A 61,593-nucleotide genomic window follows, 5' to 3' on the forward strand; every position below is an offset into this window, starting at 1 on the left:
AAACTAGACCAATAATGATACAGATATTTTTGTAACTTACCTTATTTTGTCTTCAGATCACTGTTTTACTCAGCTTTTTTTTTTTTTTTTTTTTTTTTACTGTTCTAACAATAAATAATTTCCATTGAACACTGGATCTATTTAACACATGACTTTTAAAGAGAGCCATAGAACAAGTTAAAAAGATTAAAAAAGATACAAAAAATTATGATTGACATGCAAAAAGAAGTGCTAAAACATTTTTTGCACTTCTGGTTTTGCAGTAAAAAACAAAAACAAAAAACAAGACTTTAAAGGTTTAGTAATTGTTCAAAGCCATATACTGATTTCATTCTTAATTCAATTAATCATGCAGCATTAATGGATATTAACAGATGTCTCAGAAGTGGTTTCCCTCATCATGTATCCTGTAAGTGCCGCTTTCTCAACTGTCACGTCCATTAATCGTGTTTTTCTGCATTGATGTGAGAACGAGACAAATTAAATATTACATGGGAGTGCCAACCCTTTTACTTTTCATATTGTGGTTATTATTATTTCAGGATTGTGCATTTTAATTTTTTTATTTTTTATAAAGTGTGTTACTAATGAATTATAAATCTACCATCGGTTTTTCATATCAGCATTTTCATGCTTATTACCGATATACCAATGGTTTTAATTTGGTCAATAATTGGCCAATAAATATCGGCAGCCTATACATCATTATAATTACTGGGAAATAGCCCTTGTGACAACTTCCATGTGTGACAGCTAGCCCCAGTCTCCCCTATACACAAAATATTTCAGCCTTTGTATTTAGGATTTATGCATTTCAATTTCTTAATACAATTACATATAATTCAACTGAGTAATCTTTAACCAAATGAAAACAATCAAATAAAACTTTAATACATTTAAGTTCTATTAATTTTACTTTGTTAAAGATGACAATTCAATTTGATGGAATTTTGTTATGAAATTGAAATGCCAAAATCTTAAAAACAGGAGTGAACAGAGGACTCGAAAACTATAAGGACACTTAAGCAACACTTGAATGTCTTTAAATTCTAAAAAGATCTATCAAACCTAGTGGAATTTATTTGAAAGAAACATAGCATAAACATACTTTTTAAGCATTTTACATAAAGAATTTTGTTCAGTTTTAAATAATAATAAAACAACAGATATATAATTCAAAATGAAGGAAAAAGTACTGTCATACTTTGTGGTTGTCAAATGTTAGTGGAACATGTCAATTACTCCGCTAGGATGCCTGTGTTAACTTGAGGGGAACATTTTAAGTGTGACATAGGTGCCAAAAAGTCCAAATGCTTTTTGGGGCCAAATGTATATCATAACATTTTTTATTTCTTATTTATGACCAACAAGGCAAAAATGAACAAACTGAAGACACATTATTTAAAATACATTTAATTCCTATATATTTGGGCAATAAAACCAGACTAAAATCTTTAACTGGTGAGTCAGGGTAGAGATTTTAGTGACAGCTGTCAATCTGAGTCTCAAACAAGTGAGAGATACAACAGTTACAGCATTTTTTATACTGTTCAAATACCCTGAAGTGTTTTAAATACAAGATTTCATTTGAACAACCCTTATCACCTTCATAATGTTTACAGTTTCAAGATCATGCTCAACAAATCATGAATTTCTTACATGCTTCAATTTAAATCTCTGCTGAGGTTCTCTTCTTTTAACAAAGTACCAGAAAAGATATCACAATTAAAGGCATACATTGTCTTCACATGGTCATTAGTATACTATGTAGCTGTACATACGTATTACAAGACACTTTTTAAGCATATCAGCATAGGCAATATGTGTTAACAAGACAGGGTTGCATAATGCATGTAGTAAAACTTGGATCCGATGCTATTTATGCATCAGTTTTTGTACTGGGGAAGGTTTGTATAAGTGCATCTAGAAGCACATGATAGACACATACACAGGCATTTTAAGGGGGTGTAGCCACCAGTTGCCAAAGTTAATGGTATATAAGTGCCACCTAGTGAAGGAAGCAAGGTATTACAGCAACTACTTTTGTGATATTGTTGGCAGGGAAGAGTAAACCAACTTTAAACAAACTAATACTGTCCTTCTGAACTCACTGTCAACAAATATCACGCGCACATACACTCATGCAAACTCTTTATGTTTCTTTCAGTAGAGTGATATCCTATATATATATATATATATATATATATTTATATCATAACACATTACAGCTATGACAGCTTAGAAAATGCCATTAGCAATCAATCCAGATTTGTCATGTATCAAGTGATTAAGTGATATGGTGTTTCATTTATAAGGCTTGAAAGCATGTATGATTCCTCTCTATGGTTTGGTTTATTTCAGACAGCAAAGAGAGTCAGGACAGAAGAACTCCAGTGACTGGGGCAGTGAATCTACATATGTCCAAATCCTTTAGAGACAGGCATGCAGGAAATTACAATCCACTATATTAGACTTAGCATATAGAAACAGAATGCATGCCATTCAGTTTGATTGTAGTGGGCATCACTAGTTGGAAAACTTTCCAGCATAAGGCCTTAAATCTAGGATCAGCTCCCTCATCTATGTGACCTCAATAGTTTTATTGTGTGAAACACAATGATGATAGAGCAACACTCTTTTGCCATTAGTTTTGCACAGACTGGCTGTTGGAAGAGCTCTACAAAATGGCACAATGGGTAAGAAGCAAACTAGTGCTTATCAACTCATCACTAACAGGAAAGCATAATTAATCCTTACTCTCTCACTGTTGGATTAAGTATCGTATTCTGACCTCTCTCATCTAGCTAACACTGTTTATTTAGTGGTTTCTCATGAAGTAACTTGTACATACAAACAGCAGTCTAAGAGTGATAATATGGCTGCAAATATATACAGTTTATACATGTACATATACGAAAATAATGATAGTAACCAATAGCAATAGCAGTACTTAACAGTTAACACAAGAAAACTACAAGCTTATAAATGTATCCATCCTTCATATGATAACGTTCTGTGTGTGAGTGTGTGTGTGTGTGTGTGTGTTTATAACTTTCTGAACAATTTACTTGTATAGCCAGAGATTGCAACTAATCATTGCCAGCTACAGCGTAAACAATAGCAGGCTAGTTGCTGGTGGGTAACAAAAATGCACTAAACAAAACACAAATTTGTTCTATGAGATTTAAGGAACTGACTATATTAGGAAATGATGGTAGATACAAAACAAAATAGTAGATGGTAGATATAAAACAAAGATATAAAACAAAATACTTTTTTTTTTTTTGGCAGATGTTTTTAAAGGTGGTATCTGGCCCCTACATGTCTCAGTAAACAGGGCTGTTCCTGATGCCGCAGCAGAGCACCATGCTGAAGATCATCTCAAAGATCTAGAGGGTAAAAAAAGCACAATAAGTGTAAAAACTGGGGTGTTGTAAGCAATAAACATTTACATTAAATTCAACATGAAACAGTGCTCACAAACAAATTTACTTCCACAATCTGACATATTTCAGTGAATCAGAATATTCAATGAGAAAAAATTAAGATGCACTGCAGCAGACATGATCCATCATCATTGGATTGTAAAAAATTTGTTAATGATCTCAGCCAAAAACAAAAGTTGTTTCAGAGGCTGAGCACGTTATTACATTATGGTGAAAGACTGTATAGACAAACATGTTTTTCTTTAGAATAATGTGCACCAATGAATCATACACAATTAGACCAGGAATATGTATTAACACTTAAAATCATACCTCAGGTCTTTAGATAATTTCACCACCTGTACCTCATCCATTTTTTTGAGTTGTGCCCACACCTCTTTAGTATTCATCAATCAAACTTTTATAAATAATGTAAAAAATAAAAAAAAATAAAAAATAAAAATAAAAGTTTTTCTCACTCCCCCAAAAAGTGTACTGGGTTATTAGAGACCTTATGTATGTAAAAGTGTCTGTTTGTTTGTTTTTTGTGCACTTCCATGAATTATATTTATATGATTATTTCATATCTAAATAAGTTACTATTACAGGATATGAGTACTATATTCATACAAATGATTTTCTGTGCAACAATAAATGATCAAAAATGGTGAATTATCAGTATTCCATATGCATACATACATATTATACATGTTATTTCTTACTCAAGGTGTCATTGTTGTTTCAGTGATTGACTTGATTTACATTTGACATTGCTGTTTGACGAAGAAACAACATGGAAGTAAACTATCGCAAAAGTAACGCATATGATATGACTACTGTCATTTGGGTGTACTACTGAAATTATGTCAGTTGTGCATCTATTTAGATTCAGTAAGTGCCTGGGAAAAGACTTCTGTTACTTATGTGTATTTTATGTGTTATGTGTAGCTCAATATTTGAAAGCCAGTTGTGTCTCATGAAATTTCAGTGTGAAAGTAATGAATCATGTTCTAGATTTGTCCTGATTTGTTGCATTATCTCTTTGATATATGAAAAACAAAACATCAACATCAGTTTTACAATTTTCAAATTGTCTTGAGAATATTTAAATTTTCACACAATTTGGGCTAATTGTCGATCCATTTTTGAATGATATACATGTTGGACCCATATATGCAAGAATGTTTGGTGAAATTCCCATGCATTTAAGGGTTAATAAAGTAAACAGGGTCAGTTTTAGCTTCATGTTGACATTAATGCTGAACCATAATGAAAATGGCACATTAACATTTACATTGGCACATGCACATACACAAACAGATACAATCTTAAATAGCATTCGCTTACCATGATAACAGCAACAACCAGTGCAGCGATTCCAATCAGGTAGATCTTCTCAGAGGAGAGCTCTCTGATCTTATTGTGACAGTTCTGAAAAATGGAGGAATGCATTCAGCTTTAAAATCGCTTTGACAGTGCTGTGGAGAGAAGATCTGAATGAGTAGGCAGAATACAACATTCTGAGGGTTTAAACTAGAAAGGATACTTACTGCATTGGTAAATTTCAGGTTTTCAGGACAGATGTCTGACATCCAACTTTCAGCCAATGAGTACACCCCTTTGCCACAGCAGTTAAGCTGAAATCCAGAGATAAAACTTGTTATAGGTGTCCTTACAACTGCCTTTATGAAGTTTGGACTATTATTTGGTTTAACTGGAGTTTGTGTTTGCTTGATTGTTTCTCAAAACAACTGTTCCTTAATGAAGTGAGGACTACTTACAATCTCATGAAAGACCTTCATGACAGAAGCGGCAGCCTGCTTTTTTTCAGGGTTTGTATGTGAAACACCTCTGTCATACACAGAGTCATAGAAGGTGATCAGGTCTTTGGAGATCTGAATAAAAATTAAAAATAAAATAAAAAAAGAAACATTTAATTACAATTAATCACAAGCTGATGATCATAATCTTACGTTGTACATTTGAGCATAAATATACATCTATGACTTTATGAATATGTAAATAGGTGTGCATGAATGAGCTTGACATGGTGTACACATGAGTGTCTGAGAAACCCACCTTGTCTCTGTGCATGAATCCCCAGATACCAGCAGCAACCTCACAGGCAAACAGAATGACCAGGCAGGCGAAGAACTGTTGGAGATAAAGATTATAGGCAGAAGTTTTCTGTAAAACCTCAATGTACGTGGGTGAACCTGAAATTTGAAGTAATTTTTAGTGAAAATCTTAACATCCATAACATCATGTGCGTTGTGAGAACTTGTGAGAACATCAAGCTTGTTGACAGTGGCATGTGAGAACTGGCATTGTTTAGTGCTAAAACATTGCTTTCAGGTCGTTTCTCCCCATCATACTCCTTCAGAAGACTTGGAATATGACGTCCAATGGACTACTTTTATAATACTTTTGGGTTCTTTTTTATCCACTGTAATTGTATTGAAAAGACGGAGCGGGGTATTCATTAAAACATCTCCTTTTGTGTTCCGCATAAGAAAGAAAGTCGTACAGGTTTGAAACATTAGTATGAGTAAATTATGAAAGAATGTTTTCTACTACATAGTTTTCCTGGTAACTTGTATTTTTAAAATATTGAAAATATTTAACAGAAGGTTACCACATTTCAGTTACAGTTTTTGTAACTATAAAACTATTTTTGACTGCTGTTTTTTTCTTTTCTGGTTTTAAAATGAATCCATTAGAGTATACTTATTGCTTACTGTTTGTCATCATGTGATTGGAAGAATTCGCTGAGTAGTCATAAGACGTGTTACTCACTGTTCCAAGAAGGCACTGGGATTCCTGTATGGCTCCGTAGCAACCAAGGAATCCAACAAACATCATCACAGCACCAACAGCAATCAGGATGTAGACACCTACATGAAGCAGAGAACAATGTATGTTATCTGAAAGGAAATCCAAAATCCTGGGACTAAGCATATTGTTTAAAATACTGGTGAAAAATGTAAAATCAACACTAACAAATGGGAGTTTGAAGTCTTCAAGAGTGAGTCAAGAAATTCCGTTGTTTAAATGCTTGATTGAACTGAACAATAAAAATCTATATTTTCAGACTGGGAAAGTCTCAAATCTAAACACTTTAAATATCTTGAGGATGCAGTACTTATTTTAACCAGCAGGAGCCACTGTGTGCTTACATTGATAGGGTGGTAAGTTCACTTTACATAAGTAGAAGGAAACATTTGGAAGTCATACTGAGAGCTCAAATTTACTTTTTGTTTCCATTCCCTCATTCACATAAAAAGCATCGGTTGAACAGAAAATCAGGGCCCTTATGTAACATGAGGTGCACTGGTAGAAGGAAAACAGAGAATAAAATGAGGGCTGTGCAGCCATTTAAGAAAGAAAGAAAGAAAGAAAGAAAGAAAAATCCCCTTTTCTCTGTTTACCTCTCTTAGTAACACTAAGTGATAACTGTTGTAACCACAGCAACACTACTAGGCCGTGGGACACAGCAGCAGTATTCCCATGGATGTTCAAATGACAGTGCAATGGCAAGAGATAAATGGAAAAAAAATAATCTGCCCCACACACACAAATGTTAGGTGACTAAGCTGACAGAATATGACTGAGCATGAATTTATCTACAGCTGTAAATTCCCCTATTGAGTCATAGTTTTTCAGACTTGCATACATGTTGGCTTTTGTTTGTTTCATATTATCTACTTTATTCTTCTCTGCAAAGAAAAATACTTAAAGGAATAGTTCACCCAAAAATTTAAATTCTTTCATCATTGCTCACACAAAGAATTTTAGAAAAATATTTCAGCTCTAGGTCCATATAATGCAAGTGAATGGTGACCAAAATTTTGAAGCTGCAAAAAGCACATTAAGGCAGCATAAAAGTAATCCATCAGACTCCAGTGGTTTAATCAATGTCTTCTGAAGCGATCTAATTGGTTTTGGGTAAGAACAGTCCAAAATATAACTCCTTTTTCACAGTATATCTTGCCATTGCATGAAAGAATTGTAATTTTTGGGTGAACTATCCTTTTAACAAAAGCTTATAATATTGCACCTCATTAAGCTTTTAAAGAAGGAACCATTCTGCCTCACTGAATATAAGCCGCCTCTTTAACAATGTTGGTTTAATAACACTAATTTCCTGCTCTGATAGTGTAATGAAAACCTTTTTTATATCTTCCTCTATGTTCCTCCATCTTTTATTCAAATACAGTTTCTATTCTTCCATCCTCCACTCTCATCTCCCAGCCAGCTTACAGTGGTGGCAGGGCATCTTCTATCTCTTATTCTGCTGGTACTTAATTTCAAGAGCATAATTAAATCATGTCCCCATGATCTTAAAATTTATGAATGCTCTGCTGCCATTTAGCAACTATGCCTATTCCCTTGCCAGAGAGTTTTATCAAATCAATGCATTGTGGGGTGATGTGGGAGGGGACTGATCAAGTGCTGGTTCCATTTGCTTAATTGCAATGGGTACTGGGATCAAGGAACTACCACCAGGCCATCTCTCAGTGTGACAGGCCTGAATGGAGCAGCAGGGTGTGACTAGCATACTGAATCGCTTCATAATGCAGACCATCTTTCTCTGTGTGTTCACTTTCTCTTTCATAAATACATCTCATATTTGCTTTCTGTAATCTGTGAGTTTTGTAATTTATTTTCTAATGACCATATCCAATTACCAATTTTCACTACATTTTAAGCCCAACTACAGATTTGTAAACAAGTGCAAAAAACACTGCAGCTGATGAGCGTGGTTAGTTTGAGGTCAGTTTTTCTAGTCCTTACCTAAAATACTCTGATGTGAAAATGGAGGAGGATGTAAGGAATTTCTATGGCCAGGTGCATCCTGTATAGAATGAGTGTTTTATGACACAGAAGAAACACCCATCCCTCTATAATGCTCCCGTGGTCAGAGTTACTGACTCCACTGTCTGCATTTCTGTCTGAGTGTATGTGAGTCTCTGAAAAAAGATGTGTGATTCAGTGTGTGAGTGCAAAGTAAGTTGCCATGCCAAATGCAGCTGCTATTTTCATTAATTCAAAGAAGAGAGTGTGTGAGAGAGAGAGAGAGAGAGAGAGAGAGAGAGAGAGAGAGAGAGAGAGAGAGAGAGCTAGGCGTGTCACAGTGTTGGAGGAAATGGGCAAAAAGAGAGAGAATGGAAAAAGGCAAGAAAACAGGAAGATATGATGAAACAGAAAAAGAAACTGTAGACAAAAGGAGAATTAAAAGAATGTGACAAAGATACTGAGGAAAGGAAATGAAAAAGTGAAGGAGAGGACAGTCATAGAATTTGGTGAACAAAGGGATAGTTCACCCAAAAATAAAAATTCAGTCATCATTTACTCGCCCTCATGTGTTCCAAACCCCTATGACTTTCTTTATTCCGTGAAACACAAAGGAAGATGTTACGAAGAATGTTAGGGATTCTCTAAGAGTAATAATGTCCTTTTTTTGTTTTTATCAATATTGCCATTGTTTTTCTTCTGACAATGCTGCTAGCTCCTTTGCCTCAGTCTCAGTCACCAGCACTCGCTCCCACGACTAAGTGATATCAATCTTTGTGTACCTTACCTTCATTCATCATCACAGCAATTGGGTAATCATAAATGATAATAGTAGCCCAGAACAGGAGAGATCATAATGCAGTGTACCATTTAAATGTTACTGACTGGCCCCAGTCACCATTCACTTTCATTGTATGGAAAAAAGAGGAGGGTGAATCAATGATCACAGAATTTTCATTTTTGGCAGAACTATCCCTTTAAGGTTGAACAGGAGATGGGCGAAGACAGTCTGCACACTTTAAGAACAAACAGATGATGCCAGAGTTGAACCACAGCGGAAGTAACGGTGAGAAGAAAAAAAGCGCACGCACGCACGCACACACACAGAGAAAGAGAGAGAGAGAGAGAAAGAGAGGGCAGAGCTGTAGTGGAGGAGGGGTGGAGGGCAGTGTGAGCACATTTTTCCACTAATTTTATTTTATTTTTTTACTCCAGAGACCGTGTTCTGTAACTTCTGTCCTTTGAACACAAAACAACATCTTTGCTGTGACAAGTCTAAACAGGCACATTTGGATTTACCTAATTGCATCTGCATATACAGGTGCATCTCAATAAATTAGAATGTCGTGGAAAAGTTCATTTATTTCAGTAATTCAACTCAAATTGTGAAACTCATGTATTAAATAAATTCAATGCACACAGACTGAAGTAGTTTAAGTCTTTGGTTCTTTTAATTGTGATGATTTTGGCTCACATTTAACAAAAACTCACCAATTCACTATCTCAAAAAATTAGAATACATCATAAGACCAATAAAAAAAACATTTTTAGTGAATTGTTGGCCTTCTGGAAAGTATGTTCATTTACTGTATATGTACTCAATACTTGGTAGGGGCTCCTTTTGCTTTAATTACTGAATCAATTCGGCGTGGCATGGAGGTGATCAGTTTGTGGCACTGCTGAGGTGGTATGGAAGCCCAGGTTTCTTTGACAGTGGCCTTCAGCTCATCTGCATTTTTTGGTCTCCTGTTTCTCATTTTCCTCTTGACAATACCCCATAGATTCTCTATGGGGTTCAGGTCTGGTGAGTTTGCTGGCCAGTCAAGCACACCAACACCATGGTCATTTAACCAACTTTTGGTGCTTTTGGCAGTGTGGGCAAGTGCCAAATCCTGCTGGAAAATGAAATCAGCATCTTTAAAAAGCTGGTCAGCAGAAGGAAGCATGAAGTACTCCAAAATTTCTTGGTAAACGGGTGCAGTGACTTTGGTTTTCAAAAAACACAATGGACCAACACCAGCAGATGACATTGCACCCCAAATCGTCACAGACTGTGGAAACTTAACACTGGACTTCAAGCAACTTGGGCTATGAGCTTCTCCACCCTTCCTCCAGACTCTAGGACCTTGGTTTCCAAATGAAATACAAAACTTGCTCTCATCTGAAAAGAGGACTTCGGAACACTGGGCAACAGTCCAGTTCTTCTTCTCCTTAGCCCAGGTAAGACGCCTCTGACATTGTCTGTGGTTCAGGAGTGGCTTAACAAGAGGCATATGACAACTGTAGCCAAATTCCTTGACATGTCTGTGTGTGGTGGCTCTTGATGCCTTGACCCCAGCCTCAGTCCATTCCTTGTGAAGTTCACCCAAATTCTTGAATCGATTTTGCTTGACAATCATAAGGCTGCGGTTCTCTCGGTTGGTTGTGCATCTTTTTCTTCCACACTTTTTCCTTCCACTCAACTTTCTGTTAACATGCTTGGATACAGCACTCTCTGAACAGCCAGCTTCTTTGGCAATGAATGTTTGTGGCTTACCCTCCTTGTGAAGGGTGTCAATGATTGTCTTCTGGTCAACTGTCAGATCAGCAGTCAGCACCATGATTGTGTAGCCTAGTGAACCAAACTGAGAGACCATTTTGAAGGCTCAGGAAAACTTTGCAGGTGTTTTGAGTTGATTAGCTGATTGGCATGTCACCATATTCTAATTTTTTGAGATAGTGAATTGGTGGGTTTTTGTTAAATGTGAGCCATAATCATCAAAATTAAAAGAACAAAAGACTTAAACTACTTCAGTCTGTGTGCATTGAATTTATTTAATACACGAGTTTCACAATTTGAGTTGAATTACTGAAATAAATTAACTTTTCCACGACATTCTAATTTATTGAGATGCACCTGTATAGGCTACTACTAACCCTCTTTCTCTATCTCTTTGCGAGCATGCTTACAGATCAATCCATTTTATCATGACTAATCAACTATACTCCAACAAGAGCCACTTCTGCGATTTAGCCTGCTGCTGCTATTTAGGGTTATACTGGAAGCACATTTGTTGATTCTCTACGGGTAATTACTTCCTTTTCCTGTTTTCCTCATTAATCTTGCCTTTGCTTTTCTAGCGACAATGCTGCCAGCTCCTTTCCCTCAGTCTCAATCACTGCCACTCACTCAGTGATATCAATCTTTGTGTACTTTACCTTCATTCATCACAGTAAGTTGGTAATCATACATTATATAGTAGCCCAGAACAGGAGAGATCATAATGGCCATTTAAAAGGCCATTTAAATGATCTGAGGTGATATGCTAGAGATATCTGGATCATTCTCATAACCAGGAAAGGGATGCTAGGGATTTAACGGTGTCACAGTATACCGTGGTTTTAAACAGAGACGGTCATCAAACCGTTGACATTTCACTATGTAACACAATTTTTGTTCCTGGGTAGTAAGTGTTATTTCCTAATTGCTTATGCCTCAAAAGTATAGAAAATGGCTATTATTCCCCACAAACTTTGCTTTTGTGACCAGGACAGTGATATTTTGAAATGTACCTATTTCCAATGAGAAAATGGGCGAATTTGTGTCTTTTCGTTCACAAAGTCAGAAAAAAACAACATGAATCCAAAATCCTTTATCTGTGGTCTGATGAAGACACTGGCTTTGACCTTTGCCTCAGACAGCTTAGGGAAGAAGTCTTGAAGGTACTTGAAGGCTGCCGACTCCTTATCTAGAGCTCTGACAAATTGTTTCATAAGGCCCAATTTGATGTGCAGTGGTGGCATCAGCACCTTCCAGGGGTCCACCAGTGGCTCTCACTTGACGTTGTTCCCCACAAAGAACTCAGTCCACTGTGGCCAGTCCCGCCTGTGGTAGTCCCAAAGGCAAAGATAGCAGGGAAACTTGTTAAAACCGCCTTGGAGACCCATCAGGAATGCCACCATTTTGAAGTCTCCTATGACATCCCAGCTGTACTCATCATACTTCAAGGTGTCCAGCAAGGTCTTGATGCTGTTGTAATCCTCTTTGAGGTGCACCGAGTGAGCCAGGGGAAGAGATGGGTACTTGTTACCATTATGGACCAGCATGGCTTTGAATATTACTTTAGTATAAATACATGATCATTTGGATTCATCTGTTGTTTTTTTCTGACTTTATGTGAACGAAAAGACACAAATTCGCCCGTTTTCTCATTGGAAATAGGTACATTTCAAAATATCACTGTCCTGGTCACAAAAGCAAAGTTTATGGAGTTTAGCCATTTTCTATACTTTTGAGGTGTAAGCAATTAGGAAATAACACTTACTACCCAGGAACAAAAAAATAAAAAAAATAATTTGTTACACAGTGAAGACCTCTTTTTAAAAGCCACACGTGTGAACTGCATGGCCATTCAAACACAAGTACACCACAGCACATATGCTTTAAGGAAACATAAATAGAGACGGTAGAAGCGTTTTGAAGTGGCCAGTTCAGAACATTTTGCCTTTACAAAAGTACTTTATGCAACCAGTTTAAATATTCTGTTCATCATAACATAATTTTTCTAACAAACTATAGGTTTAATCATAATGGTAGCAAAACCATTCAGTAAATCAAATAATTAATGCCCAGCATACAGAAATTTCCACATATAGACAGTCTCTAACATTAATGAATGAATAGAATAATACAGGCATACTGTTTTAGACACAGACTAAAAGCTGTTTATTTGTATACAGCATAAAGTTACAAAGCATAGAGATCTGTATTTCCTGAGGCAATTTAATCTTCATGACGGAGCACGTCTGAGTTTTGAGAGGATGAAGGGAAGTCGGGACTTGGGCAGCTGCTCCCGGGTCCTTAGTACCTGCCGTATGCAGTCTCTGTCACCGCGACATATACAGAGCTTTGACTTATCTGAGGGTTATTTCTCTCTGAACAACGTGATTTTGACCAGGTGTGACTTATACTCAGGTGCGACTTTATTTCCGGAAAATACTGTACATTGTAAATAAATATTAAACTGATAAAAATGTTATACCGTGATACCGTAATATTTTTTGTAAAGGTTATCATACAGTGAACATTTCAAACCATTACACACCTAGTGACCATGTTTACATGCACTTAAGAAAGCAGGTTTTTCCAGGGTTTGTGCAGAAAGCGGCATTCTGAAATGTCATGTAAACGAGAACACCAGTTTCCTTAAGCCGTTTAAGGGACTAAGAGAAAGCGGTTTAACACACCTTGGTTTCTCCCGGAGAAAGCTGCTTATGTGGCCATGTAAACACATAAGCGTCATTCTAACAGGTTTTTAAAGAGTGCGCATGTGCATGGAACAGACTGAATAACATCATAGGATGGAGCCCAACAACAATTCAACAAAACATTTCTTGGAGAACAGTGGGAAAAGCACATACACTATAAACTACGTATACCCATTTATATACAGGCAAGATGTATTGTTGTTTTCACTAGTGCACCATGGGTTGTCAGATAGCAAGCTTGTACTGAATGTGTGTGATCTCTAATGGTCAAAGGAACCAGAATATAAACCTTCCTAATGGCACCTCATTATTGTCTTTATTCGCTAAATTCAACACTACAGTACAATCAACCCTCATGACAGTTGTAATAACTGTAGTACGAGATGGCAAAATTGAGAAATACAAAATTGACTTTTACTCGCATAGAAAAAAAACAAAAAAGACAACAACCAACAAATGACTTACGTTATTCAGATTTTTCCTATGTTCAACCCTCAAACTCAAACTTAAACCAACCATAAAGTCTACCCCCTAACCCAAACTCTTAACCTTACCATGATTTTAATAGAAACATTTTTGTAGTTTTGTGTAACACAGAAGAAAACCTCCAGTTTGGAATGACAGGTTATTTGTATAAATCAGTAATTTGTATTGCATGAATAAATATGAAATAAGTAATTGAATTTGTTGACAGATGAAAATGAAGTGTTGGATGGGAGGCTAAGTAAAATTTGATGCCTGTATTGTATCGATTTGAAATTCTGTTTGTTTACTGGTATGTCTAAAAGTCGTACCATTTCATATGAGCCAAAAGGTGCAATATCTTGCTATCTTAAATGGCGAGCTACAATGTCAATGGATTTTTAAAGTGATTGTGATCATAAGAACAGGAAGCCATTTGTGCTAATATAATATAAATGTATTCTATGTAATGAAAAAAAACAAAACATTTTAGCTAAGTGTCTAATGAGACCTGCTGACATCAGCATGGTACTACACACAAATTACAACAAGCAGTTAGACATCCCTTCACTTTGTGAAGTTCCCTATCTGTCACTCACTCGACGTTGTGTCGATGTAGTTACACTAGGGGTCACTCTTGGGAGCCCGAGACACCTCTGGTCTTTGATAAAAGGCCAATGAAAATTGGCGAGTGGTATTTGCATGCCACTCCCCCGGACATACGGGTATAAAAGGAGCTGGTATGCAACCACTCATTCAGATTTTCTATTCGGAGCCGAACGGTCATGCTCACTGAGCTGAATTCCCACGACTGTTCATTCACCTCTGCTGGATCTGATGGCACATTTCAGCAGCTTCTCCCCCCTCTGCACTGGTGCACTGCAGAGAATGCCCCTGGGCGCTTCGGCAGAAATAAAAGAGTATATTTCTCTAAAAGAGTATATTTCTCTAAAAGAGCGGCACACATGGAACGTCTTTTTAAAGACGCGTCTTTCTAAAGATGCTTTTCCGATTGTGTGTTATTCCTGGTTGCACTCGTTATCTCTCGCCTTCCGACGGTCACGATCACTGTCTTTCGTGTCTGGGCACTGCTCATGCGGAGACAGCGTTTGTGGATGGTCATGTTCTCATTGCGAGGACATGTCCATGGCAACGTTGCGGTCGCGGCTCGCCTTCGTAAGAAAGCAAGCCACCCCAGAGGCTCCCCGCCTCGGTCCTTTTACCCACGGGTATGAGGCCTGCGCGGCTATCACTGGGGGCGATTTGGGGACCCCAATGGGACCGCCTCCGCCGGGTATCCCCCCACTGACCTCCCATTCCCCAGCACGCTCGTCTGCCCTGATAGGGCTTCCGGATGAGTCCGCCGGCTCGTCTCACGGCGAGTTCAACCTCTTATTCGGAGCCCGCGAAAGTGATGAGTTCTCAAGCGCAGCATCGGAGAGCGGGCTCTTCCAGTCAGAAGCCTCAGCTGGGCTCCTCCCTTCGGGGACGATTGCCCAGTCACAGGCTGATGCGGAGATGATGACATGCTTTCCCGGGCAGCCGTGAGCGTCGGCTAGAGTGGAACCCTCTGCTCTTCCCTGAACCCTCGCGGCTCGGTGATTGGTTCCTGGGCTCGCGGCGCCACTCAAAGCCATGCCCCGCCCCCGTTCCTTTCTTCCCGGAAGTGCATGAAGAGCTGACAAGGTCGTGGGAGGCATTTTTACTGCCCGGTCCCGATCTTTTCAGCTTCCCCGCCCTCACTACCCTCAGTGGTGGGGCGGCCAAGGGCTATTCGGCAATCCCCCGGGGGATAAAGGCGCTCGCAGTGCACCTATGCCCGTAAAGCGCCGCCACCTGGCGTGGGTGCCCAAAGCCCCCGTCCAAGGCCTATAGGTTTACGTCGTCTCTGACGGCCAAGGCCTACGGTGCCGCTGGACTAGCCGCCTCCGTCCTGCACGCCATGGCTCTCCTGCAAGTCCGCCAAGGCGCTAAAGGAACTGCACGAGGGTAGTTCCGCCCTGGGATTAATGCAGGAACTGGGCTCAGCGACCGACCTCGCTCTCCGAGCGACGGAGGTCACGGCGTGGTCTCTCGGGTGGACCGTGGCCACACTAGTGGTCCAGGAGTGCCACCTTTGGCTCAACCTGGTCGAGATGGGCGAGGCCGACAAGACATGGTTCCTTGCTGCCCCCATTTCCCAGGCGGGCCTATTTGGCAACACCGTCGAGGACTTTGCCCAGCAGTTCTCGATGGTGGAGCAGTAGACGGATGCTAGCCGGCATATCCTGCCCCGGCGCGGCTCAAGATCCCACACCCCGTCTACTCATCACCAAGGGTGTTCCCCTGCGGTGAATGCACCAGCTCCGCCGCAGCCCGCCCCTTCGGCCCGGCCCCGGTGTGGAGCCCACCACAGGAAGCAGACGCCACCCATCTCGCAGCCGCCCAGAACCCGTGAAAGGCTTCAAAGAGCCCTTGAGATGGGTGACCCAGGGACGACAAAACCCGCTGCTCTGGAGCTGGTAAGCAGATCTCTCCATCTTTTTGTTACCTTTTGCATTTAATTGCGCTACATGCCCAAGTGGCTGCCGTACTCAAGAGCTCAGCAAGAGCGGTTTCCTTGTTCCCTGGGTCACGTATCCGGTGTGCACGGCCGTCATCACGACCACCGTCCACCACTCTATTTGGCAGGTTTGGCGCTCCAACGGCAGTCTCCCGCCCCTGAGTGCCCAGCTGTGGCACAAATCCGCCCCCGATGTGGCAGTCTCCACGGGTCACGAGGACGGGCCTCTTCCTCCCCCGTCCCAGGCTGTTCCGGGGGTGGTCACAAGGAGCCAGGTAAGTGCTTCGATGTCCTTAGACTCAGCATGGCCACGACGTGGTGTGGCACCTCGAGTTCCGCCCCGCCGCGAGGCCCCACCTGCTGGTATGTCCAATGATGTTATCCCTTTGGTCCCCCATGCACGGCACTTGGACGCATGGCTTGTGCTTTCCAATTCGTCATGAGGGCTGGTCCAGACCGTCCGACTCGGCTACACGATTCACTTCACCGGGCGTCCGCCCAGGTTCAGCGGTGTCCACTTCACCTTGGTGAAGGATGAAAATGCTGCTACCTTGCGCGGAGATCGCTACCCTCCTACGGAAGGGCACGATAGAACCTGTCCCTCCAGCTGAGATGAAGAAGGGGACTTTCAGCTCCTACTTCATCGTACCGAAAAAAGGCAAGCCAATCTTGGACCTGTGAGTACTGAACTAGGCTTTACACAGACTCCCGTTCAAGATGCTGACGCAAAAACGCATTCTGGCGAGCGTCCAGCATCAAGATTGGTTTGCGGCGGTAGACCTGAATGATGCGTACTTCCACGTCTCGATCCTTCCTTGACACAGACCCTTCCTGCGGTTTGCGTCCGAGAGTCAGGCATATCAGTACAAAGTCCTCCCTTTCGGCCTGTCCCTGTCTCCTCGAGTCTTTACGAAGGTCGCAGAGGCTGCCCTTGCCCCGTTAAGGGAGGTGGGCATTCGCATTCTCAACTAGCATGACGACTGGCTAATCCTAGCTGGGAAAAGAGCAAGCTCCTCCCGGTTCAGAGCATCTCTTTTCTCGGTTTGGAGTTGGACTCGCGCCTTACAAACGAGAGCGCCCAGTCGGTGCTGGCCTGTTTGCAGGCGTTCAAACAGAAAACAGCGGTTCCACTGAAACTTTTTCAGAGGCTCCAAGGGACATATGGCATCCTCGGTGGTGGTCACCCAGCTCAGGTTGATGCATAAGAGGCCGCTTCAGCACTGGCTCCAGACTCGAGTCCCGAGATGGGCATGGTGCCACGGGACACGTCGCATGGTCATCACACCGGTCTGTCACCGTCTTTTCAGCCCTTGGACCGACCTCTCGTTTCTATGGGCAGGCATTCCTCTAGAACTGGTCTCCAGGCGCATCGTGGTCACGACAGACGCCTCCAAAACGGGCTGGGGCGCTGTCTGCAACGGGCACGCAGCCGCCGGCCTCTGGACTGGTCCGCGACTGCATTGGCACATCAACTGCCTCGAGTTGTTGACAATTCTGCTCGCCCTGCGGAGGTTTCAGCCGTTGATCCAGGGCAAGCACGTGTTAGTTCAGACAGACAGCACGACAACGGTAGCATATGTCAACCGCCAAGGCGGTCTGTGCTCTCGTTGTATGTCACAACTCGCCCGCCGTCTCCTCCTCTGGAGTCAGCAGCACTTTAAGTCCCGGGCAACCTCAACATTACAGCGGACGCGCTGTCACGACAGGTTATCCTCAGGGGAGAGTGAAGACTCCACCCTCAGGTGGTCCAGCTGACATGGAGTCGATTCGACAGGCACACCTGTTCGCCTCCCAAGAATCCTCCCCACTGCCCGCTCTGGTACGCCCTGACCGAGACCCCCTCGGCATAAACGCGCTGGCACACAGCTGGCCCCCTGGCATGCGCAAATATGCGTTTTTCCCCAGTGAGCCTACTTGCACAGACCCTGTGCAAGGTCAGGGAGGACAAGGAGCAGGTCGTCCTGTAGCACCCTACTGGCCCGCCCAGGCGTGGTTCTCGGACCTCACGCTCCTCGTGACAGCCCCCCCCCTGGCGAATTCCCCTGAGGAAGGATCTTCTTTCTCAGGGACGGGGCACCATCTGGCACCCGCGCCCAGACCTCTGGAATCTCTATGTCTGGCCCCTGGACAGGACGCAGAAGACCTAAGCGGTCTTAGACACGATCACTCAGGCTAGGGCCCCCTCTACGAGGCGCCTGTATGCCTTTAAGTGGCGTCTGTTCGCTAAGTGGGGTTCTTCCCGTCGGGAAGACCCCCAGAGATGCGCAGACGGATCAGTGCTTTCCTTCCTGCAGGAGAGGTTGGAAGGGAGGCTGTCCCCTTCCACCTTGAAGGTGTACGTTGCCGCCATAGCAGCACACCACAACGCAGTCGATGGTAAGTCCTTAGGGAAGCACGACCTGATCATCAGGTTCCTAAGAGGCGCCAGGAGGCTGAATCCCTCCAGACCGCGCCTCGTTCCCTCATCGGACCTCTCTGTAGTTCTTCAGGGTCTACAGAGTGCCCCCTTTGAGCCTTTGCAGTCAGCCGAGCTTAAGGCACTCTCCTTGAAGACTGCCCTCCTGACTGCGCTCACTTCCATCAAGAGGGTAGGTGACCTGCAAGCGTTCTCTGTCAGTGAAACGTGCCTGGAGTTCGGTCCGTGTAACTCTCACGTGATCCTGTGACCCCGAGCGGGCTATGTGCCCAAGGTTCCCACCACCCCTTTTAGGGACCAGGTGGTGAACCTACAAGTGCTGCCCCAGGAGGAGGCAGACCCAGCCCTGTTGTTGCTGTGTCCGGTGCACGCTTTACGTATCTATTTGGATTGCACGCAGAGCTTTAGAATCTCTGAGCAGCTCTTTGTCTGCTTTGGTGCACAACAGAAAGGAAGTGCTGTCTCCAAGCAGAGGATCGCCCACTGGCTCATTGACGCCATAACTATGGCATATGTCACCTAGGACATGCCACCCCCGGTAGGGCTACGAGCCCATTCTACCAGAGGTGTAGCGGCCCCCTGGGCCCTGGCCATGGGTGCCTCTCTAACAGATATTTGCAGAGCAGCGGGCTGGGCAACACCCAACACCTGTGCAAGGTTCTACAACCTCCGGATGGAACCGGTTTCGTCCCAGGTAGTGGCACACAACAAGCGGATAAGCCCAGGATAGCCGGCCGGGTGTATCGCTTGCACATAGCGCCTTCCACATCCCTTGGAGCTGAAGACGTGCACCATTAATTCCCAGTAGTGTTCACAAACTTTGTTCCCTGGTTGACTTTCTCCGAGCCCTGTGGCAGTCAAGTTTTCGGAGAGACTCACTGCCGGCCCAGTACACGTGTGAACTAAGAGTCCTGTTCTGGGGTAGGTGCTCCGCATGTGGCGGTTCCCTGTAAGGCTAACCCCATGCGATATATATCTTCTGCTAATTCGTATCCCTGTTGGCAAACTGCGTCTTCCTTGGGCAGAGCCCCTCTGCCCCAGTCTCCATGTTTGTAGTAACTCCTCCCCCATTGGGCAGGATCTACCTTGAAGACTCTCCACATGGTTGGAAAGACCATGTGATGTATTCTTCCACTTAAATATCCCCCCCTCTCTTTGGACGAGGTGTGGTCTCCGCTGTGTCTTCCCCTTGGGAGGGACACCCCCCGACTAGACCTGGCGGCCCAGTCGGATAATCCGCCTTCTTTTTTAGGGAGTGGAAAAAAAGAAGGGGAAAAGAGGCCACGACTGGGTTAAGCCTGTCTCTTTGTCCCCAAAAAGGGCTGTTCGACACTCATAAATATGTTGGGGGAGGTTACGTGTCGACCTGGTGTGCTGGCTATGAGGCACACAGTAGTCTGCCCACCACACACCGCCAGTTCATGTAACACAGTTCAGCCAATTGTGGCGTTTCGTATAGGGACCCCTAGTGTCACTATATCGACACAACGTCGAGTGAGTGACAGATAGGGAACGTCATGGTTACTTGTGTAACCTCCGTTCCCTGATGGAGGGAACGAGAAGTTGGGTCCCTCATGCCACAACGCTGAACTACCCGCTGAAATGGCCGTACCTTATATCGGCTCCTCAGCATAAAACCTGAATGAGTGGTTGCATACCAGCTCCTTTTATACCCGTATGTCCGGGGGAGTGGCATGTAAATACCACTCGCCAATTTTCACTGGCCTTTTATCAAAGACCAGAGGTGTCTCGGGCTCCCAAGAGTGACCCCTAGTGTCACTACATCGACACAACGTCTCGTTCCCTCCATCAGGGAATGGAGGTTACACAAGTAACCATGACGATTTCTTTAGATATTCTGGAATCAATTCAAGCATTAACACATTTCCCTATTACTATGGATAACATGTTGCACGATCAACCTCCCAGAAACGTGTTCTGGTCCCGTGGTAACCAGGAAGTATTTTTGTTCACATAAACAATGGTGAGCATGATTTAGAAGTTGCATTTTCACTCTAAAATAAAATGTTTACTCCACTGACTGTTAGGTTTAGTGTTGGGTCAATAAAATATGCATTCCTGTTGACTGTAAAACATCATTTACAACCAAAAATACAACTCACTTTTGGCCACACTATGTGGATATTTCACCTAAAAACTGAGCTCACAGATGCCCATACATTCAACAACACTTCCAGTTTCGTCCACTGGGGCAGTGGTTTGAATTTCGGAAAGCACATACCGATTTCAGCAGCAGAACTTTTATACTAATATGGCTGCATTCAAAGGTTAATTAGTCTGCATAAGAACATATAAGATAGAATAACCAACATACAGTATGTCAAGGAAATGATTTGTGATGTTGAAATTTCTGTGAACTTTCTGTAAATTGTACACCACAATTTGGTGTAATGTAAGTCATGTGTAAAATGGGGCACATTGGCCCACTCCTAAAATAAATTTGACATGTCATAAATTGTTATATCAAATTCTATTTTATTTAGGTATTGTGATGTTTTGTTGCCACTCAACCAATTCCCCAAATTTGAGACATTTCTCATTGCTTGAAAGTTCATACTGTTAACAGAAATAAATTCACCTATTGTATAGAACCAAAGGAGTTTCTGGGACAAACTTATGATTAATTGAGAATTTTGAAAATACAGCTAAAAGAAGCCCTAATGGCACTAAAGTCACACTGGTTTAAGCCCCGACCTCTGGCTTTTTCAAAATGCACTCATCTGTTTTAGTACGGCAGACCCTCATCTAATTTTGTTTCTAGGGATGCATCACTCCTCTGCCATTATGGAATAATTGAGTCACCTTGTCCAGCTCCATTCCCCTCACACACAGCAGTAGGCATTTTCAAGTAAAGGCTGTCCACACACCACCATGATGCTTACATGATGGATAATTTCCCAAACAAAGACAATGTTTTTATGGCACAGTGAAGGGAAAGAGACCCAAACATTTGTATATATATATAAAAAAAAAAAAAGCACTGATGAGTTAAGATGTCATTGGCTTCTTTACAGAATATCAGTTACTGACACTGCTACTACAACAATGTATTTATGATTAGGAAAATCATAAATACAAAAATCAAAAGACTGAATTATGGAAAGAGGTTGATTGCTGGTTCCACTACTTGATTTATTAGTATACCTTCTTCAATTCATTCAATCATTTAAAAAAAAAATATGAAGTACTAAATTAATCACTGAGTGTTTAATATTTACATGTGCTCATTCTTTAATCTAATACTATGTTGTAGATGTATGACTAAGTGATGACTAAAATATTGTTAAAGCTAATGCAATTGCTCCTTCTAATCAAAGCAAAAGGCTTTCCTGGAGCTGCCACTTGCTTTTTTCTCTGATGGACTCGAGCTCTAGTTGTGTTCTCTCACATTACACTCTATAAAAAGCAAGGCTGGGTGTGTAAGAAACCTGGCTGCAGGCCATTTCCTCACATTAAGATGTTGAGAGCTGTAATGTTTCATCTGCAGCTCCTTACATGGCATCTTTGAACTTTGCAGACAGATAATAGATCAGTGCTTCATTGGTCTCAACCTGATCCCGACAGAAAAACTATGAGTCCCAAAAAGCATTCTGTCATTCATCACTTGCATCCCCTTAACTGTAAGTACAATTCTAGCTTGCTGATGCTTGACAATACTCTGGCTCTCCCTTAAGATCTGCCAACTTACTGGAACTATAAGCGTGTGATTCTCACAAAACCTGTCAAGAAAATGTCCTGGTCATATTCAATGGTGTAGATTTGGTTTGAACATTGGAGGGGTCCAAATGTGGGTAATTTCAGATAATTAAAATTCTTCCTGCTCATCTGAAATGTCTGTCTGCTTTCCCTTAAAAATCAACTGATCATTTCTATGGATGCCTTTAACATCTTCACTGACTGTGATATATTTCATGTTTTCTAAATTCATACGAAGTTTTGTGTGGGTAACACTGCACATGTTGTCAGCCACTGACTATGTCTTGTGAGACACAAAGTTTTATTCCTGCAGGGGGCACCTGACGCTCTGAAAACCGAATCCTCCATGCATGCGCATTTAAATCTCAGAACGTTATCTCACTGGAGACATTTTTACACAGGATAGTATTTTTTAATAAAAATTTATAATTGCAAGCATTCATACCTGTGAATGGAAATCTGCCTCAGCATCATCTATAAAAGCATATTTAAAAATCCTAATCCAGTAATAATAAACAACTGTGATTGGCCTATCCTGGCTAGTGCTGAGAAAAGTAACAGGTACCACTTGTCAGCACCGTCAATGTGCTGTTTTGCATTTTAATCTCAGAACGTTTTATATCTCATTGGAGACATTTTTATATTGGATAGTATTTTTTTAATAAAACTGATAGTTGCAAGGATTCAACCAGTTAATGGAAATCTGATTCAGCATTATCTATTAAGCATTTTTAAAAATCCTCATCCAGTAATAATAAATGACTGTGATTGGCCCATCCTGGCCAGACACCTCCTTCTACGCTAGAGGGGGATTGTGCGACACTAGTTGGGTGATACCAACTCGTACAACGGAGGGGGGACTTCAGTTTTTTGTCCGATTATGACAGACTCACAATCATGCAATTGCAATGGATCTCATACTAAATTATTTTCAGCACTGATAGATGTGTCCCCTGTCCCCTCCAATTCTATGGCAATGGTCATTTTTAACCCAAAATCCTTATTACTGTAATGTGTTTAGACGTTTTACTTGTACTATTCCCATTATTTTCAGTGATGATTCTCATTACCGTAACAGTCATTTTTTAAATGTATTACTGTTAAAAAATAAAAAATACAATAAAATAAAAAAAAAACGCCATTGTACAATGATTATTTTTTTAAATTAAAATAAGCAAAAATAAAAGGCAGTAACAAAGGAGTACTACTATGTGTACTACTATTCCTAAAAATTAGGCTTAATTTACTATGTGCAATATATAGTTTCCTATTTGGAGTAAAAAAGGACCAATACATTTTTTTCAATTGCTTTCCTGAGAATCACTAATGCAGACCTAGTTTTTCAGAGAGTATTTTGGCTATTAGGTTGCCATGGGTTAGCATGGCTCAAATGCTAACTTTTACTTTCAATTAAAATTTTAAAGTACATTATTAGCAAGATTGTTTACACATACAATATTACCAAAGCATTAATTCACAAAACAGATGACAAGAAAAAAAAAAAATAATAAAACAGGTACAAATAACAATACAAATATAATTAAAATATGTGCCAGGTAATGAAATAAATAAAATACAAAACTATAATAACAATATACACTATACAATTTAAAGTAGAATAAGCATTTAAGAAGACATTATGAACATAATTTCTTTTTTTTTTTAAATACTGTTAACGAAGTACATTAAGGCAGTAATTGGTAATTTTCTGAGGGTGTGCAGCTCAAAAATTTATTTTGCTACAACCGATGCGTGATTGTCCTCCCCCAGTAACACCTGCATTTGATCTATTTCTGCTGAACTGAAAAACTGTGTCATGAGGTTTGAGAGTTTATCAAACTATTTCTCTCTCACCTCTGAAACTTTCTCACAGTGAAGGAGAAAGTGTTTCTGTCTCGACCTCACCAGTGTCACAGTGAGCACAGACTCGTTCTTCCATTGGAAGCCATATTTGTCTGTACTCCTCGCCTTAATACCCCCACATGAGCCATGTGTGATCCACTAGTCAGCCCCTCAGCTGTTCCCAGACATCACACAGGCCACCTGCTGGGCTTTTACAATAGGGGCTGTCTCCCACTGACCTGCTGGACTGTTGTGGTCAAAAGGTCAATGCCTTGTTAAATTACTATTTAAAAACTATGATTTGCTAGTTGATTAGCCATTCAAAAAAAAGTTTTAATGGTAAGGAATGCAAACATTTTGCCATATGCTATATAAGCCATTTCCAGATTTCACACTCACACACAGATTTAAATGGGCTATTTCCAATTTTAGACAAATAGTAACAAACAGTAATTGTAATAAACAGGGTTGATAGCAACACACAAAGCTATATGGATGTACACATGTAAGACACACACGCTCAAAACAGTGGTGTGGTGGTGACTGAAGATGTGGGCTTACACCCCCCATTTAAATATCTATTTAAATTGATAGGCTGCATTAAATGCTCTTTTCATTACTAGTAAAATGGGTAAAACTTAATAAAATAATACATACATAAACTAATACATAATAATCTGTTTAGCATTGTAGCTAATATGAATGTAGTTATGTTATTTTATTTTATATTACTATACATTTATACATAAGAATGAATGGTTGTTTTATTTTTTGTGTACTATAATATGCTAATCTGTGTTTAGTATATTGAAATTGTTTTCTTACTAAGAAATATAAGTTTAAATTATTTGATCTCACAATAAAAAAGGCTCCACTGATAGAAATAAAGGGCAGGAAAAAAAAATTACATTTGATATAATTATAGGACAAATCAGATAACTTGGCCAGCATCTACGAAGATTATCATAAACTAGCAGTCAGTATTTTCACAAAGTTTAACAGCATAAGTTGTATTTAAATGCATAAATATGCTCATGTTTAGCAGCTAAGCAAATGTGTGCAAATTACGACAACTCTAGTGCTGCTGGTGCATCAGCATTTAACTGTAGAAGCTAGAAATGTCCCGCCCTTTACTGAAACAGGAAGTACAACTGGTTAGTAAATATCCAATCTAGGCTGAAAGTCGGACTGTTTATCTTGCCCATGCCTTCAGTTCAGCACTCCCACCTCTTGCTGCTCTGTACGTGTTTAGAGAGAATCTCTGTACACCTTTTAATAATAAAAAATAAATAAAATCACAATTCACTAAACGTTCTATGGCATCGTGTCAGTAGATTGGAATGTTATGGGTCAAAAGCTAACTCGCTTGTTCTGGTGGCCATACATATCTTCACTGATTTAAGATGAGCATATGCAAAATCCTTAAAAAGATAGGTGGGCATACAGCATATCCTTGCGTATGCGCTAGAACGCACTACTGGCTCAAAAACACACACAGAGTTAGTCTCATCTGTAACCAGTCTTAAATGTTCAGGAAATACTTAACATGACTCACTGGGAATTTCACATTTTCCAAACCCTTAGCAGGGCCACACTTGTTAAACTCATCCCTTTAGCAAACAGGGCTGGCAAAAATATCTTCCTTTTTGTGGATAATTGTGATAATATTCTGCATTACAGAAGGACTCAGTTTTTCAACTGAAAAAAAAAAAGGTGTATACATAAAGAGCGTGTTTGTGTCTTTGTGTGTATGTTGGGAGGGAAGTGGTGGAGAAAAGCCACATTAGTTCATAAGGGGCCAGAGAAAAGGAAAACATACAAACCTTCTGTAATTGTGGCTCTTACTAAGTGATTTTCCTGTTTCCATTAGTTACATGCTCATTAACAACCATGTGTAAAATTCTCAGCTTCACATCTGTATGAGTATGCCACGTGTTTTCCATAATGCAGAAAATGTAATTTAACTGAAAAACCCTTAAAAACCATTGAAATAAATAAAAGAGAAGAGAGGAAAGGGAATGAGAGCAGGGTTTGACAGGAAATGTGAATGAGAATACTGAGTATGTATGCTGTATATGTTTTTGTAAGATTTATTTTTCAGCAGCCTGAGAAAACAGTCACCTGTACTCTGATGTACTATGCAATGTGTATGTTGGAACAAAACTTGGTAGAATGGCTATAGACCACTTGCTTCCCTTATTAATATCTCTTTAAAGGGGTCATGACATGAGGAATCAAATTTTCCTTGATCTTTTGACAAGAGGTCATTGTACTATAAAAACATGTAATGCATGTAAGTTACAGAACTGAAAACTTCTTAATAGAAAGACCATTTATTTAAACCAAGCTGCAAAATGGCTCATTTGGAATTCGTGGAACTTGTGACGTCACAAGGACCAAATACATCTGCATATTCAAAGCCTATTTTTCGTCATTGCACCCTTGGCCCCGCCCACTGGTTCTCAATCTTAAGTTTTCACACAGGTGAAGAGGAGAGAGAATGGGGCCTGTTATGGAAGATTCATCCAAAGTGGACTTAACAGGACACCTTCATGTGCCTATCTGGATTTAAATGTTTTCCTACATTAACATGCACAGACAGACATCTCTGACCACTTGATACATATCTCGGGCCACTTTAAAAAGATGCGGTGTCAAGTTACAACTCTGAAGAGGAGAAGCACTCTGTCATTCAGCTGCTGCCCTGCTGTTTTGAGCACAAACACGTCATGGACGCATTCTTTCGTCCATCTGCGCTATTTTTAGTTGTTGGTATATGAAAACATTCTGGAATGATACTGGAAACTGGATATGGATGTGTCTTCAGCATATTTTAGAGTGGATTGTATATTCGGCTCATATCATACCAGTCATTATACGATTTAAGCTTTGCAAAGGAACTGGTATTGAAAGATGGGGCAGTTAAAAACACTTGGACGCGATCGCAAAAACCATGAGTAAACGGTTTCATTCATGAATATTTCATATGTCATGACTGTGTGATAGTTTATGGTGCTGACACCATGTTTACACCGAGCACATCCGCTGATGAGACGCGATGCAATGGCTTGAGGCTATATACACTGGGCGTGTCAACACAAACTTTCTAAACCATTTATTTGTGTTGTTGGAAGTAGTAGTGCCAGCGCATGCAGCGCAAAATGGAACGGGACATCTGTTTACAGTCGATGCAATGCGACGCGCAGCAACGGATGCTTCCATGGTAGACAGCATCATAGATTAAAATGGGTTCTATTGCTTTTGACGTGACTCACATGTCCCGTGTAGACAGGGTGTGATTATTAACAGTTGTGCTTGAGATTAAAAAAAGTTTTATATATTTGGAAGCAATGTGTGGATGTGCATTGTGTGTACACTCTGACATTTAGTTTTATAATGTTTTGGTGCTTATTTATTTTCTTCCGATTGAGTTTCAAAAAATGGCTCTATTTGAGGGGCTGCACAATGTTAGCCAATCAGAACAGTGGGCATTTACATGAAGTTTTAAAGAGGCGCTTATGTCAAAACCGAGCGTTTCAGACAGTGTGCAAAATGATCATATATTACCTAAATGATGACTGTTTTAATGCAAAAAACAAAACAAAAAATACTTTACTAACATTATCAGTAGATCTCAGGGAAGATAATAAAATTATATTAAAAAAAGTGCATTTCATGACCCCTTTAATACTATCCCATCTGCTCTTCAGTCATTAGTGTAACTGGAACTTTTTACTGAATAAGTGACAAATGTTTTTTTTAGCCCTGTTAAGCAGTATCTCATTAAAAGTGGCTGCAGAACGTTTAAAAGATAGATTGATTAAACATGTAAATGTTTAATCTGTAATTTATTTATTTTTTTTGCATATAGTTTAATATAAACTTTAATGGTATAGCAAACAAACAGTTAGGCCTGAAAAGAGTCAGCGCACTGTTAATGGACATAATGAACATGAGCTGACACTAAAAAAAGTAGAAATTGCACAGAATAAGCATATGTTCATAGTCTAGTGTGCTTTTATATGAATTAGCCTTGAGCATGTGGGGAAAAAACAAAAAACACTTATTATCAGATATAAAATGACAAATGAATATGAAATTATTTTAATTATATAGCTTAAGGTGAAACTACACAATTTAAACATTTTCTCATATAAAACTAGAGTATAAAACAAACAAAATAAAACTGCCTATAATATACTATTAAACACAGCAAAAAAAGAAACATCCCTTTTTTAGGACACTGTATTTTAAAGAATTTTGTAAAAATCCAAATAACTTTACAGATCTTTATTGTAAAGGGTTTAAACAATGTTTTCCACGCTTGTTCAATGAACCATAAACAAATTAATGAGCATGCACCTGTGAAACTGTTGTTAAGACACTAACAGCTTACAGACAGTAGGCAATTAAGGTCACAGTTATAAAAACTTAGGACACTAAAGAGACCTTTCTACTGACTCTGAAAAACACCAAAAGAAAGATACCCAGGGTCCCTGCTCATCTTCATGAACTTGCCTTAGGCATGCTGCATGGAGGCATGAGGACTGCAGATGTGGCCAGGGCAATAAATTGCAATGTCCGTACTGTGAGACGCCTAAGAGAGTGCTACAGGGAGACAGGAAGGACAGCCGATCATCCTCGCAGTTGCAGAACACATGTAACAACACCTGCACAGGATCAGCACATCTGAATACAACACCTGTAGGTCAGGAACAGGATGGAAACAATAACTGCCCAAGATTCACCAGGAACGCACAATCCCTCCATCAGTGCTCAGACTGTCTGCAATAGGCTGAGAGATGCTGGACTGAGGGCTTGTAGGCCTGTTGTAAGGCAGGTCCTTACCAGACATCACCGGCAACGACGTCGCCTATGGGCACAAACCCACCTTTGCTGGACCAAACAGGACTGGCAAAAAGTGCTCTTCACTGACGAGTCACGGTTTTGTCTCACCAGGGGTGATGGTCGGACGTTGAAGGAATGAGCATTACACCGAGGCCTGTTCTCTGGAGCGTGATCGATTTGGAGGTGGAGGGTCCGTCATGGTCTGGGGCAGTGAATCACAGCATCATCGGACTGAGCTTGTTGTCAGTGCAGGCAACCTCAACACTGTGCGTTACAGGGAAGACATCCTCCTCCCTCATGTGGTACCCTTCCTGCAGGCTCATCCTGACATGACCCTCCATCATGACAATGCCACCAGCCATACTGGTCGTTGGTTAAGGCGATGTTGTTGCCGGTGATGTCTGGTAAGGACCTGCCTTACAACAGGCCTACAAGCCCTCAGTCCAGCCTCTCTCAGCCTACTGCAGACAGTCTGAGCACTGATGGAGGGATTGTGCATTCCTGGTGTAACTCGGGCAGTTGTTGCTGCCATCCTGTTCCTGTCCCGCAGGTGTGATATTCGGATGCACCCAGTTCACGCAGATGGGCAGGGACCCTGGGCATCTTCCTTGGTGTGTTTCAGTCAGTAGAAAAGTCTCTTTAGTGTCCTAAGTTTTTATAACTGTGACCTTAATTGCCTACCGTCTGTAAGCTGTTAAGTGTCTTAACAACAGTTCCACAGGTGCATGTTCATTAATTGTTTATGGTTTATGATTGAACAAGCATGAAAAACATTGTTTAAACCCTTTAAAATAAAGATCTGTACAATTATTTGGATTTTTACAAAATTATCTTTAAAATACAGTGTCCTGAAAAAGGGACGTTTCTTTTTTTTGCTGAGTTTACATATAATCAAAAAAGTGTGAATAACACCCAAACCCCTTCTTTTACGGATTTGTTGGCCATGAACATACATTTCACTTGAAGTTCAATAACAGCATATTGGTACACCAAATATGTCTTATTGCTTGTCATGTTGCTAGAAAGAAATAACAACAGGTCTTATTAATGCTTATCACCTTCTCATATTCCAAGTGCTCATTTTTTAATTATTTAATAGTAGGCTGAATTAATTTATAATAATATCCAATTATATTAAGCTTTCAATTTAAGCAAATATCAAGTTATTTATATTTTAAATTAAGTTTTAAGCCTTTAAAATGAGTAAGTCTGTATGCTCTTGTTGTGGACCTAAGTATATGCATTTACTGTTTGTTCTTGCAGTGTAAATGTTTAAATCATCATTTTATAGTGATGTGGAATTATCAAAGAAAGTTGATAACCAGCATCTTGATACCACTTCACAATAATGAAGCCTGATTGTATTGGTGGGTTCCCTATCGATTCAGTTCACTCGACACTGCATTTAAATGCTATGTGGAAAATCCCCTTATCACAATCTAGTTAAAGCCCTGGTCTCATAACGCCAATTTTGTGATTGGCAATGATGTTTGAGCTCCGCCCCTTTAGGTGCGCATTTGCCCTATATAAGTGGGCGCTCAAACATAATTTCTTCAGAATTTCTTCCTTCAGGACCGACATCATCTCATCTTGATCAGCCCACTCTTTGCCGTCGACAGACACCCTTCAGCGGACGGGATTCCCTACAGACACATCAGGACAGCACCTTCGGCAAAGATTCACCCACCCCCTCTAGTGTTCCGGTGAAGAAGTCTCTCCATCTCGCCGCCGGATCCCACAGCATCCAGGCAGGAATCGTTTCCTTTCAAAATATATAATATAATTTCGGGTCTTTTTAAAGATGTCATATCGCAAGTGTTCCTGTGAGCAATACATCGCCGTCAGAACCAACATCCCTGCATGGGCTGCACCCATGCCGAAGCAGCTCTCATGGGGACAGACTGCCCTCACTGTGAGGACATGAGTCTCAAGAAGCTCCACTCTAGGGTCACCCTCGTTCTTAAGGACGATTCCGCCTCCCGTGCCTTCCCGACCACTTCCTCTGTGTTAAGTCTCGAGGGACCACATGAGGAAGCATGGCGGGGCAGCGAGGTAGAGACAGAAGAACCCGAGGAGGATCTCGCGCCAACGCCAAGCCCCACGAGCCCCTTGATCATCCCACGCAGTGCCTTTACCTGTGCAGTACGCACATGACGACCTTCGCGCACTGTGAATATGACGATGATAATGACACCGTGTCTCTCGTGGCATTGGACATGGGAGAATGTTCCATGGAGGATGCTGCAGCTGCTTCCCCCAGTGAGGGCGAGACAGGCCACTGACAGAGAGTTTCTTCATGTCCTCACACGGGTGGTTAGTCTCAAATGGTCCCCTCCAGGGGAGCTGGTAAACTCTTGCCTAGACGAGTTCCTGCAGACCGACTGCCGCCAGCAGGCCACAGTCCAGAGAACTGCACCGTTCTTCCCGGAAGTCCTCGACGAGCTCACAAAGACCTGGCGCACGCCCTATTTGTCTCGCGTCCAGATCGGAGAAGCTGCAGTCCTCACAAAAGTGGACCACGCTGAGGATAAGGGTTATGTTAAACTTCCCCCTATTGAAGAGGCAGTTGCAGCTCATCTCTGTCCTTCTACAGTTGTGGGATGTAAATCCCGCACGACCCACCCTTTCAAGCCGTGCCAACTGATGTCCACACTGGCTGGAAGAGCTTACGCAGTGGCGGGCCAGGCTGGTTCGGTGCTCCAAAGCATGGCAGTGCTTCAAGTCTCTCAGGCCAAGCTCCTCAAAGATGTGGATGAGCAAGGCACGAATCCTGAAGTGGTTAAAGAGCTCCGCACTGCCATGTATCTGGCGCTGAGAGCTACTAAAATTTACGCGCAGGCCATCGGAAAGGTGATGGGTAACTTGGTGGTTTTGGACCGGCATGTCTGGTTAATGCTCACAGAAATGTGTGTCGCTGAGAAAGACACCCGTCTCCCCTGATGGCCTTTTCAGAAACGCAGTGGATGGCTTTTCTGAACGCTTTATCGCGGCACAAAAGCAGTCGCAAGCGATGAAGCACTTTATGCCTAAGAAAACTGTTCCCTCTCATCCGCCCCACTCACGCTCTGCTTTGAGCCAGTGCCCGGCAAAACACCCCACTCCCACTGCCTAAGTGCCACCAAGAGCCACAGCATCTGCCATCATAACGTTATGTCTTTTACACATGAGACCTCGCCAGTGCTGGCTCAAACACCATGTACCGAGTCACGCCTGGTGTCAAGGGCACACGTGCGTCACCATGATTCGACGCAGCCTGGCTGCTCTAGCACCACGGACAGTTCTAAACCTTTATCAGCAGGATGTGATGCTGGGTAAGGTTTTCAGGTGGAAAGTGGTGACCACGGATCCATCCAACACGGGTTGGGGTGCACTGTGCGATGGACACCTGGCTTTCGGCACTTGGACGAGTGTGAAACGGACGTGGCACATCAACTGCTTGGAAATGATAGCAGTCTTCTTAGCGGTGAAAGCTTTCCATTCCATTCTGATTTGCTCAGACAATATGTCAGTGGTGGCGTACATAAATCGCCAGGGCGGCACTCGATCACTACCAATGATGAGACTGGCGCAACGCCTCTTTGAGTGGAGCGCATGCCATCTCCTCTCCCTGCGTGCAACATATGTTCCGGGCCATCTGAACTGCGGAGCGGACATTTTGTCATGCCAGGGACCAATGATGGGGGAATGGAGACTTCATCCTCAGATGGTTCTGAGGATTTGGGAAATGCTCTGCAAAGCGGAAGTCGACCTATTTGCCTCCGCAGAGACAGCCCACTGCCCTCTTTGATACTCCATGTCCCAAGCCACGTTGGGAGTGGACGCCTTGGACCACAAGTGGACGGTGAAACGCATATACATGTCTCCTTCACTCTGCCATCAGCAAAGTCCTAGAGGACAAGGAATCAGTTCTACTGGTTGCGCCAAAATGGCCCAACCAGCCATGGTTTCCGGAAATGATGGAGATATTAGGTGGCCCTCCATGGGAAGTACCGCTGAGGAGGGATCTGCTCTACGAGACACCTCTATCCACTAAAATGGCATACCTTTGCGGATTGGTCCCCTTCACGCAACAAAGACCCAGTGAATTGCTCCATAACGGAGGTCCTTACATTCCTTCAAGAGCGGCTGGAGGCAGGTCTTACTCCGTCAATGCTTAAGGTCTATGTAGTGACCATATCGGAATTTCAAGTCCCAGAGGCTGGTTCCTCTATAGGCAGATCTGATCATAAAGTTCCTTAGGGGAGTGAGGCGCTTGATCCCCCCTCGCCCTGCTACGGTTCCAACATGGGACATAAATCTGTTGCTGAGAGCGCTCACGAGCCCCCCGTTCGAACCACTGTAATCCGTTGAGTTGCATGTGCTCTCTTTAAAGACTGCACTGCTGTTGGCTCTGACCTCAGTAAAACGGGTTGGTGATATACAGGTAATGTCGGTTGACAGTTCATGTCTGGAATTCAGGCCAGGGCTTTCAAAAGCCACCATAAAATCCAAAAAAGGCTATGTGCCTAAGGTGATTTCCACGCCCTTCAGAGCTCAGATAGTGCACCTACAAGCTTTCTCTTCTCCACCGTCTAATTCGCAAGAGGAGCATTTAGCGCATTTATTATGCCCCGTGCGGGCATTGCACACATATGTGGAGCGCAGTCGCCAGTTTAGACTGTCAGATCAGCTCTTCATTTGTTATGGAGGACGCACAAAAGGCAAGCCCGTCTCCAAACAAAGGCTCTCTCACTGGATCGTTGATGCGATTGCCCTCGCTTATGAGTCATAGGGCATTAGATGCCCTATTGGCATAAAGGCTCATTCAACTAGAGGCATGGCTTCCACATGGGAATGAACAAACGGTATATCCCTACAGGATATATGCTTTGCAGCAGGGTGGTCTTCGCAGAACACGTTCGCAAGGTCTTATAACCTAGAAGTGCCGTCCATCGCTTCACGAGTCCTCTCTGTCTAGAGTGCTACTATTCCTTCACCCAGCGGGTGAGCCCGAGTTCCTTATTCGGGCAGGCTACCTGTTATAATTTTAATATAGCCGTTTGGGTAGGCCACTATCCAATTTACACCCACTAGAAGTCACAAGCACTTCCAATAGAATAAAACCTCCCTCCCTAACTCTGGTTATGAAGGGGTTAATTATTCTGTGTGTATTATATGACTCATATAAATCCTCAGATTAAGATTAATTTTCCATCTGGTTTTCACCATGAGGGGTTATTCATTTTCATACACATTTGAAGACATATAAATCACCAAAGGGCCGTGACCTCAAATACACATTCTTCTAAGTGTTTCTCCCCTGGTACATCTAGGGTATGACGCTATGTAGTTCGGCGTGATGGGACTCCATTCTCCATAGCATTCAAATGCAATGTCGAGTGAACTGAATCGATAGGGAATGTCTCCGGTTACTCATGTAACCTCGGTTCCCTGAGACGAAGGGAACGAGACACTGAAAAACTTTCAAGGAAGAAGCGACGCATTCTTGTCCCTCAGTCAGAAATTCTGAATAAATTATTTTTGAGCGCCCGCTTATATACAGGTGCATCTCAATAAATTAGAATGTCGTGGAAAAGTTCATTTATTTCAGTAATTCAACTCAAATTGTGAAACTTGTGTATTAAATAAATTCAATGCACACAGACTGAAGTAGTTTAAGTCTTTGGTTCTTTTAATTGTGATGATTTTGACTCACATTTAACAAAAACCCACCAATTCACTATCTCAAAAAATTAGAATATGGTGACATGCCAATCAGCTAATCAACTCAAAACACCTGCGAAGGTTTCCTGAGCCTTCAAAATGGTCTCTCAGTTTGGTTCACTAGGCTACACAATCATGGGGAAGACTGCTGATCTGACAGTTGTCCAGAAGACAATCATTGACACCCTTCATAAGGAGGGTAAGCCACACACATTCATTGCCAAAGAAGCTGGCTGTTCACAGAGTGCTGTATCCAAGCATGTTAACAGAAAGTTGAGTGGAAGGAAAAAGTGTGGAAGAAAAAGATGCACAACCAACTGAGAGAACCGCAGCCTTATGAGGATTGTCAAATAAAATCGATTCAAGAATTTGGGTGAACTTCACAAGCAATGGACTGAAGCTGGGGTCAAGGCATCAAGAGCCACCACACACAGACATGTCAAGGAATTTGGCTACAGTTGTCGTATTCCTCTTGTTAAGCCACTCCTGAACCACAAACAACGTCAGAGGCGTCTTACCTGGGCTAAGGAGAAGAAGAACTGGACTGTTGCCCAGTGGTCCAAAGTCCTCTTTTCAGATGAGAGCAAGTTTTGTATTTCATTTGGAAACCAAGGTCCTAGAGTCTGGAGGAAGGGTGGAGAAGCTCATAGCCCAAGTTGCTTGAAGTCCAGTGTTAAGTTTCCACAGTCTGTGATGATTTGGGGTGCAATGTCATCTGCTGGTGTTGGTCCATTGTGTTTTTTGAAAACCAAAGTCACTGCACCCGTTTACCAAGACATTTTGGAGCACTTCATGCTTCCTTCTGCTGACCAGCTTTTTAAAGATGCTGATTTCATTTTCCAGCAGGATTTGGCACTTGCCCACACTGCCAAAAGCACCAAAAGTTGGTTAAATGACCATGGTGTTGGTGTGCTTGACTGGCCAGCAAACTCACCAGACCTGAACCCCATAGAGAATCTATGGGGTATTGTCAAGAGGAAAATGAGAAACAAGAGACCAAAAAATGCAGATGAGCTGAAGGCCACTTTCAAAGAAACCTGGGCTTCCATACCACCTCAGCAGTGCCACAAACTGATCACCTCCATGCCATGCCAAATTGAGGCAGTAATTAAAGCAAAAGGAGCCCCTACCAAGTATTGAGTACATATACAGTAAATGAACATACTTTCCAGAAGGCCAACAATTCACTAAAAATGTTTTTTTGTATTGGTCTTATGATGTATTCTAATTTTTTGAGATAGTGAATTGGTGGGTTTTTGTTAAATGTGAGACAAAATCATCACAATTAAAAGAACCAAAGACTTAAACTACTTCAGTCTCTGTGCATTGAATTTATTTAATACACGAGTTTCACAATTTGAGTTGAATTACTGAAATAAATGAACTTTTCCATGACATTCTAATTTATTGAGATGCACCTGTAAGGCAAATGTGTGCCTAAAGGGGAGGAGCACAAACATCATTGCCAATCACTTGACTGGCGTTATGATACAAGGGCTTCAACTAGGTCGTGAAAAAGGGATTTTCCCCATAGCGTTCAAATGCAATGTCTCCTTTTCTTCATCTCAGGGAACCGAGGTTACATGAGTAACCGGAGACATTTTGTCAAACTAAAACCAATCCTGGAATACTGAGTTTGTTCAGCTTTCTTTGTGATACATGGCACAGGTCTACAGGCTTAACAGCAATACCCGTACACAGCCAAGTGCAGCAGTAACAGCAGTGGTAAACAAATACACACGACAGCCTGTTTGGCCGGTAATTTCAGAACTTACCAGTTTCTTGTATTGGCGATGGATGACATAAAACTGACTGTGGAGAAACAAAGTGCTCTATGAACCTTATTTTTGCAATTAAGTTGGGTGACATAGTTTGTACATAATTGTACAAATTGTAAATAATTACACATTTCCGACTATACTATAAAGCCAAATGAATGAACCATCCTCTGTTGTGCAAAAAAAACATTCAAATGCTTATCGTCCTCCCCTTCCCCCTCCCACTGAATGATGATGTTTGTCAGGAGCAGAGCTAATGTATTCCTGAATAAACATATTTGAACAGTCACAACCAGAAGCAGTCCACCTGTGGGTCTGTCAAAGTCCTAAACACTAACATCTGACCTCACAAATGTAAATGGGAGCAAACAGGTCTGTTTTTCATGGGAGCCACAGGTCTGTTTTTGTACAAAATTGAAGATTTATACTTTGAAAAAAGGTTTACTTGTCTGTCACTGAAGAGCAAAGTGCTAATGTGTAAATGTTTGATGTGGTTGCGTAAACTAAAGAAGAAAACGTTCTATGGTGATTCCAAAAAAATGTTTCTTCTTAGAGGTTAGACACATTGTATATAAAGCAACAAAAACAACAATAAAATTAAGAGTATTAAGATTATCTTGTGTAAAGAGGTGTATACAAATTATATGTACTAGACTTTTTAAATGTATTTTATTTTTTCTTCACATTCTTCACATTTGTGTTTAAACTGATCTCACTTAAGGGTGAGACTGCAAAAATAATTTTGGTGTGTGTCACTTCAGGGTTCACTGCTCCACACCTCAACAGTTGTCCAGTGAGTTAAACATTTATTGACCAAAAGTTATCATTCTTCACTTTAAATCAGAGCATGTGAGCGGAGTGATCAGAATTTCACTGGAGCGAGGAGCACGTTTCACAAGACGGCCGCTCACAAGGTGCTCACTTTCCGCTCCAAAGAGAATGCACTACATTTCACGTGTGGCCACATTAATAGGCTGTTTGTGAAGGTCCAAGATTTTAAATAGAGTGGATTATCAGAGATGAGGCAGTATTTAATTTCTGTGTGATTCGCAAGCTGATGGTGACAGGTGCCGATTCCAACAACAGACTACAGTGAGGTGAGAGCGCAGAGGCAGTTCAAAACACACATTAGTTTCCCGGACATACGTCTGTAAAGTAAAATCATTTTATTAGGCTACCGCAGACGTCTGTAAAGTTTATCATCGATTCGCACAGGATAAGCGATGTCTGTATAAATCACAGAGATGAGAGTGTGGACTGCATTTACACACTGCTGTCATGCGTAACTGACGCATCAGAAAATGTATGTTATTTAGCTGTGCTGGTTAATTATGAAGTATTAAATATGTTCATATGTATCTGGGATTATCAGAAATGGTTACATTAGCAAGCCAGTAATCCTACAGTACACTCTTGAATTAAAAATATGGACAAACTATTCACATTTTTATTTGTCTCTCCGGAAAATATGTAGCAAAATACGGGGCTCAACACAATTTTTCCCATTCACTCTGATCAAATCACAAAAGTAGCACTTGTGTCCTTTTCTAATTTTCCTAATAAAAAAAAAAATCATGTTCGTTTGTTTCATATGCATCTGTCAGTACGCAACAGCCACCGTTAGATGAACTTTTAAAGTGCGCCATACGTGTTCTGGTGTCTTCTCAATGACTAACATTCACTTCAGACACTTAGTGAACTATAGAAACAATGAGTTAAAGTGTTCACAGGCTGGACAGTGCAGATTCACTGGTTTTTTACCAACATGTCAATTCACATGGGATAAGAATAACAGGGGTGTTTGATAGGTAAAAGACACCATTATCTTTACCAGCGCGGGAACGCGTAGCCCACAAAAAGTCAGGGAAAATTAGTGACATGAAAAATTAGCACGGGATTAAAATAAAAGAGAAGCTCTGGTAATTAGGCTGTTACATTACCCCACATCCCTATATAAAATAACTACGTCCACATAGTGCAGAGAGAACAAGGCTATTTTTTTAAGCAGCCTACATTAAGGCATTGTTTGTACTGCGCCATGCAATATTAGGTCATGTGCCAATAAGAAGAGGGATTTTTTTGTACCTAAAAATTATGCCTAATTTCTTTCTCATTTCATGCCGCTCTGCTCCAACATCGCTCTCCCTCATGAGCGCTCATGAGCGAGGAGTGGAGCGATGACATTTAAACTTGAGTGTTGGAGTTGAGCTATCACACATGAGGGAATATTTGAGCGACAACTATCTCCATTTGGCTGATTATGCTTATACACTTTAGCTAACCATAATTTTACATCAGTTCTTTAATAAGAAGAAATAGATTATAAATTCTATAAAAAATTGATTGTTGTGCCATTTTAATAAGTAAACAAACAAGAACAATATAGTAATATATCAAAAGGGATTTGTTTTGTGTATGTGTCCATGTTCAATAAGAGAATAAAAGCTGGAATATCATCTTTTACTAGGCATGACTGGGCTTTACGAGCAGCATCTTTGTTTAACATGCTGTGTTTATTCTTAGTGGCAGTGTGCCTGTTCACTCACAGAAAAATTCTGAACTGATTATAAAACACTTGTGCCACCCAAGAGAAAAACTCTCTCTGAACAGCAAACACTAAGATCATACTCTGTAAAGAGATATATTCAAATAATACACTCTAGACTTTTACTTTACAAACCATTTGTTGCAGTCATTGCACTCTGTGTGACCACAGACTCTCTGGCAGAGAAGAAATGAGAGATGGAAAAAATAAATGGAAGGAGAAGAGGTGATAGGTAATGCAAGGTAAAGAGAGAGAGAGGTGGGTATTCTCTTACTGATGTAGAAGGTGCTGGGTGCTTCAATGTCCTCAAACTTCTGGTCCAGAAGACTGCTTGTCTTTGAGTCATGACGAAGCCACAGTGAAACCCCCAACACTACACAACCAGCAAGCTAAAAAAAAGTAAGAGTAAGAGACTTGTGAGACTTGAACACATTTGGTTTCTCCATAATGGAAATAGTTTAAGGGTCAAATCTATATCTGCACACACACAAAAAGGAACTAGCAGCTTGTAGCCTTTTTGTGGTCTTTATACATTTACATTATTTCCATACAACTTCCTATTTTCTCTAGGTTATTAAAGTGGTGTGTGGATGCATTTTGTCAGTATCCCTGGGTTGCTATCTGTCTCAAACCCCTGTCGTCTATTTTCTTTCCATTTAACAAAGAAAAAAGATCCACACATTCTGTGAGTCAGGGGAGGGAGGGATCTTGTTACAGACCCCATCTAGAGGCCCACAGTGCCGAGGGTTAAGAATATCAAAACATCACTGTATGCCACAGCAGCACACATCCAGCATAGTTCAGACCTCTTTTCTCTTCATATGGCTCACACTGATGAGCATTCAGTTGAGTAAGGCCAGTAAACACATGGCATATTCACAAGAGAGGGTGTTCATAGACTCTTGTGGCTGGGGGAGGGAGGGATTGCAAAGAAAAAAGGGGAAAAGCAAAGAGGGCGTAGGCAGCTGAGATGACCATTTAAAGTAGCGTTACAATGTGTGGTATTGTATGGGTGAGGGGATGAGGAGTGGGAAAGTTCTGGGGGGGGGGTGGAGTGCGTGACAAGCATAAGGGGTTTATTTGGCTTTGTTTATATGGCTTTATTTACAGCTAAATCACTGTCAAATCAGACAAGAGCTGGGCCCTGCGAGAGCAGCTGGATCTTGTCAGGAATGCGTAGGCTGTGTGGAGGAATGCAGAGTGCAGATAAAGAGGACTGGAGAACCTGGTGGGTGCTGTTAGATGCAAGGAGATCCAGCTACACCACACAGGGGAGAGTAACGGGAATGTGAAGCAGAGATCACAAACAAAGATGCTGGGATGGGCAGAGCACTCAACTCTGACTGAAAAAAACAATGGAATCCAACTTCCTTCCTTTCTTTTCTCAAACTTTCTTATCTCTTCCCCTTTCTAGAATCCACCAATCAACACACACACACACACACACACACACACACACACAGACACACAGACACACCAGTTCTACATCTGCGAACAGCTGCATCGCTAAAGCTATTCACACCTGGTCAAACCAAAAGGCATTTGTTGGTGCAGTTCTTACACACCATACCCCGAAAATCGAACACACACATAATAGGATCACAAGGGGAACATTGGGGACTTTCTCTTAGTTGCTCCCACTGTTACTGGTCTTTCACACTTGTTAGTTTAAAAAGAAACCAGAGCCTCTTCTCTTAGCGCCAAAATCAAGATGGAGGTTTTTTGAGCAAACATAACCACATAATATATATATATATATATATATATATATATATATATATATATATATATATATATATATATATATATATCTGTTATTCTTGAATATTTTATTTCATTGCGAAAACTACTTCCTTGGTGTTGCGGGTCATTTTGACACTTTTTAAAATGGTTCCAAATGGGTCAGAAAGTTCTGCAAAGGCCAAGGAAGGGTTAAAGGTGAAGTGTGTAATTTAGTGCATCTAGTGTCACCAAACGCAATTTAAAAAATAATTGTTTCAAACATGTTACAAGAACACTCCTCCTGTCTTCCATTGGTTGTTAAAATTTCTGGTTGACCCAATCTGTACGTTTACATGTGCAGCTATCAAACTACAGCAGGATTTTGCATAGTTGAGCTATGTAATCTTTCTATCCAAGTATACGTGATATAATGTATAATTGAATATTTGAAGGAATGATGACAAATGCGCAAGGTTAAATACACGTTGCGCGTCACCTGTTTTTCGGATCATGCATGCGCATATAGCCATGTCTAGTTGTGGTCTGATTTATGTGTATACACGCTGGACAAAGCCGAGCTACAGTTGCATTATCTTGGTCTGTTAATCTGACTTTTTCAAAAATCAGACTGGTACTAAAGCATTTTCATGACATTTTACAAAGACGAATCACTGTTTTAGTCCGACTGAAACCTAACTTTTAAAGTGCATGTAAACATACTGAATGTTTCTGTATCAGGCTAGTTGGGATGCTCAAATATACAGAGCAATGTTTTGATGGTGCGACATAGACACAGTGTTTAAACTTTTCTTGGAAATGAACCTACAATTGGCTTACTTATACTATGAATATTAAGCTGGGGTAGGAGAAAGTATTTTAAAACAATGGAAACACTAGTACTCAGTCTTAAACTTAGAATGTTCTTTACTCAGAAACTGTTTATGGACCTCTTCACATAATATCGAGTGATGCTAGGATATTCTGTGATGAGGTCAATAAACAATTTCTGAGTAAAGAACATTCTTCTTCTCAAAAGATAAAAAAAGCTTTTCCCGAGAAGGTAAATGTGTGAGAGAAAGAGTTCCTTCCAACTCTCTCCTTCTGTCTTTCTCAGTCTCTCAAAATGCCAGATAGGCCCATTCTAGAGCTCAGGCAGCCCGCTGCTTAGCAACTGAGTAAATACACAAAAAAAAAAAGTTGCATTCTCTAATATTTCATTGGACCGAATTTAACTTTGATTATGGCTTGCATTCGTCATGGCATCATAAATTTTTGGCCGAGATCTTGTATTGATGACAGAGAGTCGAACCACTCCATAAAGTCTTCTCCAGCACATCCCAAAGACTTTCAATGGGGTTAAGGTCAGGACCCTGTGGTGTCCAATTCATGTGAGAAAATGATTCCTCATGCTCCCTGAACCACTCTTCACAATTTCAGCCCGACGTATCTTAGCACTGTTGTCCTGGAATATGCCTATGCCATCAGGGAAGAAAAAAATCCAATGATGGGATAACCTGGTCATTCAGTACATTCAGGTAGTCAGCTGACTTCATTTTATTGCTGCATAATCATTGCTGAGCCTAGACTAGACCAACTGAAGCAACCCCAGATCATAACACTGCCTCCAGAGGCTTGTACAGTGGGCACTATGCATGACAGGTGCATTGTTTAATGCACTTCACTTCTTACCCTGACGCACCCATCGCTTTGAAATAGGGTAAATCTGGACTCATCAGACCACATAACCTTTTTCCATTGCTCCACAGTCCAATCTTTATGCTCCCAAGCAAACTGAAGTCATTTTTTCCAATTAGCCTCACTATCAAGTGGCTTTCTTGTGGCCACACAGCCACACACACAGTCCTAATCCTGTAAGTTCTCATCACATTGTGCATGTGGAAATGCTCTTAATTTCACTATTAAACATAGCCATGAGTTCTACTGTTGATTTTTTATGATGTGACTTCAAGTGTTTTAGTGATCTCCGATCATAATCATTCAAGATTTTTTTCCGACCACATTTTATCTGCAAAGATTATGGTTTACCTCAATCCTTCCAGGTTTCAATAATGCGTTGGACAGTTCTTAACCCAATTCCAGTGATTTCAGCAATCTCCTTAGCTGTTTTCTTTGCTTGATGCAGTCACAGTAACACACTTCTGAAACACAGTAACATCTTTTCCACGACCACGGGATACATCTTCCGACATGGTTGTTTAAGAAATGAGAAGCTACACACTGCATCTGTTTGGGTTAAAAGAATTGTTGCCAGCTGAAACATATTAATCGCTGCAATAATGATCCAGTCATAGGCTCTTAAGTATCTGCTTAATTATAACCAAACTGCAACTTTTTTTTTTTGGCCAAGCAGTGTAGAAGCCCAGCCAAAGGGAGAGGTTCTGAAATGATGGCACATGGAGAAACTCTATCCCTCTTCAGACTCCACAACTCGTCCTCAGCAGAGAGAAGTTTCACATTAAATTCACTGAGAGTTCAGGAATATCTGAGTAAATGGAGATTCCCCTTAAAAGACAGGTTTACTGCTGACTGGGGATGTCTAGAGCAACAATGATTTGGATGAGACATAATTCAAGGACATCGTTCCCTCTCAAGTTCCAAAGTTTCAATAATTTAACTGAACTTACATAGGAAAGTTTATACTTCCGCCTGACACCGCAACAGGTCCCGTGTGCAGCAGGGCATGTATACTTGATGCGCTCCGCCGTTGCACTTTTCTCCAAATGACAGTTGGCAGTGAAGAGAAAATATCAGCTAATCCAGCAAGAAACATTAGTAAAGAAGTGTTTTGCTGAACCATTTACCTAATAAATAGTTCACACTCACTGGTCATATAGTTACTTACACTTTTACTATAAATGCTGAAGTTAGAAAATTATCTGTCTTGTTGTTGTTGTTTTTTTGTGCACTGGAAGCTTCTGTCACCAAGAAAATGTCCTTGTATGTGGAAGCATACTTGGCAATAAAGCTCATTCTGATTCTGATGACAGCGGAACTTTGTCACACTCGCCGGAAATGCAGCTGCCTGCTCGTTGCAAAATAAGGTGGATACATGTGGCTCAGTCAGTAAGCAGCTTTCTCCACAGCAACGTAATTTCAAACACATAAAAACAAACATGGGATCCGAGTAAGACTTTGCTATTTTATTCTCTTTTGCTTCCCTTTATTTCCAGATATCCCAGAGGTGTTGTTGTGTTTGTTTTCTTAACTTTCCATCACAACCTGGTTGGAATTGCGGTACAATATGGGTTTCCCTCTTACAAACTCTGGGATTCCCCCAATGTACTTGAGCGCATATACAAGGATGTGAGGGACAGTAGTCAATATTTTAAATTGGTGTATATAAACGGTTATATTTTATAGTGTATGTGCTTTTCCCTTTTCCCACAGAAATGTTGAATTCTTTCCGCTGTGTTGACTTGTTGGTGTATGGCTCCATCCTATGACATTAGTTATTCCGTCTGTTCCACGCACATGTACACTCTTCAAAAACCTGTAAGAATGCTGCTAATGTGTTTACATGACCACATAACCGCATTCTCAGGGAGAAACCTGGGTGTGTTAAAGACTCTTTCTCTTAATTCCTTAAACGGCGTAAAGAAAATGTTCTTGTTTCCATGACGCTTCAGAATGCCGCTTTCTGCAAAAAAAGAAGAATACACAGCTTTCTTAAGTGTATGTAAACGTGGTCACTGACAATACATGTAGCTGGTGACTGACTCAAGTCAAATCCGACAGAGAAGATGGGACATGGCAGCATGGGTCCCCCTTTACTATTTGTGCTTAAAACCCAAACACCCACTGTGATGAACACAAACCAACCCATCCCATCTACCTTTCTCACCACAAACACCCACATACCTCACTCAGAGTTGCCAACTACATTTATAGGGCTTTCCGGTTAAAACTTTTGATTACATAAAATTCAAAGAGCCAACAAACTAAGTGTACCAGCTCTAATTTGTGCTTTGTGTCTTGCAGGGTAAATCAGAACAAATTACATCATGTAACTCTCTACATGAACTTCTTCTCTTCAATCTTCATGTTCTAAATATTTGTGACCTGGTTGACATTGTTTTTATTTTTTCCAAATGTTTAACTGCATTTCTAAAGACGAAAACATCAATATTTTGAGAATTACCTTCCTGGTAAGGGGTAAGGAAGGAAGTCTAACCTGGGGGAACGCATAACGGTCCAAAAGAGGACAGTCACATGGTTTATGAACACAAATGTAATTATTCTGAATTTTAAAAATTCACTGTGACAAAATGTTTTGTAAAATAACCTAAACATTTACATCATGTGGTATCATCTAAATTCACTAATTTTATTCAAGTCAAGACTGAATTAGGGTATCCAATAACAATAACAACTCCCCATACTCATTTTTTACAGTGTAGCTAAGTGTCAGCCTAAGATAAATCAGTGCTCCAGACTAAAAAACAATGACATAGGAGCCATTGGCTCCTAAACTGAAACATTAAGGAGCCAAATGGCTGTTTTTAGTCGCTAAATCACAGAATTGCTTGATTTAGATTGCTGTTCAGAAACAAGATAGAAAGCAGAAGAAAATTAAGACAGCTGATAACCCATAAATCGGAGGTATAATAATCAGAATATTTTGTTGAGAAGATAAATTTGCATTCACTTTTGTCTCAAATGTTCACACCCCTTTCATATTTTATACAAATATAAGAGATAAAAGATTTTTTTATTTAGTACTGCCCTTCAGAATCTACATTACAGATAATTACATATAGTATGCATATAGTAGTTTGTTGTCTTCTTGAGCATCTATGAATATTGTGTAATAGTTGTGTACAAGTTCCTCAAGTGTTAAAAGCTTGATCTCATATATATAGATGATTACACTATATGATTAAAAAAGTGGTACACAATACGGGACTTTTAATTAAAAAGAAGCCCGAAATACATATGGGACTCTTATTTTGAAATGTCTGCACTCCCAGTTGTGAGCTCCCTGAAGGCTGATTTGCTGAGAAAGTGAATCTGATTCAAACTGCTAACCTGAGCTCCTGAGTTCAAACCCTCAGTTCTTTTCGGGTGATTCATGAAAAAGACCTGATTCAAAAGAGTCATTTGTTCACGACTCTCTCACTCTGGGTTTGTTGTTGCGTGCGGTCTCAAAACAGACAGAACTTAAGCCCGCTATACGCTGTAGGTTTTTACAATCCTTTAAGATTGTTACTTGTCAGACTGTACGATATGAATGCATTGAGATCGCTATGGCACACTGTGCGACATTATGTCAGACTCTACAATACACATCGGTGGTCCCAATCATCCCGATCAGTGAACATGATTGTTCATTTAACAGAAGTATATACTGTAGATTGTTATTTGAATAAAAACAAACCGGCGAGTTTTGCCCGGAAGAGTGTTTTTTTTTTTTTCTTAAAGTCAGGGCATCAACATTTCCGTTGCTCCAATACCACTCCATCACCTGTCAAATAAGCCCTTAATAAGACATTCTTATCACAAATACAAAAAAATTACAGATGTTGAGAATGACGCGCCAGTGGGGGAGTTAACCTACAGTAATAATTAGCTACCAAAAGCAAAGATTCATTGTGGAAACAGAAAGACTTGTGGCCTGAAAATTTACAAAGTTCTGCGTTCACATTGGAGAAAACAAAAAAGGTGGGTTATTGTACATCTTTCTCCTCCTCTATTAGTAACCTATCGGCCACTCAAAATTTCGAAAATTCATGTAGGCTAATAATATATTGTGCTTGCAAATTCCCTATGGATAATGCACAAACATTACAGAGATTTCTATTATTTTATCCAGTTGTATCTGCTGATTTGGATTAAAACGTCCCATAAATACTTAACAATATAAACTGTTCATTTTTTTATGAAATTGGAGTGGTGTGAATCTTTACCAAAGAAGTTTACAGATGTTTAAAGTAAATTTATTAAAAGTAAAATAGTAATTAAAAGAAATTGTAAAGAAAATGCATGATAAATGCAAAGAAAAAACATGTTAAGAAAATGCAATCATTTATTTATTTTTGTTTTTTTAGGGGCCGCTTACACGACAACATTTTCAACTAAAAACTTTTTATGCGTTTTGGCTGTTTGTTTACACGACAATGACATTTTGGGGCCTGAAAACGCAAACTTTTGAAAACGGGTTTCAACGTGCAAGTTTCTGAAAACGATGCCGTTATCGTCTCCGTGTAAAGTTAGAAAAACGCAAATTTGTGAAAACGATGACGTCACGTGCACGCGTATTATGTGTTCAGTCTATAGGCATGAGTGTCAGAACTTCAAAACAATGCGTGAGACATTCAAAACTACAATGGCGGACTAAAGGACTGTGTTTGTGCTGCTCAAGACTTGTATTAATAAAGCAATCTCATCGTCCGTCCAGACAAAATTGCTCGATGCTTTCGCCATCTTCATTGTTCACCGCTCTGTGGAAGAATGCTTATGTGCGCAGGCGCGTATTGTTTCTTTACAAAGTGACATCAGCAACTACTGGCCTGGCATGCATAATACAGCGTTTTTAGTCGTTTTCGCGGATCCGTGTGAACGGGGATCGTTTTGACAACATTGTCGTCTGTACGCGAAACTTTTCAAAAAAGCAAAGGAAAAACGTTTCCATTTTTAGTACATCGTTGTCGTGTAAACGTACCCTTAAGCTCTGTATTTAATACGAGGAATAATGCTTTCATATTGCAGAAGTGTTACACTTTTCTCCAAGTATTTTCTGTATTTTCAAGATATACAGTATATAGCTATGACTACATGACTATTAATTATTTATTAAAACTTTTTATCTTAAATTAAAAGAAGAAAAAATAATGAAAGAGCTTGAGTAGAGTGATAACTGGGCACAAATGTTGCTATGGTGCAGATGTGGAGCAGGTTTCTTTCTAAGTGAACTGGGGTGCGAAAGAGGAGTGGAATATCTCATCTGACCGCAGTCACATTATACGGCTGCGATGCTAAATTTCTGACACTGCCAGATCTTCGTTGGAGGCTAAAGATCATCGCAAAGGCTATTAATCGGCCGTTGGTAAGCATGTCACACTGAACACTGTAAGACTGCTGATTTTGCCCTACGACGACAGAAAGTCAGCCATAAACAAATTTTTAGGTTCGTTGCCAAGGGAACACATGTAGAGAGACCAATGCCATAAGTAGAGATATCAAAAGTAATCGAGTACCAGTAATTTAGTTCCAAGTCGATACTAAAAAAATAAAAAATAAAACAAAATCATGATACCAGTGTTTATGCATATTTGCAGTACTGAGCACTGACACAATTCGATACCCGTGTGCTGTCTGACAGCTTTCAAATGCTCAAAAAATAATTCGAAAAAAATAAATGCACAATTATTTTAATTAAAATCATGATAAGTCCTAGTATGACTATTAAACCGCAAAAGGATGCCATTTAATTGAATAAATATACTGTGCATGTGCTGCAAGCTTTACAGTAAATGTATGAAATTGCTCATATGTTAAAATCAGCGTTGTGCATGTTGTAACAGATGACAGAAGAGTGTGCTTATTCACTGTGAAGCATGTAGTGCCTGCAGACTATGTTTATATAATTCAATCACAGCATTTTGCATGTTAATAATCACACTGGGCCATTTAAACAACTGCTTATCCGGAGGTGTGAAGCTACCATCAGAAACACACACAAATTGAAAAGCCTGTCAAAATAAAAGCTTCATTCAATTTGCTACAGAAATATGTTAATAATTTACAATAAAATGTAATATTCACTAAAATGTATATTCACAATAATAATGATAATAATATTTACACAATATCTCACAAGCAAGAGTGCTGTTGTACTGAATAAAAGTTTGTATCAATGTTTTCCTTTATATTCTGTCATGAATTTTATGCTCTGTTGTGCAGCACTTTTCAAATAAGACCGATGTTGTGTTTTAGATTATGCTGTGAGATCTTTACAGAAGCACTTTATTTGATAATAAAAAAATAAATAAAAATTGCAATGGTATGTTGAAAGCAACTGGTATATTTTCATTTTATTAAAGTTTTATGAATTCATTTGATTAGACACCATTTTAATGAAGTTGAATTAAACTTCAAAACAGAATTCAGGAAAAATACAAACAGAAAACAACATTTGGGGGAAAAAAATGTCACTGGGCCAACTGAAAAACAATTGAAGGAAACATGCAGTTGTTTTAATTTATTATTTACATTATTTAACATTTTAACTAGGCTAAAAAAAAGTGTGTTCAGTAGCATATTATACATTTTTGATGTGATATCTGTAATGTAATCTGAAACTGGCATCGAGAATTGTGAAATTTTACTGGTACTGGTGCCGACTACTGCAATTTTGTTATCGTGACAACACTATGAGATATGAAAAACTGCACCATGTTGCTTAAGATTTCCTGCAACATGTCGAAATTGACATCCACCCACCCAGACTCACTCACCCACCCACTCACTCACTCACTCACTCACTCACTCACTCACTCACTCTCTCACTCACACACTGTTATCACCCTGTGAAAGGGTCTTAGAATCAGATCAGCCTCTCGTACATCTCCACTCTGTTGCCACCAGTGTGGTGAGGGCCCTATTTTTGCCCCCTGACCCAGTGAGAGGTGGTTGTAGAATGTCTGGCATGTCCATGCTAAGATTCAGTGGTAGAAGCACCAGACCCTCTTTCAGACCCCTGAACCCAACCTCCAGTAACCACAACTTCCTGCTTAAGGTGTAACTAGTGTCAAACTGGTCAAAAGGGCTTGGCAGTGGACTAATTCTAACATCTCTAAAGGTATTTTTCCACCACAATCTATATGTCTCAGCTCACTAAGTAAAATACATAGTGTCCTGTCCCTAATTGGCCATCATGTTGTTTTGCCATGTTCACACATGAAGGATCTGACCACCTGTTGGGACAGTAGAGAATGGGTGTTAAACCCATTAGCAAGAGGGAAAATTTGCTTTGAGTTTGTCTGGTTGGTTTGGTTTCTTTTTACATAAAAAGTTCTTATTGGCTAAAAGATTTAATCTTGTTTCTCAATATGTCTTGAAATATGACCTGTGCCTCAGACTGCAGCTTTACTGATAATTTGTTTCCAGTTGTATTGTTTATGATGCTGCTTTCTGGGAAGAAAAGGAAGAAAAGTTTAGATTTAACATCCTTTGCTACTATTTTTTACACAATTATCACAAACACAATGCACTTCTCAGTTTCTCTGGTGATAAATTATCTACCAAGAGACTAAATTAAAAAAGTTAATGATTAATAAACCAGCTATTTTGGATGTATATTTCCAACCCAGTAAATGGCATGGTGACTGACTTTGAAGGAATACTCAATACAAGTTACGCTCAATCGACAGCATTTGTGGGATAATGTTGATTACCACAAAAATGTATTTAGACTTGTCTGTCTTTTTCTTTAAAAAAGCTAAAATTGAGTTTACTGTGAGGCACTTACAATGGAAGTGAATGGGGCCAATTTTTGGAGGGTTTAAAGGCAGAAATGTGAAGCTTACAATTTTACAAAAGCATTTCTGTTAAAACTCATGTATTACTTGAGCAGTAAACATTTTAACATTTTCATATTTACAGTCATTTTAGGGTTTGTTGTCATAAAATCATGTTAACAAGCGTACTATTTATGTCTTGTGGCGGCAATACTTTGAAACAGTGCGAATTTTAACGTTTAAGGATTGGCCCCTATTCATTGGAGATAAGTGCCTCACTGTAACCTAGATTTTTGCTTTTTTTAAAGAAAAGGAGGGACAGTCAAAATAAATTTTTGTGGTAATCAAAATTATGCAACAAATGCTGTCGATTGAGCTTAACTTGTATTGAACCCGGAATATTTCTTTAATTGTTTAGTGTTGTAAAAGACACAAATACAGGAACACTGTATACTTGTGAAGAGCCTTTTTTTTTTAGTTGCATAGACTTGAAATGTGTTCTGTTATGTGAGCAATGGTTCAAATCCAGCTCTTTAAACCATTAATCCCTTCAAGTTTTATATGTGCGTGCTTGTACTTTCATATCAGTTATGGATTCTACTACTGAAGACTGTTGAGCAAGAGTACATTCCTGATTAGAAATGAGTGTCAGAAAAATCTATTTTGAAATTAAAAGTGGTCAACTCTTATAAGATATACAGTATATAGCTATGACTACATGACTATTAACACTGGCATAATGAGACAAAACCTCTTTAAGCGATTTGGCTGTCTGGAATATTTTATTGCCATTCACTTTTCCAACGTCCTTTCCAACCAAAAACGAACGGGAGGGATCAGACAACGCCAACTGTCTCACTGTTGTCCTTTATGACTTCATAGTGTCGCCGAGTGTGACATGGCAGAGCATATTATTTAGTAGTGCAGTAATAACATAGACATTAAATAAGGTATAATATACATAGGAGAACTCTTTGTTGGGAGGTTTTAATGGTCGGTAGCTGAAAGGTGTTGTCGCTGCACTCTCCCGCCCGTGACCGCGTTATTTTCGCTCTGACGAAAAACGGCTCTTTCGCTTTATTTACTGTTTATCCTTTAGTACCGCCTATTCTATAATCCAATGTGTCATTTACATAAAACATTTGTAAGAAAAAAAAGGTGTAATTTTCAGTTAGTTAAATATTACAAGCCATAACGTGCACGATAATCTAGGCTGTCCGTTATTAAATTTAGCGGCGCAAATTTTCTTCCGATTAAAATGTCAGTTCACGACGACTGAAAACATGAAGGATAATCAGAACCAATGGCGGTCTCTAGGGCCAGACATAAGACCATCGCACAAGGTGAATGACCACTTACCCAGAAAATGAAATTGAAGAAGAACAGCAAGTATTTGATGCATTTTGTGCAGCCTTCCACGCCCATGGTGTCGGTTTCTATAGGATATTTTTAAAGCCGGTTACTGGATAAGTGTCTCACTGAAGTAGCAGTTACGCAGTGCTCGCGCAGACTGAACTCAAATCTGAGTGTGCGCGCGTGTGTGTGCGTTATAGTCTGTGTGCTGCTTATGCTGTTAGATTCAGTCGACGTAAAGAACGGGCAACACCCAGTTTCCTCCCCCTTACAGAGTCCCACGGTCAAATAACAGACACATACAATGATAATAATAATATTCTTTTTGAATGTGTCTCCGTTCAGAATAAATTAAAGACCGTTTTCATCCGTCAACTTTTAACAACATTATGACCGGTAAACAAATGGCGGATCCATAACCAGTTCGTTTAAAATGTAAAGCTTTTTACCTCTCTGACAATAATGTTGCTTCTTAATCTTTTACACAGTGATTATCATCTTAAAACCTTAGTGGGCTTACATTTTAAATAACGATAATGATGGCTTGTAAACATTTTTGGCTTATAATGATGGCTTGTAAATTATGTCTCCACCTAGTGGCTGAAAAGACCATGGGGGTATAGAGAATATTCATATATATATATATATATATATATATATATATATATATATATATATATATATATATATATATATATATATATATATACATTTGAAATATTTCATGATTTTAAAACTGTTAAAAGTAAAACTAGACACATTTGCTCAAGGGGCTTCGAGCCCAGCCTTGTAACTACATTGAACATCCCGCCAAACACAGCAATAATCGACACCTCAGAAAAAACTGGGTACACCGAGTACAGTTGTAATGGAGTACAGTTGAAACACTGTGAATATTTCCCTTCTAATGCAAGTTTGAACTTTCATTTTCTGTATGCATCACTACATTGACATCCTTTCTCTGTTTTCTTACTCCTCTTTCATTGTGAATAAATCATTATTTCTGAATGACCATGAAAGGAAACTTTGCTTGTTATAATTATTGATTTGTCTACTTCAGTTAATGTATTTTGGATGAAAAAAGTACCAATTTTTAATGAAAAAATCAGACAAACATAAGTAACATGGTAGCAAATGCTCCTAGAGCTTTGTTAGCTTTACTTCAGTCAGAAAGCTTAGATAGACAGATAGATAGACAGACAGACAGACAGGCAGACAGACAGACAGACAGGCAGGCAGTCAGGCAGGCAGACAGACAGACAGAACATTATGCAGTGGAAATGATTTTGTCTGTAAGTAGTCAAGATTTAGTCCAAAAATATGATTGTAAATGTGTTTTTGTTTGTTTGCATGTGTGTTACATGTCACAGGATGCCTCGTATCAGGGTTAGGAAACCATGAGAGTATTTCCAGTTAATGTGATAGAACTGATATACAGGTGCATCTCAATAAATTAGAATGTCGTGGAAAAGTTCATTTATTTCAGTAATTCAACTCAAATTGTGAAACTCGTGTATTAAATAAATTCAATGCACACAGACTGAAGTAGTTTAAGTCTTTGGTTCTTTTAATTGTGATGATTTTGGCTCACATTTAACAAAAACCCACCAATTCACTATCTCAAAAAATTAGAATATGGTGACATGCCAATCAGCTAATCAACTCAAAACACCTGCAAAGGTTTCCTGAGCCTTCAAAATGGTCTCTCAGTTTGGTTCACTAGGCTACACAATCATGGGGAAGACTGCTGATCTGACAGTTGTCCAGAAGACAATCATTGACACCCTTCACAAGGAGGGTAAGCCACAAACATTCATTGCCAAAGAAGCTGGCTGTTCACAGAGTGCTGTATCCAAGCATGTTAACAGAAAGTTGAGTGGAAGGAAAAAGTGTGGAAGAAAAAGATGCACAACCAACCGAGAGAACCGCAGCCTTATGATTGTCCAGCAAAATCGATTCAAGAATTTGGGTGAACTTCACAAGGAATGGACTGAGGCTGGGGTCAAGGCATCAAGAGCCACCACACACAGACATGTCAAGGAATTTGGCTACAGTTGTCGTATTCCTCTTGTTAAGCCACTCCTGAACCACAGACAACGTCAGAGGCGTCTTACCTGGGCTAAGGAGAAGAAGAACTGGACTGTTGCCCAGTGGTCCAAAGTCCTCTTTTCAGATGAGAGCAAGTTTTGTATTTCATTTGGAAACCAAGGTCCTAGAGTCTGGAGGAAGGGTGGAGAAGCTCATAGCCCAAGTTGCTTGAAGTCCAGTGTTAAGTTTCCACAGTCTGTGATGATTTGGGGTGCAATGTCATCTGCTGGTGTTGGTCCATGAAAACCAAAAGTCACTGCACCCGTTTACCAAGAAATTTTGGAGCACTTCATGCTTCCTTCTGCTGACCAGCTTTTTAAAGATGCTGATTTCATTTTCCAGCAGGATTTGGCACCTGCCCACACTGCCAAAAGCACCAAAAGTTGGTTAAATGACCATGGTGTTGGTGTGCTTGACTGGCCAGCAAACTCACCAGACCTGAACCCCATAGAGAATCTATGGGGTATTGTCAAGAGGAAAATGAGAAACAAGAGACCAAAAAATGCAGATGAGCTGAAGGCCACTGTCAAAGAAACCTGGGCTTTCATACCACCTCAGCAGTGCCGCAAACTGATCACCTCCATGCCACGCCAAATTGAGGCAGTAATTAAAGCAAAAGGAGCCCCTACCAAGTATTGAGTACATATACAGTAAATGAACATACTTTCCAGAAGGCCAACAATTCACTAAAAATGTTTTTTTTATTGGTCTTTTGATGTATTCTAATTTTTTGAGATAGTGAATTGATGGGTTTTTGTTAAATGTGAGCCAAAATCATCACAATTAAAAGAACCAAAGACTTAAACTACTTCAGTCTGTGTGGACTGAATTTATTTAATACACGAGTTTCACAATTTGAGTTGAATTACTGAAATAAATGAACTTTTCCACGACATTCTAATTTATTGAGATGCACCTGTATATGCAAGCATAAGGAATACTTGAAAACAGTCACAGAGTATAAAATGTCTCAGTGTATTTCACTTATTAGGCATAATGCCTTATTTAGCAAGTCAAGTCAAGTTTATTTTTAAAGTACATTTAAAAACAACAGCCGTTGAGCCAAAGTGCTGTACAATAGTAAAAAATCCAATAATAAAACATAGACAAGAATAACAACAATGAAGGTGGAAATCACACTACAAGAAATAATGAATCATTTAAAAACAATAACAGAAATATTAAAAGACACATACACAAAGGAAACACAACTAGAACATAAACATAAAATCACTTTAGACCTCAAACAACCTCAAAAGTTAAGGAATGAAATTGAGACTTTAAATTGGATTTTAAAATGGCAAAGGTAGGTGAAGACCTGACATGAAATGGAAGATTGTTCCACAACTTAGGGGCAGCTATTGAAAAAGCCGATCACCTTAGCACATTACAACTGTCCTGAGGTAGTGTTAAAACTGTACTTGGTATGGGGACAGTTGTTACAAAAGCACTCAATGAATGCAGGTTTTTGGTATTTGGTTTTTGGTATTTATTTTGTTTGTAGACACACTGTAAAAGATGTTAAGCCATCTCAATAAATTAATATTTAGAAACTAGTTCCACAGAATTTTTACGTTCACTTAATTTCTTTCTTCAAAGTATTAACTGAATTATTATTTTTTAGTTGGCTCAAAGTGGACTCCAATTTAAAATATTTGCTAGCTCATTTAGTTTCATAGTTCACTCTACTAAAATGTTTTAATTAGTGTAACATTTAGAAAACTAGTGTAAAGATTCTTTCAATTAAAAACAAAGGTATTTCTTGTGAAAAAATGGCATGTTTATTCTGCTCTGTATTTGTGCAGTACAGCAAAAAGTGTTACAACTGTACATTGGCTACCCCACCGTTCCGTAAAGATCGAAAAAGAAAGGGGACTAGCTCTTTTATTTTGTTTCAAAATGTATGGACCCTTTTCACACATCTGTTCGCGAAGCGGAAGTCATCATAGTTGGGTAAACTTGAATGGCAGTGAATTGGGGACCACAGCAATTTTTTTTGTTTTTTGGTTACCGATGCTCCAACAGCAATCAACGATTACGCTTTCACAGTTTTGCAAAAGAAGATAAAAATACAGCAATAAGAAGAGAGAAACAGTCCACATTTTCTGTCACTCCCTCAGCAGCTGTGTTAGAAGCCTCATCGCAGCTGTGGTAACTGATTTTTTAAAATGTATTCCAGGGAAATATAATACAATGTATAATGTTATAAATTTACACTAAATATTTTAAAAATTACAAATCTAAAAAGTTTGCTACATTTACGTTGTTCAAGAAGGCGGAAACGCATCATAACAGGGCTGTGAAAAGGGTCCATTGCTTTGATTTATATTTTATTTTTTTCTTCCTTTCCATACTTATCTTTTGAACCTAAGGTTTGTTTTGGAGTATAAATGAAGGTTATTAGTGAACATTTTGTTGTATTTCTGGTCTGATGCTGTTGTTATGAAGAAGCCAATAGTAGGCTATGAAATGGAAGGAGGAGCTGTGAAACTAGACAACGTAAACTGTGTGGACACTACATTTACTAAAATAATAATTTACCAATATTGACAAAATCAACCAATAATTGTATAAGCTTTTTGTTATCAGCATGAAATTCCAAGGTCAGCTTTGCACTGTCAGACTCCTCTTTCCCCGCTAGGTGTCACTAATGCTCTCGAAATAGCATATTTCCCCACAGTCACAGGTACAAAACGCACTGCAAAGTATACAATAGAAAGTATACTACAACATATTTCACATCCATGCATGCTGTGTTCATTGTACTGTAGTTTTATTTTATTCACCTAGTAAGCGAATTTTGAAGCTCCTTTAACTATGACTTCTATCATTATTTTTGTAGTCAAGTGGTATGTTTTCTTTCTGGTTGATGTATGAATCTGCAATGAATGTTCACTTGCTCTTACAGGCAGCAGACGAAAGCAGAGGTCAGTGCAACGTTTTGCTACTAATCGTAACCCCCACCCCATCAGGATTAATGGGTTTCTGACAGTGAAACGTTAGTGATACCCATGAGATGCTGCAAGAATCCATAAGTGGACATTACCTTTTTTTATTTTATTTTTTATTCTCAGGCCTAATTGCTTTTCCTCCTCAATAGACCAAGGTAATTTGGCATAAAGCCCATTATGTGTCCTCTGAGATGAAGCACATACTTTAATCTGCCTTTAAGTTGTCAGCAATAATGATTAGAAAACGAAACAGGTAACACCAAAACGTGAACTGAACAGGCAGTCACCAATATATGTTTTGTTTACTGGCCTCAGGTATCAGCGGCTGAGTACTTCTGTTCTAACAGATGGATCTTACAGTGAATTCAGAAAAAGTAGGTTGATTTTTCTTGAGCTAAACTCGGTCTGTGCTTACAGAAATTCTAAGCATTGCCACCAGTGGCTGAAGCGGGATGCGTTTTTGAACATAAGTGCACGTGTGAGCTCCAGTTTCCAGGTGAAATGCCCAAAGAGGGGTGCCCAAAGCAAGTTATAAAGAGAGTTGTTTTTAGCTGTAATGGATTTAATACAGTAAAGAGGAATGCATATTGTTTTAACTGTACCCCCAAACCTAACCCAAAAATGGAACCTTGGAATTGCAGTTTACGCAAACGCAAACACTTCCTGGGCTCCCACTTGGCTGATGCTACATGCTTCCTGTCACGCCAGAGAAGATTGAACTGATGCTTACTCAGCATACTGGGGCCGATATCAGGGTACTGGAACATTCGGAAGCACCATAGATAAACCCTTTTAACACTTCCTAGTTTTGGAATGCAGAAGTAAACAATTGCAGGGTAAACTTTAATAGTGGTGAATGGGAGACCACAGCAAATATAATTTTTGCTTACCCATTTGCTCCAACATCAAAAGAAAAACACTACTATTATGATTCCACAACTTCCCAAATGAAGGAAATAAATAGAGAGCAGTAGATTACGGCCATCACAATACAGAAGTTTAAAGTCACTCTCTTAGAAGATGTGTTAGAAACCTCTTCACATCTGTGGTAACTTGTTGTTGTTGTTTTTTTTTTTTTTTTTTTTTATAAATCCAGGGTAATATAATACAAAGTATAATGTTATAAATTTACATTAAATAATAAAAAAAACTGCAGTTTGTTAGATTTCAGCTGCTAAATGAAGCGGAAATGCATCATCAGTCTGTGAAAAGGGTTCATTACAACTTTCCATGTGATCATGTTGTTTCCAAACACTGATATATATATATATGGAACTGGATTTCTCATGGCATCATATCAGTGAAGCCACTGCGCCGCCATATTGCTATGCCCAAACATTCCAATGTCCCTATTGACTTAATAGGAAATCATCTAATTTCAGCGAGTAAACATTAGTCATTCACTCACTGATTTTATATCTGAAACTGCATGTACATCCCTACAACGCAAACGTCCTACACATGTAATTATTTAATAATTACGCAATTACATGTAATTATCCATTACATGTAATCCCAACTATAAATTATTTTATAGTCAGGAATTTTTCCTGTCTCTTGAAAGCCCGAGCGAGTTATGTGTAACTATATCAAACAGTATCCACCTCTAACAAACGTCATCAGCGAACAGATCAGCTGAATGTAAACAAGTTCACTGAAACTTAGGTAAGATACAAACAGACATTTTCAAACTTATTTATTGTGAATATCAAAGTGTTTGTTCAGAGTTACTTGTTTTATGTTTTCATCAAAAAGTGCCTTTTTCTCACGGTTACATGAATAAGAGCACACGCTCTCTCTCCCTCTTTCACACACGCAATGACTGAGGGAGACTTGCTAAGCAAATCTGGTTAAAATTAAACAGATATGCTAAGTTTAAATGGCAAACAAACACATATTTTATGGCATGTATCCATTTATGACAACAGCGAGTGCTTCAATATGACTACAGGCAAATCCCGGGCTTTTTAGGCAGATTAAAAATCTTTTTAAAGACCCTCTGAGGCAAACAGACATGTTGTCACCCCAAAACAAGCAAATATTACAGCTTTTCATACTTACTTTACAACTTGTGGACATTTTTCCTTTGGTGATCGTTGTGCTACATTGATAGGCTGAACACCGGGACCGGTGGATGCTCTGACATGGCAATCCATGTATATCTTCTCCCTCTTAACTATTATTATCCATAACAAGCAAATGAAAAATGAAACATGATAGTCACTAGAGGGAGAAATGCAACTGTCGTATCTGCAGGTCAGAGATGGTGAAATGGTGGTGTATTCCCCTGTCAGTCATTGATGCTCTATGGCAATTTGGGCATACCAAGATGGCCGCTCAAACACTTCCAGTGGCATCACATCCTGCTTGCAGTTTAACGTTGCGTCAGCGATCCAGTTCTTTATATATATATATATATATATATATATATATATATATATATATATATATATATATATATCAGTGGTTCCAAACCATTATAACATTCACCTCCATTCTGCATATTACAGTAATACACAAGTAAATCTCGGTAAAACGAGACTAAAGGCACACCTGAGTGAAAACATGCTTATTTCTGGTGTATCAATATTGAAAAAATAAAAGTAAAAAAATCATTTTAATGAATATTAAAGGTTCTGCAAGCGATTTTTTTATGGAAAGGTATGCAAAAAAATAATCCTACTCCTTGAAAGATATCACTGAAATAACTGCCCTGAGATATCACACCGATCACTGTGACAGTTATAATCTCTGTAAAAAGTAAAATAAAAGATATTCATTCTGTAGCCAATCAGACGGCGTCTGAGGCACTTTCTGCCTGTCAATCATTTTGGGCGTTCTCATAGTGTTGCTGTAGTAGTGTAGTAGCGAATTATTGAGGCTTAATGGCATATTCTGATTTATAATTTGTCAGTTGAGTATGCTATTTCGCTACTGTTGTGATTGACAACTGTGGGAAAATGATTTGTATCGGTTTCAACTGTATTGGTGCAGTGTTTTGGAAAGAGGGGGCGTGGCTAAATCACGGCTCAGTCTCGTGGAAGTTAGAACGGCTAAAATCACTTACAGCACCTTTAATGGACAAACATAATTTGTGTGAAAAGAAATAACTGAACTTTGTTTTGATTAAAATTCGTTTTTTTTTTTTTTTAAAGGTGGTGAGGGAGCCTTTTTTTCCCACACTTGGGGGGTTCAAGTGATAACGTACATTTAGGAACAATAGTTATAGGGCAAAAATGTGTCAATTTAAGCAACTTTTGAGACAGTAAGATGCTTCTTTGAGTAACAAATTAAGATATACTTATTGAAAATAACCATTTCAGCAAAGGGTGCACAATTTCCTGTTAATTTCAGTCACATTTGGCATTTCAGAACATTTCAAGTATTCTATAAACAAATGAATCTCCATTGTGATTGGATCAGTCAATGTGTTTTTTAGAGGGACATTTAGCCCCTGCAACAGGGTGGGGGGGCTTTATTGGACAGTTTTTTTTTTTTTTTTTTTTTTAACAAATTTTGATTTAATCACTTTGAACAAAACTGAAATTGACAAATAAATATTTTGTCTTAAAATAAATGTGACAATTTCAGGGATTCTCAATGGCTAAATATGTTTGCAACATTTTGAAAATTATTAAATATAAGATTGCCTCAAAATCAAACTTTAGACATTCCACACAAAGATCTCATGGATGGGGAATATTTTGCAGTGTATAGTGACAAACAGGTGTTTAGGAAAGTGCTGTGGTAGTTTTTGTTGCTATTTAGTGTTTTGGGAGAAAATAAAATCAAAGGAGACTTTTACCCTGCAGGGCCTTTAGTCCTGTTGTATCCTATACACTCACACTTCATATTTTTATTCTCTAGATTTTCATTTTAGACTGCAGGCCTATTATTTGTGTTGTAGGGTACAATGGGGCTAAAGGCCCTGTGGGGTAAAAGTCTCCTTTGATTTTATTTTCTCCCAAAACACTAAATAGCACAAAAATTACCACAGCACTTCCCTAAACACCTGTTTGTCACTTTACACTGCAAAATATGCCTGATCCATGTGATCATTGCATGTGGTGTCTAAAGTTTGATTTTTAGGCAATTTGATCTAATTTGTGATATTTTTTAAAATGTTGCAAATTTATGTAGCCATTGAGAATCCCTGAAATTTACACATTTATTTTGAGAGAAAATATTTATCATTTTCAGTTTTGTGTAAGGTGTTTAAATCAAAAGTTTTTAATAACTGTCCAACAAGGATGGTATTTGGGGTAAAAAGCCCCCCTGGAACAGGGGCTAAAGGCCGCTATAAAACACATTATTATTTTTAAGTGGGGCGAATATAGATTTTCTGAAAATATTTCAAAGTGTGCTCACATTGACTGATCCAATCACAATGGAGATGAATTTGTTTATAAAATACTTGAGATGTTATAAAATGGCAAATGTGAATGAAATGAATAGAAAATTGTTAACCCTTTTCTGAAGTAGTTATTTTGAGTAAGCATTATCTTAATTTGATACTCAAAAAAGTAGCCTATCATGCTCACTCAAAATTATTTGCATTAGTTGGCAAATTTTGTCCTATAACTATTGCCAGGGCCATAGCAAGGTAATCTGGGCCCCCTGACTGTACATTGCTTTGGGCCCCTTTCCTATTAAAAAAAATACAGTTTAGAATTTGTTGTGGGGC

The 61,593-nt window shown here is 39.8% G+C and overlaps 1 protein-coding gene across 1 annotated transcript; it reads right to left on the minus strand.

Annotated features, from left to right (window-relative positions):
* Nucleotides 1–1,397: 1,397 nt before the first annotated feature.
* On the minus strand, nt 1,398–52,067 carry LOC127454922 (CD81 protein-like). Its single transcript, XM_051722461.1, has 8 exons — nt 51,877–52,067; nt 39,594–39,708; nt 6,222–6,319; nt 5,505–5,579; nt 5,207–5,320; nt 4,976–5,062; nt 4,773–4,856; nt 1,398–3,389 (listed from the first exon to the last, which is right to left on the minus strand). The coding sequence occupies exons 1-8, from the start codon at nt 51,940–51,942 to the stop codon at nt 3,327–3,329; spliced, it is 702 nt and encodes a 233-aa protein (XP_051578421.1). The 5' UTR covers nt 51,943–52,067; the 3' UTR covers nt 1,398–3,326.
* Between the last annotated feature and the right edge of the window lie 9,526 nt (nt 52,068–61,593).

Source organism: Myxocyprinus asiaticus, chromosome 2, assembly GCF_019703515.2.
Source record: "Myxocyprinus asiaticus isolate MX2 ecotype Aquarium Trade chromosome 2, UBuf_Myxa_2, whole genome shotgun sequence".
NCBI lineage: Eukaryota > Metazoa > Chordata > Actinopteri > Cypriniformes > Catostomidae > Myxocyprinus > Myxocyprinus asiaticus.

Bases quoted from the DNA above. Each gene is read 5' to 3' on its own strand.
- LOC127454922 (XM_051722461.1), bottom strand. From the start codon at position 51,942: ATGGGCGTGGAAGGCTGCACAAAATGCATCAAATACTTGCTGTTCTTC. The intron at 6,320-39,593 runs GTAAGAGAATAC...TGCTTCATGTAG, and splicing joins ACCCAGCACCTTCTACATCA to GTGTCTACATCCTGATTGCT. The intron at 5,321-5,504 runs GTGGGTTTCTCA...ATTTTTATTCAG, and splicing joins GATTCATGCACAGAGACAAG to ATCTCCAAAGACCTGATCAC.